The sequence below is a fragment of the Cavia porcellus genome, unplaced genomic scaffold, assembly GCF_034190915.1.
Source record: "Cavia porcellus strain 051 isolate PalLab524CR breed Dunkin Hartley unplaced genomic scaffold, mCavPor4.1 scaffold_27, whole genome shotgun sequence".
NCBI lineage: Eukaryota > Metazoa > Chordata > Mammalia > Rodentia > Caviidae > Cavia > Cavia porcellus.
Window position 1 is genome coordinate 19,790,585 of NW_026947510.1, and position 71,245 is coordinate 19,861,829.

The window sequence follows — 71,245 nt, forward strand, 5'->3', positions numbered from 1 at the left end:
AGAACCCTTTTGTCCTTTACCTATTAGAGTCAGATGTTTTCTCAACAATGAGAAAGTAACTAAGACGTACAAGTATGCGATTTAAAGTGGCCTGATAGTAACCAGTCAGTTCTGTTTTATTGTCCTGTCTGCCTATTCCACCCTATAAGGAAAGTGACTAAAAAATGTCAATCCATTTTGGTTTTGGCATCCACATTTTTCAAGCCTTCTGTCTGTAAAGCCAATCTCTTCCACCTATCTCTTTGGTATACTTACTCTGTTTTATGTAACAAATGTTGCCTGATTCTAGAATCAGAAATAAAGCCAATTAAGACCATTAAACTAAAGCACTGTCACTTTGTCCTTTGATAACAGTAAATTCATGTGTCAGGAAGCTCTGCAATTTCTCTTTTGGGCTAGGAGATACTCCGGGGCTGTCAGACAGAAAAGGTCTATGGAAAATGGCTTTGATTAGCTTAGGGTACCAAGACAGCTGTGCCATGAGGGGGTGACTGCCACCAGCATTTTCTAAATTGATGCCACAAAGTATTAATGTCAGAATATGTTAAGGGAGAAAGAGGTAGGGGAGAGAGCTGGAGAGAATCCTAGGCTGGAGGACTGGAAAATGATACATGTTCCATTTCTCTTTTGAAACATCATGGCACTTTTTAACATATTAATCACCTGAGAAATCCCACAGCAAGAAAATCTATTTGTCTCTATTTAATCCAGAATTTCACAAAGTCAGTTGAGTGTAAAATTTTGTTTTTCAAATAACACCAAATAGATCAATGAAAATCACTTTGGGACATGCTAGACTTTGGGGCAGATCTTGGCAGCAAGAGATAGATCTGGCACACAACAATTAATGCATTTTCTTCTAACTCTGTTCTTTATCAACCCAATTTCTCCCAAAATTCAGAGCCAGTTTTACAAGGACATAAAACAGGCACCTGTTTGGAGCCAGACATGGTGGCACATGCCAGTTCTCCCAGCATTCAGGAGGCTGAAGTAAGAGGATCATCACGAGTTTGAGGCCATCCTAGGCTATGTAGGGAGTTCATTCCAGCCTAAACCACATAGCGAGAGCCTGTGTACAAAAAAGCAAAAAGAAAAGTACAAGACAGCTGCTGACCTGCTTGAATTTCAGGGACAGCAGATGACAGTGGTGGCGATGAGAGCTAGCACAAACCATACCCAGTATATGTCAGGTGTGGTTCCAAGCATTTTAAGCAGGTTAACAGTTTAGTTGTCATGGCAGCCCTGCAGGGGGCAGGTTTTATTACCCCTCTTTATAAATGTGAACATTGAAGCCCAGAGGTAGTTGTCCAAAGTCACTGGGAGAATAAATGGCCAAGTCAGGACTGAAGCCAAAGCAGGGAAGTTTTAAATGCACACTTTTCCCTCTGAAGTTTTGATCATTTTAATCTCTAAAATGAACTTACAACAGGGATTGATCAGAGGGGAAAGACTACGCAGGTATTGTTGTGTGGCTAAGCAGGTCTACCATATACCTCCAAAGGCCTGGGACCTGGGCATCTGGGTGGGAGGGAGATGGCACAGGCCGTGGGGGTTGGGGGCAGGAAGTACACAGTGGCCCACACCTGTGCGAATCTCTGTCTTTGCTGGGTGACGGTCACCATCCTGTGTTCCTGTGAAAATCTCCCCTAGGCAGACACAGCTGGGGGCATCGGACAGAAATGTGTCTGGCTATGGCCGCTGCTCCATCATGTAAACAGGTGCCATCGTCCTTCCAGGGCCCGGGATGTGGCTCGGTGAGCCTTTGCCCAGTGTGAGAGACCCCAGCGCTGCTTAAAAAAAAAAAAAAAAAAAAAAAGGAAGATGGAGAGCATTTATTGACAGCCTCCTGTGTGGCAGCTGTCAGCATATGCACTTTTTAGACACGATTCCTCTCAGTCCTGGGAATCAGGTATCATTGCAGTCCCTCCTGCAGTGGGAGACCTGGGGGCACAGAGAAGTTAAATTGTCTTTTTTTTTTTTTATTTAAGAGGAAAAAGAGAAAAACACAAAACAAAACAAAGCGGTGTAAGGGTACTCGTAATACAGAACTACAAAAACAAAAACAAAAACAAAAAACATAACAGTAAGAAATCACCTGTTAATAGATTACATATTATCATCTTGAAAATAGTTGCTCAAATCACTGTTCAAGGTCGCCCAGCTGTGAAATCCTGGGGTTCCCTGGGTGTGGTGGTACATACCTACCTATAATCCTAGTTCTTAGAAGGCTGAGACAGAAAGACTACCATAAGTTGAAAGCCACCTCCAGCTACATAGTGAGTTGAAGGCCAGCCTGAACTACGTAACAAGATTCAAAACAAAAAATCCTAGTGTCTGAATTTAAGGTCGGGTGACAATTTCGAGTCCAAGATGAGTAACTGTAAAGATGTATTAGGGTGCTCAGAAGCTGGCTAGGCTGTGATGCATGAACCAGCTGATCAGGCAGGCCCCACAGTCAGGATCAGACGCCTTCCTCCCCTTCCTGTGGAAGGTACCCTGAATGTGTGGTCCATGACCTGAGGAGCTGCGGCCAATCATTTTTTCTGTCCTTTTAAAACACTGTTTAGAGGAAAAACTAAGGCCTAAAAGCTATAGTTATTTAAAAGTTACAGACGTTTTTTCAGGCTTAAAAAAAAATAGGTGATCCTTTTCTTATTGAAACCAAATCCGGTAAGGTCATTGTTAAAGAATAACAGAAAACCGTGAGCTAAACTACAAGAATAAGGCCCAATATTTGCTCAAATCGAGCCGCATTTATCTTGAAACAGTTGCTAACATTTTTATTTCGTCAGTATGAGCTTTCCGACGGAGCCCTAAAGTGATTACTGAAAAATTCAGGCTTTTTAATAGCTTCCAACTAGCAAGCCCCGGTAATTGAAAGGGAGCTGGCGAACAGTGCAAGCGGGAGGCTTCTGCAGCCGAATACAAATGTGTGCTCTGGGCAGAAGCGAACCGCCCAGCAGCCGGAACTTTCCAGATGGTGGGCTCGCATTGTCAGAGGAGCCTGTGTTTGAGCACATGAAAATGACTGATAATTAGGTGCCAGCGCCAGTAAGGGAGGAGCACGGAAAGCAAGAACATCGCAGAGCCTTTATTTAGAGCCAGGGGCTGAACTGTGAGTGACTGTGTGAATTGGTGTTGTCTTTGGAGAGGAATTTAGCAACACGCTGACACTTCGACCCAGGAATTGATCTTTCAGATACTTTGGGTGCATGTGTAAAAATGGAAAATAGGGATTGGGTACAGCTCAGGAGCAGAGCACTTGCCTAGCCCTGGCTTTGATCCTTAGTCCCAGGGAAAAGTGAAAAAAGGAGGAGGAGGAGAGAGGCAGGGGAGAGGAGGAGAGCAGGAGAGTAGAAAGAAGAAAAGCAGGAGGAAGAAGACACCTAGAAAAAATTCATATCCATAAATATGAAAATGTTTAAACAATTCACGGCACATCCATATTTCAGGAAACTTCACTCTAATAAACAATGAGATAGAGCCGATTATTCTAAGAGGAGAAGGTGATGCTAATATGAACTGGGGATATAGGTCAATGATAAGGGCTTGCCTAGTACACACAAGACCCTGAGCTCAATCTCCAAGACAGCAAAAAAAAAAAACTCCACCAAGTCCTCATAATTTAACTGGAGGGAAAAGGCAAATTGCAATATAGTGTCTATCATATGTTTCCACTATAAAATGTGTCTAATGTTAATATAGTCATTAAAAATATCTGGAGGACTGAGTACCTGAGATCAGCCTTTACTACCTCTGGAGGATGCTACACACATTGTGAAACGTCTACATTTTTATAAGCACAAATTCCTTTTACAAATAGGTGAAAAGAGAATTGAAATAGTTCCTCAGGGAAGAAAGGATTGCAAAACACAGCAACAGCTGGTCGCATGTGTTATTGCTATTCCATTCAGTCTCGCAGGCCGATGTGCTGGACTCCAGCAAGTGGGCAGAGAGTCCCTTCCCTCCTGCCCTCCAGCTCTGTCTCACAGGGACCCTTGGTGCTGCTGCTCTTGAGCTTTTGTTGATGGCCTCAATTTAGCTTTTTTCCCATGTGTCCTCCTCTCCCCAAGCCGCTTCAGAAGCACGGACAGTGGAGGGAGCCTGGCCTGAGGAGTTAAGGATTCAAATCCCAACATACTGTTCTCCTGTTGGGAAATTTGCTTCTCCTTTTAGGGTCTCTGTTTCCTAATGTGAAAAATGGTGATAATCTTAAAAGAACTTGCCTCAGTATGTCTTTGGAATGTTGAAAAGAAATAAATATAAAAAGTGTTTCTTGGGTATAGCAAATGCTTGATAAGTGATATAGTGTTATTATTTCTAGTGATGGACCCTGGGACCTCACACAGGCTATGAGTGTGCTGTTACTGAGCCACAGCCTAGCCCAGCCTTGATACTTTTTTTTTTTTTTGCAACAGGGTCTTATTATGTAGTTCAGCCTGGTCTAATTCATGGAAATCCTCCTACATCAGCCTCCCAAGTGCTGGGATTACAGATATATGCCATGATGGCCAGCTGATACCTATTAAAATTGTCATTCAATCCTGTTCATTCTTCTATGGTAGAATCTCTCCCATCTATTTTCTTCCCACACTTCAAAATCTGGCCCCAGAGCTGGTAAGGTGGCCATGACATTCTCCATGTCTGTTCCCTACACACCAGGCAAGACTGTTGAACGTTTCTTCCCTGGAGGGCCATCTGTCTCCTGGAAGCACTGGGTATGATGTGTTCATGATGTGCTTGTGTTTCTTCCATAGATTGACCTGGCGCTCATGAAGGTAACTACTCTGATCTGTTCATCACAAAGTCCTCAGCATATTGGAAATTCCAATAACCACTTTTCCACTTGAATTAATCTTTTTCACTCCTGCTCTTCTACCAGACCTGGCTGTTTTGAGTTCAGGCCTGCACGGTGACAGTTTCCTAATTACACTCCCTGCATCTCATTCTTCTGCACCTACCAAGGTTACATTTGACCCTAAATGTTTCTGCTTAAAGCCTTCAAGGCCCGAGCAAACCTGCAGAAAAAGCTCCTAGTGGAGCCAGTCTGAGTTTTAGCTCCAGTTTTGCTGCAAGATGATGTGATCCTAAGCACATTGCTTTACCTCTTTGAGTTTGACTCCATCTGGAAAAATGAGGGCACTAGAGAGGCACTATGAGAAACGTGTGAGAAAATTGTTAGCTGATATTTTCTTCTCCTCCTTTTTTCTTTTCTTTCTTTCTTTCTTTTTTTTTTTTTTACAGTGATGTGCTCGTATCCAGGGCCTTGCACATGCTAGTTAAGTATTCTGCAAATGAGTTATACCTTCATCCTTAGCCTTCCTGTCTCTCTCTTCTCTCCTCTCTCTCTCCTTTCTCTCTCCTTTGTCTCTGTCTCTCTCCCTGCCTTGCTTTCTCTCTCCCCGCCCCCTTTCTCTCTCCCTCTTTCTGTTGTTTTATTTTGAGAGGCGTCTCATGATGTTGCCCAAACTGGCCTTCAACTCCTAGGCTGACACCTCCCTTCTCACGCCAAGTCGCAACCTCAGGCCTGCAGAGCGCTCCTCCGGCCACGAGGGGCCGCTGCGGAGCCTTCGCGCTCGCACAACGCCAGCGAGCGCCGTCCCTGCGTGCACGGAGCGTGCGTGCTGGAGGCGGGGCCATGGGCGGAAGCGCAGCCGGCGTGGTCTCCGCCTCCGATACTCGTGCGGCGCCTGTCTTACTGTCGTAGGCTGCCGTCAGCCCCGGCGGCTTCTTGGTGTCCCACTTCTGGTGTGGGCTGATCTTCAGCCCCAGTCTCCCCGACCTTGCCCCGCTCGCCCCTCCCCATGGCGCTGCAGACCTCGGGTGTGGCTTTCCGCAGGATCCTGTCCCATTTCCCCGAGGAGCTGAGCCTGGCTTTTGCCTATGGCTCCGGGGTGTACCGCCAGGCCGGGCCCAATTCAGACCAGAAGGTGAGCCTGGCCTCGGAGCCGGACCGCTCATGCCGAAGCGGCGTGTCCTCCGAGTCCCTTTGTTCTCACGTCACAACCCAGAGTGCAACGCAGAGTGACGACAGCGCCAGCGGAGTCCCAACCCCCGGTACTGGAGTTGGCACTCAGGGCCCTGGCACTGAGTTACGTCCCAACCCTTTCTGTTTTTGAGACAGTGTTTAGCTAAATTGTCCAGCCTGGCCTCGGACTTGGGATCCTCCTGTCCCAGCCACCCAGAGTACTGGATTACACATGGGCATGACCACACTTGGCGTCCTCTAAAATTTAGAGTGTCACCGGTGATTTGTAGATCACAGAGTGAACGGGCCTTAGCCTGTAATGACTGCATAATTTTTCACTGGAGCCTCTCTTTTGAGCAGTCCCGAAAATCCTCCAAGAAGAGACCTTTCATTTTCATTCCCTACATTCAAGTTAATAGTCCTTGTATTCAAACACTGAAATCTCTCAAGTCAGTCTGAAGCCTCAGTACCTCTGCTGCCTTTTCCTCACCTCGAGTTCTGTAAGATTTCTTCCATCCTTAAATTTCTGCTGCCTTTGCTCAGCACTTCTGCAGGGAAGTTTCCTAGCATGGCCAGCACCTCCCTCTCTGGTCTCAGATAAGTGTGTCAGACTGCGTGGCTTTCCCGAGCACATGGGCAGGTTCCCTGACATGCTTCCTACCCTGCCCGGTACTTGTACATTCTTCAGGACATTAGCATTATTGCCAGGAAAATTTCTCCTTTGTCTTCGTGGATCATTCACTCATTCCGAATGAAGCTAATTCACTCTTTATTTTTTCTCCAATAAATTGCGTCTCCTGCCCCATAGACTGAGCTTCCATGCTAAGACCTAGCAGAGTCATTTGAGCTACTACACGAGCAGCTTACCTCTCTTTACCTACTGCTTTAGAGTTTGCCCAAGTGAGTTAATTTGATCTGTGGAGCCAAGTGGAGCACCTTTCCTACATTTAACTGAAAGGCAGTGTAGTTTAAGAGCTCAACACGTTATTTGAGGCTATTTAAGGCTGCCCGTCATGAGCTCTGTGTCCATGGGCCAAGTGCTTATACCTGGGCTTTTATTTCCTTTCCTGTACGATAGGGCTAATAGTAGACCCGCTTCCCGGGATTGTTTTAGAGATGGAATGAGTTACTGTGTGTATTACATGTAAAGCATTCAGAAGAGTCCTGGTTGGCTGGGGATTTAGCTCAGCGACATAAACACCTGCCTTGCAAGCAGGCGGTCGTGAGTTCGATCCCTGGTACTGATAAAAGTTTAAAAAAAAAAAAAAAAAAAAGCAGAGTCCTGGCACAGTACACATTAAATGTTTAGTGTCACCATTGATGAAAAGAGAGCTCTTGTTGGTCCCAAAGGCTTTTACGTTTCCAATGCCAAACCTAGATCTTCTGTTAATCATAGGAGCAGAGTATTTCAGAGCTCTCATTTAGCTGCTTTTCTGAGGTAATGTGACCTCATTCTCGACAGAATGCCATGCTGGACTTTGTCTTTACGGTAGATGACCCCATTGGGTGGCATTCAAAGAACCTGAAGAAGAATTGGAGCCACTACTCTTTCCTAAAGTTTTTGGGGCCCAAGATGATCACCTCTGTTCAGAATAACTATGGTGCTGGAGTTTACTACAATACGTTGATCCTGTGCGATGGTAGGGTAAGTGACTCGTCATCTTGCCTTGGGTTTGTTTACCTTTGATAGTAGGACACTGGTGTGTTCATGCCGGCAGGAAACACTGACTGGACATCTCAAACCCAGGGAGAGGGCAAGAGATGACCTAGTTTAACTCTGCCATTGCCAGTGCCACATTAAGCATATCATTTATTCTTTCTGGGCCTCATTTTCTTATTTCTAAAATGAGGAGCATTAACTAAATTCTTATTTGTCAGACCTTGGGGGAATTATTGGTTTCGTTCCTTGTAATCCATCAGAACTAGTACTAGATGGTGTTTAGGGGCCCTACTGCCTTAACATCACCTGGACCTATATCAAGGTCCTTACCTAATCTCATGTGCCTTGGGGGCCAAGCTGGTCGTGGGGTTTCTGATGGAGGGGGAGCATTCACAAGTAGGGTTTTTTGTTGTTTTATTTGATTTTTTGAGACAGGATCTTGGTATGTAGTTCAGGCTGACCTTGAACTCACTGTATAACCCAGGCAGCCCTCGAACTTGCCGAGATCTTCCTGCCTCAGCCTCCTGAGTGACAGGACACAGGTAGGTGTTTTGTGTTGCTGTGGAAATCAAGGTGCTCTCTGGTCGGGAATTTGGTTTATGTCTTCGTATCTTATATTTATATAAACAGCAGCCTGGTGTTTTGTTCTTTTTCATGCCCATCTCTTTCCCCTTCAGCTTATCAAGTATGGGGTGATTAGCACCCGTGCTTTGATGGAAGACCTGCTCGGCTGGAATAACTTGTACATTGCTGGCCGCCTTCAGAAACCGGTGAGTAAGTGCATGTGCTTTCTGGGGGCCGCCACCATGGAGCCTCTTATCCCCAAACCCTGGTCCTTGTGACTGCCCTACGATGAGAATCTGTGAAGTAGAAATGAGTGTCACATCCTCACTCCCCAAAAAATCCACCAGCAAATAATACTCTGTGATACTGTGAGACAAGAAAAGTTTATTTGGTCTCTTGCTCGTTTCCTGGCACAGAGCTCTTAAACCCTTGGCGTTCACGATAGGTGACCAAGTCCTTTTCAGCCACACCCGAGTTCGTGTTCATACTAGTGAGGTGCCTTTACTTTGTTTTGCTTTCTGCTTTTGTTTTTCTTGTGCGTTGCCAGGGTCTTGCACATGCTGGGCTGCACCACATCCCAGGGTCACCACATCCCTGGATCACCTCCATGATCCCAGGTAGCCTCAGGAATGGGACTGATTTCCAATGAACAGAGGGTTCAGCTCCCAGTCCTGACTCCTGTCCTCCCTTCCGCATTTCCCCACCAGTGACCGACTTAGGCCCAGGTAAAGCAGCTGTCCTAAAACAACAGGGCTCAGAGAGTTTCTGAGTTGTAAGTTTAATACCCATCACTGTCCCCCAGGACCTGGTGCTGGTAAGTCCAGTGTCTTCCTGAGTGTGGGGAGCTGGCTGGCAAATTATCACCCAGAGGGAGGCGCTGTGGGAACCCCCTGTTCACAGCTACTTCCTCACCTGTGGATGGGTGGCATCGCAGGGGGATGTGTCTGCCCTCAGTGTGATCACAGAGTGCGTGGCTGTTGTGAGGAGTTGGGGATCCCTGCTGAGGAAGAACCCCACTTACCCAGTGACAGGAGGTTCTGGGCTAGACAGGTCCCCAGCCCGGGCCCTTCACTCGGGCTCCCCAGTAGCTGGTTGAGCAGATGGTGAGCCCCTCCATTTGGGCAGGAAGAGATGCTGCAGGTGCTGAGGTGCGTCAGTGCCACCAGACCACCTTCCCTCGGAGCCCCCATGCCACAGTGGCATTGGTACAGGAAGCTGGGTTTTATCTAGGCTGGCCTTGGTCTCTGGCTCCTTAGGGACACTACAGGGGGAGACTGGGGAGTAGGTGCTCCTGGCTTGTGAAGAGACAGAAACCAGAGAAAAGGTAGGTGCAGGTATTTGCAAATCCCACCTCCTTTCTGCAGCTTTCTGAGGAAGCCCTGTCCTTGGTGTGACCCCTAGCTAGGCTGTCACAGCACTACTCGCTTCCTGAGGAAGACAAGGTGCAGCATCAGAGAATCTCAGGCTCCAGAGTACTCGGGCTCCTCTCATCACACTTGTTTTTTGTTAATAATAGATAGGTTTATTATTACATATCCATCAGCACCTCGCTTCTTTTTTGTGCTCTGTGGTAGGGGGAAATTAGTCTGGCACCAGCTCCGCCTGCATGGTTTGTGTCAGTAAGACCTCTTTGTTGCCCCATGTGGGCTGTCAGGAGGCCCTTACTTTGCGACTTGAGAGGAAAAGGAAGCCCAGGATGAGGCGCTGTGGTCCCTGCTGCCTGGGAGATTCCTGGACACATTAAATCCGAGTCAACAGAAATCCGACACGAGTGCGCCTCCTGGTGTAAATAACCAGAATAACCATGCTCCCTGCTAGAATGCAGCTGCCGCTGGGCGGGCCCCTATGCACCCCTGGGTTGCCACCAGGCAGACTTAAGGGACTGAGGACAGGCACGGGAGCGACTGGATGGATGGACGGTGGTGATCATAAGCTGAGCAGCTGAGAAGAAAGACACGTCAGACATTCCACAGCTCTGCATCTCTCCTCTGGACTGCCTGTGTCCCAAGTGATTCTCCAGTTTGAACTAGTGACATACCTGAACTTCAAACTGAGGCTGGAAAGCTGGGCGTAGTATGTACACCTGTCATCCTAGCACTCGAGAGGCTGAGGCAGGAGGATCATGAGTTCAAGGCTAGGTTGTACTATATACTGAGTTCTTGTCTCCAAAAAACAAAAATAAATTGAGTTTGGATATGTGGTCTGGTGGTAAACACTTACCTAGCATAAGGCACTAAGTTCCAGCACCAGCACACAAAATAGTGTAGCTCATTAAAATGTACAGAAACATGTATATGCATTTGTAGAAATTAGCAAGCTGTCCTTGTGATGTGTGTGTTTTACAATTTAAATATTTACTCCAATAGAAACTGTTTTTTCTTTTTTCCAGCACTGGGGATGGAACCCAGGGCCTCACACATGCTAGGTGAGCACTCACCATCAAACTATACCCCAGCCCAATAAAAAAATTTTAAACACTCCAGGAACAATACACTTACTGAGATCATTTCTAATATCCAGGCTTGATAAGTGGCAAAGCTCATAATTGAGCAATAAATATAACTGAAAATTTGTAGATGTTTCATTTCTAAGTGTTTTTTTGAGTTTTTTTCATTTTTAATTGCAGTACTACAGATGGAACACAGGGAGCACTCCACCACTGAGCTATATCCCCAGCCCGTTTTAAATTTTATTTCTAAACAGGGTCTTACTAAGTTGCCTGGTCTGGCCCTGATTCAGCCTGCTCAGTAGCTAGGATACTAGGCCTGCACCATTGTGCCACCCTTTTCAAGGTTTGTTTTTCAGTTTTGCTTTGGTTTTGTGATATAAGGAATTAAATCTAGGACTTTTGCCCTGAGCTACCTCCCCAGATTGCTCATTATTTTTTTTTTTTATATTGACACAGACTTTGCTAAGTTAATAAGTTCCTCAGGCTGGGCTCAAGCTTGCGATCCTCTTGCCTCAGCTTTCTAGGGGACTGGGCCACTGGTGTGCACCACCACACCAGCTGTAAGATTTTCTTACATTTACAAAATGTGTAAGTCACTAGGAAGAGGAGTGAATGTAGAGTTAGAAGCCTTCGGTTATATTATTTCTGCTGCTTATTGGCTGTTTATATGAGCTTGGCCAGTGGCCTTTCTCCTCCTCAGTGGCCTTGTCTATAGAATGGGGATCACAATACTTGCTCTGCTGGTGCCTCAGAAACACTGACAGCCAGCCAGTGACACATGATTGGAGGCCAACAGCCCCCGGTCAGGGCACCACCCCTCCCAGTTGGTCCCTGCCTGGGCCCTGTCCCCTCACTGCCTGCACCTCAGGGCGTTCTCCATGAGGGTTGGAGATGCTGCACTCAGTCACGGAGGACAGTGTCCCCTTCTGTCTTTGCCTGACTTGGTTATTTTGAGATAAAATGAGACTGAATTGGAGTTTCCAAAACTTTAAAACTAGATTTTTAGAAACCTGAAAGACCATGAAATCTTAGGAGGTTTTTTGGTGGTTTCTTGGTTTTGGCTTTTCATTAATAGTGTAGGGTTTTTCTATGGTGTGTGTGTAGTTTTTTTTTTTGTCTGTTTTGGGGAATGTTGAACCCAATAACTGCACACCCTCACCCAACCTCAGATTTTACCTAACATTATTCCTATAAGATGAAAATAATTCAAGACAAGGCGGATCAACTATATGCATATGAAGCAAAACCTCACCCTTCTCAGTTAACTCAGAAAAGAAAATATTACTGATAGCAGTCGTTATCCTTGAAGTTTATTAAGTTTCTAGACAAGAAAATTAGATGAGAGACAGTGATATAACTCAGTGCAACACATATTTAGTGTGTAAGAGACTCTGGGCTCAATCTGCAGTGCCAAAACAAAAGAAAAAAACTGGTTTATCTTTCAAAAAAAACTGAAAATGGCGAATGGTTATTCCCACTCCTGCCCCACCTGGCCCCCTCCCGTGGCATCTGTTGTCCAGACCTCTCGGCCATGACAGTCAAATGACTTTGAACCTGAGGTGACAACAGATACTAATCAGACAAGCAAATCTGGTGAAAAGGGACAGGGCCTTTTCCTTTCTTTCTACCTCTATTTTTCTTTCCTTGTTGCTTTCATAGAGTACGGGGGATTGAACATAGAACCTCATGTGTACCAGGCAAGTGCTGTATGACTGGGCTGCACCCTGGTGGTGTTTTATTTTTGATTTTGAAACAGCATCTTGTTAAACTGCCCAAGCTGGCCTAGTGTTCAGCCTTCCTCATAGCTGGGAGTATATGTGTGTTCCACCAAGATCATCTTAAGTGAGAGCATGAGAAGGAAAAATGAGGATACGAGTTTGTTTTTTATGATTTAAAAGGAGTTACATTTTCTAAATCTCCAAAATTGTCATCTTGCAAATTCAAATCAGATTTCTCAATTGCTAGACAGTTAAGTCTTTAAAAGGAGTTAAGGATGTTAAAAAGGAGTTAAAGTTAAAAAGACAGACATTTCTGGGGAAAGTTGAGTGTCATTAAGTTCTGTCATACTTTATTACCTGCTTAGCCTGTGATTGAGGCGCTGTCCAGATTTGTTTCTAAGACCGCCCCTCTCCTGAGTAAGTTACGGGCTGTGTGTGCATGTGTGTGTGTACTGCTGAGCAGGTCACCACAGGGCAGCAGCCTGAGCCTTACAACGCCTTTCAAGTTAAAAACCATAGAGTTTAAAGTAGTTACTAGAATGTGATGGATAATCCTTTGTAAATTTTTTAAAAATCTAAAATAATTTTATCTAACTTTGGATGTTTGTTTTCACATTGCTTTTAGTATGCAGATAATTTTGCTTGTGTGTGAGGTTTTAGTTTGGTTGGATTTTTTTAACTTGCTTGAATCTTAAAAGCATTCAGTTTAACTGCTATTTTGCCACTTTGTTAAGAAGACTTTAACATATTCTTTGTTGTATGTTTTCTTTGCTAATCATTTAGCTTTATTTTTTGTAATGGCTTTATGGAGCTTTAATTCACATAGTGTGTAAGTCAGGCATTTAAAGCATACAGTTCCATGTTTCTTTGGTGTATTTATAGTTGTGTGACTGTCTCTGGGTTGTAGCTTTATTGGTTTACGTTTTGTAGTTAAAGAAACCCCAGTGGTACAAGATGCCCAAATGGCAAGTGGAAAACCTCCCTTCCTCCTCTGGGCTTACCCGGCTGTCAGCCAACTTTGGGCGGCAGCCTTTGAGGCACAGGGCTAGGCCATTCCCTTCAGTACTGAAAAGACACAGTTTCTTCTCTGTGCTGCCAGGTGGCTGTCCTCGAGGAGCCCTGTCCCAAGTAGGGATGCTGGCCTGGCGCTCTATTTGTTTCTTCCTCCTCCAGCAGGGGTGCTGGGAACAGCCCCACTGGGAGACTGGCCCTTTGGTGGAAAAGCTCTGAGGAGTGTTTGAGTCTTTCAAAGTGAGGCAGGGTTGTGACTAAGACCCTGCTGTTTACAATTCAAGTGGCTTGTCCCCGCCACTGTCATAGTGGAGCTATGTGTGGCTTTTCTTTATTCCAGTCTCACAAATCTCTCCTTTGACAATCCCTCCCACCATCGCCCCTTCCGCTCTTCAGCCAAGATCCTGGCATAGCACTAGTGTCATCAGTGCAGTGAGGCAGGCGTTCCCAGGAGGCACAAAGAGCTATTCACCGCCTCAGGCTCTTCTCTCAGCCTCTGGCAGCACCCCCGGCACGCCCGGGCTTTTCCCTCCCACACAAATCACGCTGCAGCTGAGAAAGTTCCTAGTGCACCTTGCTCCGAAGAGCCAGGTCTCAAAGTAGCAGATTCTCCTGAATTGCCACTTCTCCTTTGAGTAAGGACACTTGCCTCTGTACTCTCTTAATTTTCAACAGCAAACGGACTGCCTTCTTACAGCCTAAGTTGAACAACACTCTTGGAGAACAAGTGGGGTTTTGGTTAACTAGGAAAATTCTCCCAAATTTATCCTTTTCTCTGTCTTTGAATTGTTAGCATTTCAGAATAGCTTCTAATGTCACTGGGTTTAAAGCCTTAGAGATTAAAAGAGAGATGGCTGGAGTGAGGGGAGCAGAGAAGGTGTAGAGTTATTGAGAAGGACCTGGAGGTGGAGGTAGCAAGGGGAGGTGGGTGGTAATAGAGAAGCATCACAGGGAACAGGGTCCTGGCCTGCCGTGCAGCCGCTGTGCTTCTGGAGAAAACATGCAACTTCCCTGGCCTTCAGTTTCTCCGTCAGTAAACTGAGGAAACTGGACTCCTAGATCAATAATTGCATATGAAATGCAAGGCTTTAGAAAGTTAGTCAAGGAATAAACATAAGACTTATTTTAGGACCTTAAAGTTGGGGGCTAAGGTATAGCTCAGTGGTAGAGTGTTTACCTGGTACATGCAAGGCCTTTGGTTCAATTCCCAGCACTTTAAAAAAAAAAAAAAGAAAAAGTTTTTTCTTTTTATTATAATCATGTGCCAATAAAAAAGTTAAACCAGGTATAATATCACATGCCTATAAAGCCAGCACTTGGGAGGCTGAGGCAGGAGGACCACTGTGAGTGTGAGGCCAGCCCAGAATACGTAATGAGTTCAAGGCCACCCTAAATGCCTGAACTATATAGTGAGACCGTCTCTCAATAAATAAATAAATAAATAAATAAATAAATAAATAAAAATCAAAGCAGATATTGTGGCATGCGCCTGCAATCCCAGCATTCAGGAAGCTGAAGCAGGAGGATCACCACAAATTCAAGGGTAGCCTGGACTACAAAGTAAGTTTGAGGCCAGCCTGTGGTACAGTGTGATCTCAAGGTTAGCCTGGAATATACTTAGCAAGACTCTGTGTCAAAAAAAAAAAAAAAAAAAAAAAAGAAAGAAAGAAAAGAAAAAAAAATAATCAGGAGGCATTCCTCCCTAACTAAATGTGTGAAAATAAGGATATTGAGGAGTTGATTTGCAGGACATTTACCGTTGGTTCACCAGCTACTCAGGAGCTCTGGGTCCTTGGAAGCTCCTCAGTTTTGCTCTAATGACTGAGAACACTGTGGTCCCAGTGGCAGGGAGACACCAAGGACGTGGCCTGCTAGCCAAATGTAAGGCCCACATGTTACAGGTGTTCCTGCAGGAAGAAAAAATGCAAGGCGAAAGAATTGGGTGGTTAAGCTTGGTTTATAAATGTTACATGTCTTGGTCTTGTAGTACTGCTTTTTGTTATTAATAAAAAGGCTATATCCTGGGATAATATCATCCTCCTTTTTCCTCGCATCTTAATGAAAGTTCATTTTGGAGTTTCTTTCAGTGCGTCCCTCACGTGTCATCTTATTTGTTCTAAACTATGTGTATTTGAGAAAGGCCCCTTACACCACATTTCCTGGAAAGAGGCAGAGTGACTGCCAGCACCACATGGCTGACGGAGGGAGGGGATGCTGCAGACACAGAGGTCCTCGGGCGTCAGTCAGAAGCAGCAGATGGGAAAAGATTCGCTGTGAAGTGCTGTGCCCTCCAAGTTGTCTAGAGAATGTCCTGAGGCCACAGCATTGCACGTCCCGGAACTGCTGGCAGTATATCCTCTACCTGCGGAGCCCCTTTGGCTGCACTCCTAGAAACACACCCAGGAAGGGCTCATGTGCAAGTCTCATTGCATCTTGCTAGCACGCTCCTGAGCTTGATTGTGTGTGTTCCCCATTCTTTTGGCAGGGGTGGTGTTTATTATCACCAAGCTGGGAAGGAATGGGGCTGAGACTTGAACATTCTCTTCATTGCAGTGTGAGCTGTAGAACAGAGAATCTCAGAATGGACTGGAGCTGTTTGTGTCTTACAGGATTTAGAAAGAGCCAAAGAGCAGTTTTTGCTGAATATTTAGAAGAAAAATCATTTTCATTGAGTAGCACAATCAGTTTCCATATTCAATTTTGTGACAATTATTTGATGCAAATCTGGTATCCTTATTTTATAGATGAGGACTTAGATTCTGAAGACTTAAGTAATTTGCCCAAATTCAGAACTAGTGGAGTAGCTGGACTTGAGCCCAGTCCTGTCTTCCAAACCCATGATTTTTCTATTAGCTAACTTTTGTTGCTTTCATTCTTAGTCAAGTTCAAAATCAGTATATCTGGGGCTGGGGATTTAGCTCAGCGGCATAAGCGCCTGCCTTGAAAGCAGGCAGTCGTGAGTTCAATCCCTGGTACCGATAAAAACGAAAAAGCCAAAAAAAAAAAAAAAAAAAAAATCAGTATATCTAAAAATCATGAAATAGAACAAGAGCTGCCCAGCTTATATGTGGGCAAGAAGAGAGATGCAGTCTGACTTCAGAAATAAAATCCTTTCTTCCACTAGAAAACTAAGTGAAGAACAATGGAAAAAAATACAAAATTTAAAAATATTAAAGTTCCCAAGGGACAGTCTTTCTTTTTTAAGCTTATGGTGCAGGTGTGGTAGCATATGGCTGTAATCCTAGCACTCAAGAGGCTGAGGCAGAAGGGTCCCCAGGAGTTCGAGGCCAGCCTGGGAAATATAATGAGTTGAACTGCATAGTGGGACCCTATCTCAAAAAAAAAAAAAAAAAAAAGTCCTGTTGTAAGTTTCCTCATTTAAAGGAATAATTTTGTTTTGTCATCGTGATCCCTTTCTGTGCATGATTTCTCTGACTTTGGCCTCAGATGGGAGATTCTTGGGTTACTTAGAACAGTAAGTATCTCGAGTCAGCTGAACTGATAGTCTGGGATCTTGGTGGTGGGTGTTGGAGACAGTTCCCAGGCACATATGAACCGTGGCTCTGTGGCGGGAGCGCCGTGAGTTTGATATCTACCTGGGCAAATTCACAAGACACTGTCAGAAGGAGCGGGCTAGGGCTTTACTTAGTAGTAGAGCACAGCAAAAAATAAACCCGGAGCTTCAGCTCTACTTCTGGCACTTTTCCTCTGACCATCCTGCTTTTCCAGGTGAAAATCGTAGCCATGAATGAAGATGTCACCCTGAGATCGGCCCTGGATAAGAACCTGAAGAGTGCGGTTACTGCAGCCTTCCTCATGCTCCCCGAGAGCTTCTCCGAAGAGGAGCTGTTTGTGAAGATCGCGGGGCTGTCCTACGCGGGTGAGTGGTGGGGCGCCCGGCACCCTCACCATTACCTCACACAAGCTCCCGTGGGACTTTGTGTTGGCCTTTTGTGACCTGGTTGAGAGGAGCTGGCCGGTGCCGTGTCCCTCTACTCTACCACGGGACAGTGGCTGAACTGCGGAATTGTCACACTGACCCAGTGTTTGTGTCAGTTTGGCAGTCCCTGTCCCAGTAATGTCCGGTGGATTTTCCCTCCGTACATGGCCGAGTCAAGGATCCTGCCTGTACTCAGCTGCTGTTTCTCTGTTTCTAGTCTTGGTTTGGTGCTGAGGACTGAGCCAAGGTCTCACTCGTGCTGCTCCTCTGGAGCCCTCGTGCCTCTCCTCGCCGCACAGGGTGTGCACAGTTCTGCCCCATTCATTTATTTGTCTATTAGTTATCTAAATTTTTAAAAAATGCTGGGCCAGGGACATAGGCCAGTTTGAGCTACATAGCAAGTTCAAGATCAGCTTGCACTACAAAGCGAGACCCTGTCTCTAAAAACAAAAACCAAAAAATAAAATAAAAACAAAAAAAGTACCCTCCTACTTAGGAAAAAAGAGTTTGAAAGCAAGGGTGTAGCTCAGCAGTAGAACATTTACCTAGCTTGCATAAGGCCGTGGGCCAGTCCCCAGCACTGCAAAGGGGTGGGATTAGGGGAAACACTTTCCTAAATAAACTTTCCTAATTCTAGTATGAATCAAAGAACCTCCTTTCCTCCCCTCTTCCCCTTCTCCCCTCTTCCTCGTCCTCTCCTCCTCTTCCATTATTTCCTATAATCAGCATTACTGTGCTGCTTCCTGGCTTCTAGGAATTCTTTATAAATTATTATTTTGTTGTTGGTAGTGGTTTTTTTGAGATGGGATCTCACTATGTAGTTCAAGATGGTCTTAAACTCACTATGTAGTTCTGAACATTGAAGAATTTTATCAGATCACGTACTCTTTTTCACCAACTTGTGTTTTGTTTTGGGTTTTTTGTTTGTTTGTTTTTGTTTTTGTGCTGAGGTTCAAATTCTAGGCCTCACGGATACTACACACGTGCTCTGCCCCTGAGCAAGCCCCAGCCCCAGACTTTCTTCAGGGAACCTGGAAGTCAGCTGATATTTGCTGGAACTGGACTGGGAAGGGTAGAAAAGGCTCAAAGCCTTTAGGTAGATAATCTCCTGGTATGAGATTTACTTCCTGCCATGTGTTGAAAGACAGATTTTCCTCCTTTCTTCTTAAGGCTTCTGAGAATCTATTTTCCTTGAATGGATCCAATCTATCCCCGAGTGTCTCAAGCTCTCAGAACATCCCAAGTCTGCTCACCCTGGGATCTCACCTGTACTTACAACTCTGACATTCTCCACCTTTTCCCAGTTGAGGGATGGCTATGGGCCTAACCAGGGAGGATCAACACTTCTCCCAGAGGGAACAAGGGAGGAGAAAACGGTGTCTCACTCCCCGTGGACAAGTTCCTGCACATCATGCCCAGCAGAGGCAGGAGCCGTGACTTTTGCCAGGGTAATAACAGCCCGGTCCATTTTAATAATGATCCCTTTGCTCCAGAGCCCCCATTTATGGAAGTGTTACCCTAAGTGATGGGTGAGAAAAGGGTAGGTGGAGAAGCCAGGAAAAGAAAGCTTTGCAGTCCTTAGCATTTAAGGCCAGGGAAGAGGAGCCCCATGTGATTTTCAGGAGCCACTTTGAACTTTTCTACAGAAGGGTGAACTAGTGGTGGTTGGCATCCTGGTTTAGCAGTTACCAGATGAATTAGCTTCCTGGACTCTGAGGTAGCAAAGGGAGCCTGTGCTCCAGGCAGCTCCATTGCGGGGAGCAGGCATAGGGGTCAGCGGTGCCACCAGGACATACACGTGCCGGGAGATGAGGCAGGTGGGGGGAGCCACGACTGATGGCATTGCAGTCTGTGTTCTGCGCAGGAGAATACAGCTTGTGTTACTCAGTGCCCCATGTGCTGTCCATACTTCAGTGTTGCAACAATTTAATCATGGTAGCCTTCTGCTTGGGGGCCGTGCTCCAGCCCCAGGTCACAGAGGAGAAACAGGCCAGTGCAGTCCTGTCTCAGGCCCCGCATGTGGTGGATATGGACCTAGTACCTGCATCCCAGGTGTGTGTAGTACTTCTCTAGTCCCCTGAGTTCTTGCTCATAAAAGCAGTGGCTCCCAATGATACCTGCCTTGGGATAACCTCTGTGAGACATGTTTGCAGCGTGCAGGAGAGGATCGGCATGAGTATCACTAATGTGCTGTGGTCACATGTTCCTCAGGCTGGCACACTGTCATCTGAAGGGTGATTGACACCATGACATCAGGCTACCCAGGATGACAACATAATTACTGACACCCCTGGGAGTCCTTTTTACAGTTTACAAAAATTGGTGGGGCAAAAGGAGGCACAAACTTTGTGGGATTCCACTGTCAAAAGAATTAAAGTGAAGCTGCACGTGAAATACAGTCTGCAATCCCACTACTGTGGGAGACTGAGGCAGGGAGTTTGCAAGTTCAAGCCCAGCCTGGGCAATTTAGCAACTTAGTAAAACCCTGTCTCTACATAAAAAGGGCTGAAATGGAGCTCAGTGCATAGACCCTGTGTTGATGCCCAGCCCCACCCCTCAAGAAAGAATTGTACAAAAATGCCTGTTAAGACCAGCAGAATACTTAGACTAGGAGAATTCAAACGTGACAGCTCCCATGCATGTGATGCTTCAAGGTTGGAAGGAATGAGAAACACTTTCTAGCACCCCCCTGTAAGAGAACAAGCTGCTTTCAATCCTGGGGTCTGAGAACGGCAGGACCACTTCGAGGAATAAAGAAAGCCACAAAAAATTGCCATTGAGTAATTCTTGTGAGGAACTCAGCAGTAGGCACCGTGTCCTGGGTGTGGTTTGATTTAACATTCCTAGCTAAGTCCCAGTACGAGTCAGAAGAGAAGCAGACAGGGTAGTGTACACCTGTCATCCTAGCATTCAGGAGGCTGATTGCCATCAGTTCGAGGCCAGCCTGGACTACATAGTGAGTCCCTGTAAAAGTCAGGAGAGCTGGGCATGGCAGTGCACACTTATAATCCCAGCACTCAGGTGGCTGAGGCCAGAGGATTATTGCAAAGAAAGTCTGAAGAAAAATACTTCCTGTGATGTGAGAGCCGCAAGGGCTCATCCACCATGTTGAGGCCATCCAAAGTCTCACAGTCTTGCTGGTGCTCTGGGATTTGGAACCTGCTTCTCTCCCCTTGGGGCCATAAACTGTGCTGAGGCTTCAGTTAGAACTCTGTGTCACCTCTCAATGACCTGCTCGATTCTGAGGATGCAACACTCCTGGAGGGGTGGTCGTTACCCTGTGCCTCTAGCATTGTGGGTTCCATAGTGGCGTCAGGCACTGCTCTAAGCATTCTCCATGGGTGCTGCTTCCAGGCCCTGAGAGCCATGAGCTGATTACGTCCCGGCCTCAGTCAGCACTTAGAACCCCGAAGCCCTGGGAGCTTGCCTAACCTGAGTGTCCTTGGAACACAGGTCTTGTTCTGTGACTACACTCTTCCTCAACTTGCTGTCTGTGCAGGATCTGTCCTGCTTGTCCCGTTCTCCTGGGACAGTTTCCCCCAGCCTTACAGCTCAGTCCTAGCTCCCACCGGGATCTCACTGCCTCCGTGCCTCACCATCGTCTCTTCCTGCCTGGGCTTCTCCCTCAGCATTCTGCAGTCTGACACTCTGTGGAACTTACAGGGCTGTCTGGGGTCCTTGTCCCACTGTGGGATTCGATGGCAGGTGTGTTTGTCTCTCTTTGCTCCCTCTGTGGGGTGCTTACTGATGCATGGGGGCTGCAGTCAATCATGGTTCCTTCCTGAGTCCTCACCCTGCCCTGTGTTTCTCTACAGAAAGCAAAGCCTAGTCCTGATTTGCCCACCAGGGCCTTTCCCTTCCCCATGGATCCAGTGCAGTAGTGTTTTCCCCGGCTGTCGAGATATTTTGGAGAACGCATTCTAGATGGCACATGAGACTGCCGTCTAGAAACACTGTTTTAGTCTCCTCACCCTTGTAAAGTGCTGCAGCCAAACCCAGGGCCTAGCTATTCTCGGGAGGCTCTCGGCCATCTTGCTGCACTCCTAGCCCTGAGTATAGCAGTGTACCTCATACACCTACCTTACTTTTCCACTCTAAATTTTTTATGTTAGCATAATAGTAGCCAGCAGAGTATCTCAGTATCTTTCCTTGAGGAATACAGGAGGCAATTTTTGTGTTTACCCACATTGCCTCAACAAAAGGCAAGGTATGTGCATGTATGCAAAAGTGTCAAACCAGAATTTATACCCGTGTTATGCTCTGTAGAACCATCTTTTTGCATATGAATACCTGAGTACCTATAATACACCTTTGGCACTCCAGAACTTATTTCTTTAAAAAAAGTTTCCTTCTGATTTTTCTGATAGAAGTAACCCAATTCAATACAACGGCACATGAATAAAGCAAATTTGCAAGTTTTAGAGGAGATCAAAAGTGAATCATCATCAAGCCAGGTGTGGTGGCACACACCTGTAATCTCAGCATTTGAAGGCTATTATTTTATTTTATTGACATCTTACTTTGTATTTAGGTGTGCTAATTGAAGTAAAGATTTTTTTTAAGAGTACTAATGGTATTTTCCTCGCAGGTCATATAGGAATTTATTTCTGATGTTATCTTGTAGGTTTTATAAACAAGTACATGCTGATGTGAAGATGTTGCTATTTATTAAGAATTTAATACTTTATCTTATTAGTATTTCATGTTCCTGTTAACCACATATTGCATAATATAATAAGACCTGCTGACAAAACAGCAAGACCAGCCATGTGTCAAGTATGTCCCACAAAAGGCCAGGAAAGCAGAACACACGTGCTGTCCATGTACGTGATGCCTGTGTCTGGAACATGCTGTTGGCATGTGCACACTGCCTTGGTAACTGAAATAAAAAGAAAAGGTTGCTGTTGGCCTGGAGTCTAGCCCCAGGACCTAGCTGAGCACCATGCGGTGTTCACCTGCCCACTGCAGCTGCCCTGGCGGCCTGGGCAGCAGGTGTGCGGCTATCTCCTTTGTTTTATCTTTTTTTTCGATTTTTTGCTTTTGCTTCTTTTTGTGACAGGTTCTCACTATGAGGTCCAGCCTGTCCTTGGACTGGTGGCCATCCTGCCTCAGCAGGAGGGATCACAGACATGTGCTACCAAGCCCAGACTTTTCCTTTCATGAAGCCACCAGCAGTAGTCCTGGGGCTCCACCTAATGGCATCTAACCCTGACCACCTCTCAAAAGTGCCACCTCTAAGCACCAGGGTCAGATTGAGTCTCTGCCCTCTTAGTCACCCTACTCGGAGACTACACCCCACTGTGAGTTTTGAAGGGAAAAATCACATCCAAACCACTGCAGACATCTTCATATTTTAACTTTCCCTGAAATGAGCCACCAGCGGGCTCTAGCAAGGTGCTAGCACTTGCTGTTCTGGTGTGACTGCTGCGACACTGTCTTCACCCTCACAAGTGACCCAGTTTGGTGACAGATTGCACTGTCACCCTGGCCCCAGAGGTTTCCTCTGCTGCTAGGCTGTCTGCCTACCCTTGTCCCACCCTGCCGCTGGCAACTCCCCATCTCTCCAGCCAAGATTTCGCCACCTGTCAGCCACGTCGCTCTCCCTCCCAAGATAATCCAGCACTTTGTGTCGAGCTCATTTTTCATGCCCAGTGTCCCTGCCTGTAAAGTTTGTGCACTTCCGCTGAGCTGCACCCTGCCCTACCTACCTTTTGGGGTTTTTTTGTTTGTTTGGTTTGGTTTTTTGCATGTGTGATCTACTAGGATTGAACCCAGGACCTTCTCTCTGAGCTTGACACCCAGCCCATCCATCCATCCATTCTTTCATTTATTCAAACATTTATTTAAATTTTGAGGCAGGGTCTTGCTGAGTTGCCAGGTTGCCCAGGCTGGTCTCAAATTTGCAATCTTCCTGCCTCAGCTTCCCACGGTTCTGGGATTACTAGTGTGTGCTAACCGCCAGCCCTGTCTGAATTCAGGTCACCCTGCTAGGCCTTCACTTCGTCCTCCCATTTCATCCCTTCTTGGTCTTGCACATCCTTCTGATGCTTGTCAAGGGCAGAGGCTGCGCACTGTTCATTTCTTTCCAAAGTTGCCCTCTGTCCTTCAGAATTGTTTATTTTGCAACTCATAGGCAGAGGTAGCATTCCTGATCATTGGCACTCAGGATTTTTAAAGTTGCATTTGCTCTCAGTTCCATCTTAAAGATAAACCTTCTCACCAGGACTCTTACCACTCACTGCCCTTCCCTTAATCAAATGTAATAAGGCTTATCAGACCTAGAAAGCCACTTAGTGGTCCTCACCCAGTCAGTCAGGGTGACTCTGCACGCAGTGCACGGTTCCTGTACTGTGGTTGGCTCAGGTGGGCAGGTTCCTGGAGGCACAGGAACACCTGCAGGAGAAAACAGTAGTGAATCACTTCTCTTGAGAATTGCCTTGGTGCCTGGAAAGCCATGTTCTATGTTTTATTTGCAAGTAGGGCTTTCTGATGCTAGAGGCATTTGTCTCCCAAGTAAGTGCCTGCCTGCCTGCCTTCCTTGGGTTGGGTGTTCATGTTTCAAGGAGGAAAAGAAAGTGTTTTAATGAGTCCTGCCAGGTCGGACCAGTGCAGTGGTAGAGTGGGAGAAGTGGTTCATAGATCACAGTGTGTATTCTTCATAGCAGATTTTGCTCACTCACCAGGTGACTTCCGCATGGTGATCGGGGAGGAAAAGGCGAAGGTACTGAACATCGTGAAGCCCAACGTAGCCCACTTCCGTGAGCTGTATGGCAGCATACTGCAGGAGGACCCGCAGGTGGTGTACAAGATCCAGCAGGGCCACCTGGAGGTAAAGCACCACTCGCGTGGGCTCTGAAGCCAGAGCTGTTGGGGGAAGCTGTGGAATCCTAGGACTAGAATAGTAGCATTCTCTGAAAAAGCAAGTGTCGTCAAGTCTGGGCCTCTGTGTTTTTCATAACGGGAGTAGGGCAAGGGAATGGCAGAAGTGAGATGGGGCCCTGTCTGCCCCAGGTGCATCATTGTCACTAATCACCAGTCCACACGAGTCTCCTGTCACAGCCATATGTGTCGGCAGTGGTCGCCATCATGACAGTTTACCCTGGTGTCCAGGCCCCATTTGCATGCATGCACTTTTGTACAGATTTGTGCACACAGGCATATGAGGACCTTTGGACTTTTTTTTGTTTGATCTGGTTTTGTGTAAATGGGCTCATACATATTTTTCTAAAGATTGATTTTCCTCTGCTCATTGTTTGTTATACTTTGGAACTTTGCTATTTGGTACCAGACAAAACTTTTTTATCAAGGTATTTATAAAATTTTGAAAATTAAGAAGCCTTTCTTTGGAGAAAAGTGATTCAAATTTAAGATTTCTTAAACTGCAGAAATCACAAGACTCTTTTTTCCTTTAACCTAAAGAACCCTGTATTTTATTTCTTTTAACCTCTTCTGCTTCCACATAATAGGGATAGCTAACATTACATTAATAGTGGATTAACAGGATGTCCAGCATGGAAAAGAGACTTTAAAACATAGGAATTATTTTAAAGATAAGACAGTGACACATGGAGCACTCAAATCCCCATGCTTTGGTTTAGATATGATGGGTCCCCCAAGTGTCCCGTTTTGGGGTTTGGTCCCCAGTGCAGCAGAGTCAGAAATGGGGCTTTTGGAAGTGACTGGGTCACAAGGGTTACTCTAACCTCATTGGTGGAGGAATCCATTTCATCTCAGCTCAGTGACCTTGTTAGGAGGTCGTGTCTGATAGCATAGAGCAGGTCATAGCGGAGCTTTGAAGGGAAGGGTTTTTACTCTGGTCTCTTCCCTGGGGGTTTTTTCCTTCCTGGCCACCACTGGCAAGCAGCTCTCCTGCACCATGCCCTTCTGCCATGAAAATAGTGGTCTAAAAGCCTAAAAATAGTGGAACCAGCAAGCATGGACTGAAACCTGAGAAATGGTGAGTTAGAATTAACCTTTCCTCTGTGAAATTGACTTTCAGATCTTTTGTCATAGTGACAGTAAGACAGACTAACATACCCATCACTGACACACTGACACACTCTGATTCTTGTGTTACCTCCATCATCTATGTAGTAAAATTTGACTATTATCTCTTGATTCGTTATCTCTTGAGTCTTTTCAATTTTATAATGTTTTTCTGCCATCCTTCTATGCAGATAAGGATTTTTTCACTATTTTATACTACCTTTATCTGTGTGCACACACACACATACACGCTTTTTCTGTCTTTTTATTTCTCTTTTTCCTGTTTCTTTCAGGGAGATTTGTTCAGCTTTCTGCAAGAATTTTTCTCATTGTCTGTTAATTTTTCCCATTGTCTGTTAATGCCTTTGTTGAGTTTTCAGTTTCCCTTGAATATTCCTTTTATTGATGAATCATTTTTTCTTCATCTCTTTAATGCTCTCTACCTTAACTTTTGTTTTTTATTTGTGTTTTCATGGGGCTGGGATGGAACCCAGGGCCTTGTGCATACAAGGCAAAAGCTCTATCACTGAGCCACATCCCTAGCCCTGTGACTATAATTTTTGAAGTTTCTCCTTGCTCCTTCATTTGTCCTCTAGTACCTATTCTCCCTTGACTTTCTCCTGTGTTGGATTGTCAGTGTCTTGATGACTTTCCTGACCCGTCTTAAAACACCAAGGCTCTAAGACGTGGGCTGTGAGTTCTCTGTGGTGGGTAGGGCTTGGAAGCTGGTAGCTTCCACATAGAATAGGGCAAAGACTGTTCTGTCAGAGGACCCCAGAGAATCACCTGCTCGCTGGCTAGAGGACAGAGATAATAATATGCCTGAGCACCATCCTTTTGCAAACTGGAGCAAGGAAAAAGGACTAGGAATTCCCTGAGTTTTGAGGATAAACCTGAGCAAGTGTCCTCCTTCTGACATGGAAAGTCCACTTGTTTCCTTCCCCATTGGTTTCTTTCTTGGGGAAACTTACAAGATCAGGGCTCAGCTGCAGCTTCTGGTGCTGCATTCCATCTCCAGGCTCTAGGTGATTCCCTTCTTTCCCTCCCCTGCCATCTGCTCCAGACTTCCTGCACCCTCCTCCAGCACCACTGCTCAACTAGAAGAGGTGACCACACCCAAATCTTCGAGGAGTGGAAGATGTGGGTCACCTCACTGATCTCACTTGTCCCCTGAAAATCAAAACTGGGCAAGGGAGCCCAGTGTGGTGCAGCACTCCAGTAATCCTAGCACTCTGGAACACTGAGGCAGGAGGATTGTAAGTTCAAACCCAGCCTGAGCTGCTTGGCAATTTGGAGAGGCCCTATCTCAAAATATATATGGAAGAGAGACTGGGGAGGCAGCTCAGTGCCAAGTCGCTAGGTTCAATCCCCAGTACCATATATACATGGGCACACACTCATGTGCACACAGACACACAGACATACACACAGTAGAGCAAGGGTTACTCGGAGACATGTATCCATGGCTCTGCCTCCTGTCAGTCATCTTCAGTTAGACTTGAAGTGTGAGAGTCTTAACACGACCATTGGCTATTCCAGCTTGAATGTTAGTGGAATACACGGGGACCTTTGACCGCCCAGACCTAGAACTGTGAAGGGAAAACACAGGGTTCCCAGATAGATTACAGGAGCAATGAGAAGCAGGGTCGTGTCTTTTTCCACCTCTGGGTCCCCAAGCCTGTGTCTCCAGCCAGCTGGGGACACAGTAGGATGTGACTGACAGGCATCATCTTAGGATGGACATAACCCATTGTTTATAGAGGATTTCATCACCAGGCTGCTGCCTCTGTATCTTGATTGCTCAGTCAAAGATTTGCAGGTGGTGCCCACTACATTGTGGGCCAACACAGAATGCTGGCACCCCTTTGCTACCAGATATGGTGATCTGAGCCTGCTATCACCCCACACACTGCTCTGCCCTGGAGTGGGCACTGTCACCGAAGTCTGCTTCCCGACTATCTTGGTTACTTTTCTCTCATTGCTGAGACAAAATATCTGATGCCCAAAACTAAGGAAAGACAAGTTTATTTAGTTTACAGTTTTTGGAGGTTTCAGTTCATACTCAGCTGGCTGCAAGGCAGTATGATGTGGCTGAGGGACAACTATTCGATGCAGCTGCAAACAGTAAGAGCAAAAGGACAAAAGAGCAAAAAACATGCCTATTCCCTCACTTATAGTGTGTGCTGGCTTCATCCCTTGGTGGGTGCAGCACTCACACCACCAGTCCCAGCAGTAGACAACGAACCAATCACAAATGCTAAATTCAGCCACCTCCATGACTGCATGAGACTTGAGGGGCCACCTAGACACAAACTATAACACCACCCACACAGCAGGAAAGGTGGGTCAAGTCCTTTCATCTCACTTGATAAATGGATCTTAGTGTTCTTTCTGGGCATGCAGTGTGTGCTGCCCACAGAACCACAGAACTCCTGGTCTTCTTCCTTCATGATGCAGACATGAGATGCAGGATGGAGGGGACACCCCTCCATGGTCCCAATCCCTGGATACCTAAGTACTTGAGGAAGGCTCCTTAAATGTCATGATCTCTCTCATGATTGTCTCCCACAAATGGCTTCAGTGTCCTGCACCTTGGTGCTCACCAGCTATCACTAATATTGTGTCAGTGACGCAGCAGACCAACAGGATAGCTGCTGAGGTCAAGTCAGTGATGTAGTAAACCAACGAGAGGTCCACACAGCCCAGTTCCCTTCCATTGTCATGTCACAGAGCTGCCCAGGACAGACCCTAAGGCATGCTGGTGTCTGTCCCACGTGAATGTGAGCAGAACACTCCCAACTAAGCAGAGTGGGAAAAAGCACCTTGGTCACTAGGACTAGACCCCAGTGTATGCATGTCCTCTGGCCCTGCTTCTAGACTAACCACATCTCTCCTTGCCTGAGTGTGTGGTGCTGCACTGTTGTATTGTGACCACGACGTAGTTTCTGTAAGGACCACGTAGCCTGAAGAACATAACACTGCATCCAGAGGACCCATCCCTTGCTTTTCTACTGTAAATTTCTACTTTCATGTAATAGTAGCCAACTATGCATCTCAGTACCTTTCCCTGAGGGATACAGGAAGCAATCTATGTGTTTATCCACTTGATATAATAAACAGTAAGATGTGTACATTTTTGCAAAAGTGACAAAACAGGATTTTTACACACATTATGCTCCATTGAACTGGTCTTGTGTACGTTTGCTTGATTATCACAGAGGGTCCCATAGACCCATGGCACTTCAGAATTTGTTTTAAAAAAGTTTTCTTGACTTCTGGGAAGATGGCAGAATGTAAGCAACAGAGACAGAGCCTCTTTGAGAGTTGCCATCCAGACTTAGGAATGTAGCAATGAGACGAAGAGAAGATGGGGGAAAGTGGGTCCTCTGAACCCAGGAAGGATCTGAAGTAAAAATTGAAGCCCAAGGAAGAGCAAAGAGAAGAAGTTTAATGAAGAAGAAAGAGAAGGTAGCCAGCAGAATTGGGGCTCACTTTGTAGAAGGAGCAGTTGAAACCTGTGGACACACGGTGGCTGCTGTCAACTCCAGAAAGCTCCATGGGGAGACACAGCAGTAGCAACAAGTGGAACAAGGGAACAGTGGAGTTGAAGGACTGGACCAGCTGGTGGTGAGTGCTGAAGGCTCGATCACCCCCCATGAGAGCACAGTTGACCAGGAACCATCTTGGAGAAGGCCAGCTAAGCTCAGATCTCAGAACCACTGCTGAGTCCATCTAGCAGCGCCCAGCCCAACGAAGGTGCACTGACGGCTGCAGGCTGAACAGGCCTGGTCTTAGCCTCACATCCAGAAACCAGCCTGAACTGCGAGGGAAATAAAGGTGCAGGCTCACTGAGACTATCCACTGTGCTGCCGGAAAACTGCCACTGGGATAAATCAACACAGATCTTGACTCTGTATCCACAGTTTGTCTACCAGCAACAACAGAGACAAAACTGAAAGTGGACTTTTTTTCTTTTCCTCATGTTTTTCTCCTCCATTGTTTAACCTTGTTTTTATATGAGTATGAACATGGTGCTAGTTTCTTCTTCTTCTTTTTTTTTTTTTTTTTTGGTATTAAGAATTGAACTCAGAACCTTGCACTTGCCATGCAGAAACTGCACTGTTGAGCTACACCCCCAGCCCCAGATTCTAGTTTCTTTGTAGTTGTTATTCTGTTCTGCTCTTCCTTTTAATTCTTCCTTCTTTCTTTCTCTCCTGTCTTCTGCACCAGTTTCCCAAAGTTGGTGTGATCTTCCTTTGTCCTCTAGCCTTGCTCCTAATCTCTTCCTTTTCTATTTCTCTATTTTTCCCCTAATCCCTTTTACATTTCCTCCCCTGAGGATAAATTTGCTGTATTGCATAAAATTTTGTGGTTCCTTTTTCATATTGTTATATAACCACAAATCTAATTCATACGGTTAAACATGGCAAATCAATACTTACCACAGTTTGTCATTTTATAGGCTGTGTTTGATGCTAATGTTACTCTGATTATACCACTTTAGCCAAGATAACATAAGTGTTCTAACCAGTTATTCTTGGTATACCAAGACTGAGATTCCCCAAGTGTCATAAAAAGTGCTATAGGCCAGTACCAAAGAGCCAGGGGCTGTGCTAAGTAGGCAACAACTTCTTATCCCCAGTAAACTGAAGAGGTAGGGTCTTGCAATAGACTCAAAACCCAAAAGCCAGCTATACCTGGAAGACACCTCTGAGTAGTAGTCACTCCATAAAGGTTCTAAACACTAGCAATAAAGCAGCTTAGCATAGGCAATTTACAAGCATGAACACAGAAATTAAAATAAAAAATGGTAAGACACTTAGAATGCAACCCCAGACATCAGTTCACCAAAGGAAAACCCAGGAGGCAGTGAAATGGGACAATCTGAATACTACCCACCTGGCCTCTCTAAAATGGTAATAACAAGGCAAATGAATGAAGCTCTAGAAAAGAATCAATCTGAAATAACTTGCCAGACTTCTGGGAATATGGTAGAGCGGTAAGCAGCAGAGAAAACAGCCTCTCTGAGAGTCACCATCCAAACACTGGAATATAGCATCACGAGGAAGACAAGAAGAAAAGAAGTGGGTCCCCTGGACCCAGGAAGAATCTGAAATGTAAATTGAAGCCCACAGGAAAAGTAAAAAGAAAACTTCAAGAAAGAAGGTGATAGACCAGAACTGCTCCCATCTTCATCTGGTCCCTCCAGCTGGGCGCAGACCCATGGAAATTGCTTGGACTGCAGCGAGCCCGGTGAATCTGGTCTCAGGACAGTCTTGCTGACATTATCCACTACTCTGCCCGAAAGCAACTGCTGTCTTGCTGGGATAGATCAGCATGATTTGGTTGTATACTTGTGAACTCAGAGAAAATCCTGGAAATAGACTGTTTCTTTTTCTTTTTTTTTTTTTTCCTTTGTCTCATTGTTTTTATGAGTGTGAAAGTGGTTCCTAACCTCTTTGTGGGTGTGGTTCTGTTCTGTTCTTTCTTTTGTCTCTTCCATTTCTCTTTTCTTTCAGTCTTCTGCACCAGTTTCTACAACTGGTGTGATGCCCTTTTGTTCTCCAACCTTACTTCTAATCTCTTTCTCTTCTTCCACTCCTCTGTTTTCTCCTTAATCCATTTTAAATTTGAACCCTCGAGGACAAAATTGACACATTACAGACTTACACGTTGCATCTGGTTTGTTTTACCATCTTGTTATGTAATCAAAAATCTAGTTCATACGGTTAAAGGTTGCAAATTAAGTGTTAGCTCAGTTTGTTGTTTTTCTATGCTGTGATTGATGCTTTTGGTACCACTATGGCCAAAATTGACATAATTATTCTAAACAGCTGTTGGCCCTGGTATTCCATGACTGAGATTAACTAAGGGTCACAGAAAATACTGTGGCACAGTGCCAAAGAACCGGGGACTAGGCCAAGCAAGCAATAACTTCTCATCTCCAAGAAATAAAAGAATTGGATCAAACTTGTGAACAAATGGACTTAATGGATGTGTACAGAGTGTTCCACCCCACAACGTCAGAATACATATTCTGCTCAGCTGCACACAGGACACTCTCCAAAACAGACTATATCCTGGCTCATGAAACATGCTTAAGTAAATGCATAGGAATTGAAATTATCCCATACATACTATCAGACCACAACGCAATGAAATTGGAAATCCATGCCAAGAAAACCACAAGACTTTGATAAACATGGAAATTAAATAGCACCCTAAGGAATAACCAGTGAGTCACAGATGAAATTAAAGAAGAAATTAGACAGTTTTTACAAGTAAATGATAATGACCATACAATATATCAGAACTTGTGGGACACAATGAAAGCAGTCTTAAGTGGGAAATTTGTAGCAGTAAATACCCTTACCAGGAAAACAGCAAAAATAAATAACTTAATGTTTAACCTCAAACTTCTCGAAAAGGAAGAGCAGGCTAAATCAAAAGCTTATAGGAGGGAGGAAATTATGAAGACCAGAGCAGAAATTAACATAATGGAGACTAAAAAATAATACAAAGATTCAATGAATGAAAGAGTGCATTCTTTGAAAGATTAAATAAAATTGACAAACCCTTAGCTAACCTTAATAGAAAAAAAATGGAAAGAGAAGACTCAGATCCTTGCAGTTAGGAATAAAGAGGGCAAAATCACAATCACAGAAATCCAGAAGATCATCTATACCTACCTCAAGAACTTGTATTCTAATCAGATGGAAAATGCAGAAGAAATGGAAAGATTCCTAGATACATATTGTCTTAGTTACTTTTTACTCATCACTGAGACAAAATACCTGATGCACCAAGTTGGAAAGGAAAGGTTTATTTCCTACAGTTTTTGGAGGTTTCAGTCCATACTCAGTTGGCTTCAAGGAGGGTGGTGTGGCAGGGCCACAGTTCATGGCGGCTGCAAACAGCAAGGCAGAAACCAACAAGAGAAAAAGATACACCTTCTTCCTGCCGTTACATTGTATCCTGACTCAACCTCTAGGTGGGTGTAGCACTGACACCATCAATCCAAGAGCAAGACAATGAACCAATCATAAATGCACAATGCAAGTCATGAGACCTAGGAGCCACAGACATAAGCCATGACACATGAATTACCAAAGCTGAATCAAGAAGATATAAAAATCCTAAATAAATCAATATCAATCAATGAAATTGAAGTATAATTAAAAACCTACCAACAAAGAAAAGCCCAAGCCCTGATAAAGAATTCACTACTTATTCTACAAGCAATTTAGAGAAGACCTAATACCATTACTTTTCAAACTTTTTAATTAAATTGAAAGGGAAGCAGTACTTCCAAACTCATTCCTGGAAGCAAGCATTACCCTGATACCAAAACCAGAGAAGGACCCAACTAAGAAAGAGAATTACAAGCCAGTCTCCCTAATGAACATAGATGTAAGCATCCTTAATAATATACTGGCAAACAGAATGCAGCAAATCATCAAAGATTCTACCTGAGCAAGTTGGAGTCATTCCAGGAATGCAGGGGTGGTTCAACATACTAAATCAATAAATGTAATGCACCATATTAACAGAGCCCCAAAAGAAAAAGCATATGATGATCTCAATAGATGCAGAAATACTTTTGACAAAGTCAAGCACCCATTCATGATAAAAACTTGGAATACCGCAACCTGATAAAGGCCATCTATGACAAACCAACAGCCAACATCATACTAAATGGTCAAAAACTGAAAGCTTTCACTCTAAAATCAGGCACAAGTCAAGAATGTCCACTGTCATCAGTTTTATTCAATATAGTTCTAGAAACTTTAGCCAGAGTAATTAGACAAGAGAAAGAAATAAAAAAGAATAATGACAGAAAAGGAAGAAGTTACATATCATTACTCGCAAATGACGTGATTCTCTACTTATAAGATCCCAAAAAATCCACCAAAAGACTTCTAGATTTAATAAGCAACTTCAGTGCCATTCATGGATACATGGTCAACACTTAGAAGTCAATATCCTTCTGATACACAAACAGCAAATTCACTGAGAGAGCAATTAGGGGAACAACACCTTTCACAACAGCATCCAAAAAAATGAAATACCTAGGATTCAATCTAACGAAGGAAGTAAAATACCTCTACCTTGAAAACTACAGTACTCCAAAAAGAAAAGTTGAAGAAGATATTAGAGAAGGAAAAATATCGCTTGCTTTTGGGTAGGAAGAACCAATATAGTGAAAATGGCCATACCTCCAAAATTGTTACACAGATTTAATGCAATTCTGATCAAAATTCTAACAGCATATCTTACAGAGTTAAAGAAAACGATGTTAAAATTCATTTAGATCCAGAAGAGACTTAGAATAGCAACGGCAGTCCTGGGCAACAAAGGCCAAACAGCAGGCATCACAATTCCAGACTTGAAATTATGCTTCAAAGCTACTGTGATAAAAAAATTAATAAAAAAATCATGGTACTGACAAAAAAAAAAACAGACTCTGATCAATGGAACAGAGAAGATGCAGAATCAACTCCAGACATTCTCAGCCATCTTATCTTTGACAAAGGTGCTAAACATATTTACTGGAAGAAAGGTAGCCTCTTTAGTAAATGGTGCTGGAAAAACTGGCTTTGCACATGTTGAAGATTAAAATTGCACCTTTATCTTTCACGATGCACTACACTAAAGTCGAAATGAATCAGATCTATGTATTAAAACAATAACATCAAGTCTGCTGGAAGATAGGACAGGTAGAATTCTTGAAAACATTGGTGTGGGTAAAGATTTTATGAACAGATCCTGATCACACAGGAACTATCACAAAGAACAACTGGGATCTCATCTTGTTAAAAAGCTTTTGCACAGCAATAGAAACCACCAGGAGAGTGAAGAGACAATTCACAGAGGAGATGTTGATGTGTTGTGCAGCAGCTATGATGTCATTTGAAACACAAAGCATTGGCCAAGGTTTGTGTTTTACTTAATTCTAAACATGTGGTATAAATACTTTGACAATTTATGAAGAAAATAACAAAATGCAAAATACCATGAAGAAAGTTTCCTAGAGGATTGGGACTGGACCTCACATGACATCATTTACAGCAAAGGGAGAACCAAATGTTTCTGCCCAAGAAACTCTGCAAACAATTATGAAGCTCACTGGTGAGCTGACAGGTGCAACATCCCAAAGACCTCCTACATCAACAGGAAAACAAAAAGATGTCAACCGAGCCCTACAAGAAAGGATAGGAAAACCAAACACGTGCTGTCAGTTCAGCCAGTGCTTTTGTATGGAGCACACGGTTGTCGTCTGTGAAGACTGCTGTGGGTGTGCTAGTGGAAGCAAAGCTTGTTTCTGTTGCAGAGTTCTGTTGGTATTTTCACTGTAGTTCATATAGGAATTTATTTCTGGTATTATCTTTTAGGTTTGTAAGCAGGTACCCAGCTGATGTAAAATGTTATGCCTATTTTAAATGCACAATACATAGTAAGAATTTAACACTTTATTAATATTTTATATTCCTGGTAACTAAACACTGCATAATAGAAGAACCTCCTGGTAGAATAGCAAGACACTGAGATATCAAATGCATCCTACAAAAAGTCCAATAAAGCGAAACACACGTGCTGTCAGTGTGAGTGATACGTGGGTATGGAACTGCTGTTGTGGTGTGTGGAGACTGCCTTAGGTGTGATGATCGACGTAAAGAGTACAGTGGGCCCTCGAGTTATAACTGGCCTTACATGTGAGCAACCTGGGATATGATCGGAATCTTAGGGTACCACCCAAATGCCAGCCACTTGTGCAGTTGCAAACACTCACTGTGCCAGAACAGTATGTGTAAGCCTTCATAAGACTCAGATGCACATGGTTGTAGATGTGATTTTGGTCAGTGCTTCATGTAATTGCTATGGTTACTGCTATCAAAATGGTCCCCAAAAGCTAGAAAAGTACCTGCAGAAGGAAAGGAGGTAAAGAAAGCAATCACAATTGAAAGAATGGTGTTACAAGAATAGACAGACGCAGACAACTTTAGCCCAGTGTTTAATTCTGAAAAGGTTGAGAGGTGAGCCAGAAGCAGGTCCTAGTGGGCTGCAGACTCCCAGGGAGAGAAAGGATGCCAGAGGTTCCTGGTGCTCTTATGGGAGGGCACTCTCCTCCTAAACAGTAACCACCTTCCACTTCATCCTCCATCCTGCAAGCCAAAGGTATCAACTTGAACTATAAGTACATATGAAATTGTTGTCTTGGTACTAGGTACATCTTACAACTTTTTGGTGAATGCGCTAAGAAAATTACTGGTATTTGTGATAAATCACACACATTATACAACTCTTTTATTATGAAAAGGTTGCTTAAGGGTTGCTCTGGGAGGTTCAGAATGCAATTTGGGTATTTTTGTTATTTTTCGTGGGAAAAATAATCTCGACTCACGGCCTACTTGAGTTACAACCAGCCCTCTAGAACAAATGGAGCTCATAAATCAAGGGTCGACTGTAGTTTTTTGTAAAGTGCTATTGGTATTTTCATTGTGGTTCATATAAGAATTTATTTATGTTGCTCTTTTTTAGACTTTGTATGCCAGAAATCAGTATGACAATTTTGATACTTTTTTATAAACAATAAATATGAAAAATTCAACACTTTATTTTTGTGATTTGTCCCCTAAGTAGTCATTGTTTAATATAATAAAACTCATAAAAGTAAAATTAATAACTCACCAACAGAAATATTCTAAATAATAGACGTCGGTCTGGTAGATCCATGTGTCAGCTCCTTTATGACAAAACTAGTGTTACACTATATGCGCTACTACGGGGTGCTATGTGCTGCAACCCTCACATTGAAGTTCTCTAGAAAAGCAGAAGCAGCGGGGGAGGAGAGGAGAAGAGGGTAAGATCACTGTAGGAGTTGGCTCCCGCAGTCATAGGAGTCCCAAGGTGAAAGCTCTAGGTATGTAAGCAGGTGAGCGCTGGACTGCTTCTCCTTCAGGGGAACTCGGTGCCTTCCTGTCCACCCCATCAGACAGGTGGAGGCCTGCCCATGGTATGGAGGGTGATGCAGATGCCCACTGCCTCTTGACCCCTTAGTGGAGGTGACAGAATGAGCTGCCATGCCCCCACCATGCTCTAAGTCTGCAGATGCCAACATCAGAGCTGCCAGTTGGGTGCACTGCGTGGTCCTAACGTCTGCCTCTGGCTGCTCAGGCTCCTGGTGCTGATTCTGGAAGAGCAGGATTGGAAAGATCTGCAACAAAGACCTCCTCTATTCAGAAGTGGCACTGGGGAGTTGTCCCAGCTCAGGTAGAAAGGCCGGGCTTTGGTGACCCTGTCCTTTCCAGCTGCTGGCTGAGGGCATTTCAGAGAAGGACTCTGCCCAGAAGCTAGCAGAATGAGAACTCCCATCCTAAAGTGCAGATCTGAGTTGCAAGCCACAGCATCCATACCATAGGACTCTATCTGCTTTTTTAAAATAGTTTTTAAGTAGCTTTAAAATAGCTTTAATAGCCAGGCATAGTGGTGCACACATTATCCCAGCACTTAAGAGCCTGAGGCAGGAGGCTCACTGTGAGTTCAAGGGCAGCCTAGATTACTTAGCAAGACCCTGCTCAAAAAACCAAAAATAAATAAAGCACTAGCTTTATTGGTATATTATTCACCTAACATAAAATTCACTGCTCTTTATATATTCACAGAGTTGTGCAGCTACCACCCCATCTAATCCTAGAACATCCCATCACCCCGTGAAGAAACGAGGCCCACTGTCATCCCCAGCTGCCCCGATAGCTGCTGGACAGCTTTCTGTCCCTGAGGCAGGGCCTGCGTGACCTCACATGGAAACATGGCCACGCTGTGTGTACTGGTTCCCATTCTGCTTCTAAAGTGCAGCTCAACTTTTATAATTTGATCGCATGCTTTTGCCTTCTTGTTCAGTGGAAATTTGAAAGTAGGGACAGTAAGACAGACTCAGCAATTTATTTAAACATGTCACCTGGGCCGCGGATGTAGCTCAGTGGCATAAGCACCTGCCTGGCGAGCGCAAGGTCCTGAGTTTAAAAAAAAAAAAATCACCTAAGACACTTGTAAAATTCTAGCATTCTTTTCCTGAATAATCAGTGCAAGTACTGATTTTTAATTCCTCCAGTCATTGAAGCCACTTTGGCATCTCTAAAGTTCCTGAAACTTTGATAAGTAAAGCATAACTTAAATGTATGATTCTTTTGAGCTGTGGTAACACGTGGCCCCAAAACAAAAATCTGTCATTTCTAGGATATTCTATGGAAATGACCAGAAACTTACTTCTGTCCTCTGTGGAGCCAAAGCTAAGTAGAGGCTGAAAGCCTGTGAGTTTAGAACCATTCTAATGATGAATATTGAATATCTAGATTAAAAACACCGTTCTGCCTTTATTGGAGGCACTAATAATGGCATTTTCTTCTTTGCATAGATTTGTAGGCAAAGCTAGAAAACTCAGGCTTTGATAGTACATACTTAATAAATACTGAATTTTTTAAAAAAGTGATACAGGGCTGGGGATTTAGCTCAGTGGTATAAGCATCTGCCTGGCAAGCATGAAATCGTGAGTTGGATCCCCCGGTACCAAAAAAAAAAAGTGATACAGTGAGTTCTGATTATTAAGAAAGTTGGTCATACCTGGAAAAGTCTAGTTCTAAAATTTCATATATTTATTTGTTCAATTTTTTTCTGATTTTTTTCATTTTATTTTTTGAGACCGAGTCTCCCTAGTAGTTCAGGCTGTCCTTAAATTATGTAACCCAGGCTGGCCTTAAACTCAAGGTGATCCTGCTGCCTCAGCCTCTTAAGTGCCACCATGCCCAGGTTTCTTACAGTTCATATTTGCAGTTAAAACCTTAAATACTTGTTAAAAGAGTATAAAACAATGTCAGGTTGGTGGTGCACACCTGTAATTCCAGCACCGGGGAGACTAACGCAGGAGGATTGCTGTGAGTTCAAGGTCAGCCTGGGTTACATAATGAGTTCAAGGCCAGCCTGAGCTATACTGTGAGATCCTGTTTCAGTGGGGGAAAAAAAGATACGTATTTACCCAGAGAGTAGTGTAGTGAGCTGTCATGCATGCTGAGTATGTAGCTGGCAGTCAGGCAATGTTTGTGTAGATTTTTCTTAGGTCTCAGTATAGTTTAGGCTGGCCTCAGACTCACTGTGTAGCCCACACTGGCCTTGAATTTGTGGTGATCCTCCTGCCTCAGCCTCCTGAGTGCTGGGATTACAGGTGTTTGCCACTATACCCAACATGGAATTTTTCTGTTTTTTTAAAATTTATATTAAGGAAAACATTCTGGTTTCACCTGTATTGCTGACTTTTGACTCAGTGGTTTCCAGGTAAAATCAAATGCGTGGCTTGATAGACATTTTATTTCTGTATTTATCCTTTAGCAGCACAAGGTGTTTCAAATGCACTGGCAGTGGAATGGCGTGTGTAACCCATTCCCACTGCGCGAGCAATGACAGCGAGGTTGTATTGACCCAGATCCCGAGTCTTGATCTGTCTGAGTACATGCTTCATGCCAGGGGTCTGAAAGCGAGTGATTTACTTGGTTTCAAAAAGGGGAGGATGGGTTAGGGATATAGCTCAGCAACATAAGCACCTGCCTGGTAAGCGTAAGGTCGTGAGTTTGATTTCCAGAAAGAAGAAAGGGGAGGCTTCCAGCATGGGTGTGGCACCTGTGACTGTGTGATTTTCATTTTGTTTTATTTTTCACCAGGGGAAAACACCTATTATGTTTGTCTGCCCAACAGTCCCACAACATGAGACTTGTGTGACTTTAAATAGAGGTCGGGTGCCTGGATATTTATAAAATATAAATCATGTATATATATAAAATATGTTGTCTGGTTTTTTTTTTCTCTCAGATAGATAAAAGCCCAGAAGGACAGTTTACTCAGCTCATGACACTGCCCAAAACCTTACAGCAACAAATAAACCGCATCATGGACCCCCCTGGGAAGAACAGGGACGTGGAGGAGACACTGCTGCAGGTGGCACATGACCCAGACTGCGGTGATGTGGTACGCCTAGGTATGGCTGGGATGCCTCAAGAGCTTGGAGCTGCCTCTTTCTAACTGAGACCACTATTTGCTCTTTCTGGGCTAGCGAGTTGTTGAGAAATTGCCTCTGGGAAAAAGAAAATTACTAACAGCTTGTGGATTTCCAAATTGCACTTTTCACTTGTTTGAAGTAAAAGGCTTTTCAGGGGTGGTGGCCTGTAATAGCAGCACTCAGGAGGCTGAGGCAGGAGGATTGCTGTGAGTTTCAGGCCAGTCTGAGCTACAAAGTGAGTTTAAGGCCAGCCTGAACTGCGTGCAAAACTGTGTCTCAAAAAGACCAAAAAAAAAAAAAAATTATCTCAGCACTCAGGAGGCTGAAGCAGGAGAAGTGCTGTAAATTCAAGACCAGCCTGGGATACGTGGTAAAAACCTTGCCTTAAAAAACAAAAACAAAAACTAATAGCCTCAAAGTCAGGTGGTAGAAATAACTTTTTTTAGATTCCAGGTCCTAAATCACCTTCAAGGGAGAAACAGGGCTTCTTCTAAATCTGGGAGTGTAACTGCTAGGAGTCCCTTCAAAGCTGTGTCTGCTCCCCATGGTAATCCAGGCAGGAAGGACATTATGGCATTGTCAATGCTCATGACCTCAGGGAGCACAGCTGTTACCAGCCAGCTCCCCCTGGAGCATTTCAGACACTGGTCGCCGAGTCCTGTGCTGCAGGCCCCACTTCCCTGTGAGTAAATCATTAGGAAGTTGGGAGTGACTTGGCCACCCTCCTGCTGGCATCCAGTGACCATCTGTGAGCTCCCCAGGGTGTGTGTCCTGGTGTGTGTCCTAACCTGCCCCTGGCAACAGTGCATCACTGCTGGGTGGGTTGGGTGGGTTAGCTGGCTGGTTGGTTTTGAGACAGGGTCTTGCTGTGTAGTCAGGCTGGTCTCAAACTTGGGGTAACCCTTCTGTCTCAGCCTCCTAAGTGCTGGAATGACAGGTGTACACCACCACACCCAGCCAATACTGTCTTCTTGAGGGACTGCAAGACCTGTCCTATTGCTCCTCTTTGAAGTGTCTCCTCCATATGTTTTCAAAGTGAACTTCTTTTTCCTAGATCAGAGCATTTGACTTTTATCTCATCCCATGTAGGGACTGAGAAGCAGGAGCAGATTTAAATCCCTAAAATGACCCCTCTTGGGTAAGGTGAGGTGAGGTGGCCTAGGCCTTGAGCATGGCCACTCATAAGTGGTCACCCCAGTGTCCTGGCCTCAGCCTGCTGCTCTCTGTGTCCCTCCATGGCAGGGCATGGACCTCCACTGGAGTCCTAGACAGTTCCCATGGCTACCATCAGCTTTAGTCTCACGGCCCCTTTTGGTTCTTCCCCTTAGGGCTCTCAGCGATTGTGCGACCTTCTTGTATAAGACAGAGCGCCAAAGGCATCTTTACTGCAGGTAAGAGCTGTGTGTGGGGCCACAGCTCTGTCACCCTGGAGCATGGCCCATGTCGCTCACAGCCGTACAGCAAGGTATCTCAGTGATGTGCACACAGCCATCACGACAGTGTCACCCGGGGCTTAAGATGCAAGGTCATGTTTGGGAGCAGCTAAAGAGCTCCTGCTGTGCAGGCTCCCCCTGTATTTTGTTTTTAACAGCATCACACATACATGGAAAGATGGAAAGACAGCAGTACCTGTCCCACCATACACACCTGGATAGCTGCCAGCAGCCCTTGAGAGTTATTTGTGTTTGTTCTGCCATTTCTCCAAAGCCCCCTGGGTCCATCTGTTGCTGATCGTCATGGGATTAGAATCCACTCCTCTGGGGCTGGGGATTTAGCTCAGTGGAATAAGTGCCTGCCTGGCAAGCACAAGGTCATGAGTTCGATCCCTGGTACTGCAAAAAAAAAAAAGAATCCACTCCTCTGCCTGGCTTGCAGCCCACCCATTGAGTCTGTCTCAGAGCTTCGGCCAAGTTCACTTCAGAGTTTTAACATCATTCTGGGCCATTGGCCTACTTCTCCATCCCTGTAGGGAATATTGTCATCCTAACTCCCCGGTTTTGTTTTTTGCAATACTGGAGATTGAACCAGAGTCTTGCATAGGCTGGGTAAACACTCTACCACTGAGCGACATCCCCAGCTCTTTATATTTTATTTTGAGATACGGTCTTGCTAAATTGCTCAGGCTGGGCTCAAAGCTTGCGATCCTCCTGCTTCAGCCTCCGGAATGGCTGGGATCCCAGTAATGTGGCACCGTGCTGGGCTTCTGTCATTTGATTGGTGCAGGCTGTCATTTGGGAAAGCACACGACCCAGGAATTCCCTGAAAGTGTCCACATCAGATATGAATTTAGAGACCTGTATGTCTGAACATCTCCATTCTCTGCTCTCACACAGTTGATCCTGAATTGTCAGGACAGATCAGTCTGACAGATCATTCTCCCATACATTCTGAAATCATTGCTGCAATATCCTCTTACCTTTAGTACTACTGTTGAAGTCCACAGCAATTCTGAGTCTTAATCTCTTGTGTTTTCTTTCAAGAAATTTGGTCTTGGTTTTCCCCGAGAGCTCTACAGTCTCAGTGACGTGCCTTGCTTCCTGATTTTATCTGTGTTACTGGACAATCAGAGCCCTTTCACTTTGCTTTTTTTTTTTTTCCAGAGGGGAGGATGAGACGGTCTCACTGTGTAATCCAGGCTGGCCTTGAACTCACTATGTAGCCCAGACTGGCCTAGAACTCACAATGATCCTTTCACCTCAGCCTCCCGACGCTGGAATTACAGATGTGTACCACCATGCCTAGCTTACTCTTGCAGTTTGGAAACTTAGCATATAAGAATACTGCACAAAAAAATTTTTGTTGTATTTTTTTTTTATTTTTTTGAGACAGAGTCTCGGTAACTCCAGCTGGCCTTGAACTTACTAGATATCTCAGGCTGGCCTCAAGCTCACAGAGATCCTCCCGCTTCAGCCTCGCGAGCACTGAGATCATAGATGTGTGCCACAATGCCTGACTTCCTTTATTCTTTAATCTCATTCCATCTATTTTCTCTGTTTTCTTTCTGAAACTCCTTGGGCTTTCTTTCTGTTGTCTCCTGTCTGATATCTCTTTGGTTTTTTGCTCTGCTTTCTGGGAGGTTTTTCTAACTTTAGTTTCCAAATGCTTCTGTTGATTCTATCTGATTCCCTGCCCGCACACCCTCCATGCGGGGGATGGAACCCAGGTCTGGCACACGCTGGGTGGTGCTCGCCGCCAAGCCCCGGGCCCAGCCCCTGGTGTCCTGGCTCTGACTTCAGCTGTTTTGTTCGCTCTTGTTTCATTCCTTCGCTTTCCCGGCCTGCTGTTGCTCAGTAAGTACCTGCCTCTGCACGCAGAGCCACACGGCCCTCCCCTGCAGCCCTGCTCCCCACCGTCCCCACGCGGTGTCTGAGAACGCTCTTTCTCCCTGCTCCCTATGCTCCCAGGCACTGGGCGGCCCTTCAGTTCAGTCTTCCCCACAGAATCACCTCTTGACTGCCTTCAGGTCCAAGTTCCTCAGGGTGCAGAAGGGAATGCAGCACCTCCTTGTCTTCCAGAGGCTCCGAATGTGGAAGGAGAAAAGTGTGTCAGTAGAAATTGGCATTGTGGGCCTGAAATAGGGCGTGATCATTCTGCTGGAACCTGTGGCCTCGGGGTTGCAGCCTCCTGGGAACGCGACACAGGGTCACCCTCCTGGATTTGGGAAAGATGCAGCAGATACTTAGCAGCGCTTCTGACAGATCTGTGGCTGTGAAGCCTGCCCTCCACGCAGGCACATGCCCTGCCCCTGCAGTCCCATGACCCCCCTCTCCTCTGCCCCTGCTTCCCTGACCATCTGCAGTGAGGTGTGCAGTCTGCTCAGACCCAGGCTGGCCGGCCGCTTTGGTCTTGCACGTTGCCACCCCCTTGGTCCTCCCCGGGTGACGTTTTCTTGATTCTTAGCTTTCCATCTTATACAGAATTATTAGCATTATTATCCTGTTTTTAGTTGTGATGATAGTGTTCTTATGGTGTTTTTCTTTAAAAACTCTTTTCTTACAAAGATAGACAATTATACAATAACTGTTGCTGATGAAATGATGCGATGCCTGAGAGTTGCTTCTGAATAGAAGGAGGGAGGTGGCAAGGTGTGGGTAACACAGGACCGCCTGTGAGCTTGGCTGTTGGAGCTGGCTGTGTGTTCGGAGGGAATGTGTTGTAGGTTCTGTCCTTTTTATAAGCTGGAACTTTTCACTAATGAGACTCGAAAGCTCCATTATCATCATCCTCATCACGCAGCTCTCAATGTCTCCACGGGGAAACAGACTTTGTCCTCCTCCCCGAGTCACTCTCCTCCAGCAGAGGGCAGCGGGTCCCCGCAGCTGCAGTCCGTGCCACACTGTGCCGCCTGAGACTCGAGGGGCCAGAGTCGGCGGGCCCTTGGCCTGTTCAGCTGCGGTAGTCAAGGCTGGGGTGCAGACTGCCAAGCACCGTGCCAGGGCAGAGACCAGCGCCCGCACCAGAATTGAACCACTGGGAACTGTGAGGCAGGTTCCCTCCTTTTCCTGAGTTCTAGTTTCATAGGGCTAATTACCCTGCCCCTTCAGGGCAAGAATCACACCTTAGGACATCTAGAAGCAGGTGCTTCAGGGAGGTAATCGGAGGTGTCCCAGCGTCTCCTTTGCACCCGCCTGCCTCTGGCACCTTCCGCCATCCCCAGCTAGAATAGGCGCACCACCACAGTGCGGAGTGGTCATTCTGAGCGGCATTTTCCTGGGAGGTTCCTGCTGTCCTCCAGCCCCATCTCTGTGGCCGGAGCCTTGTTCTGCCTCACCTTCACTAGGCCCTTTTCCCCGAGGTCTTCCAGTTCCTCAGGTGTTTAGCCAAGGATGAGGACTCCAGGGCACACCTGGTTTCATTTTGTTGTTTCTTGAGACAGGGTCTCACTGTGCAATCGAGGCTGACTTGGAACTCACTGGGTGACCCAGGCTGGCCTCAAACTCACGGCAACCCTCTGCCTCAGCCTCCTGAGTGCTGGGATTACGGGCATGCACCACCTGGCTTGGTTTTATTTTGTTCCACTGTAGCCATCACCCTCCTTCCAGCACAACTTCTTACACATAGCAGGAGAAAGGGTCTGTTTCCCGCGTGGCCTCAAGTGTATGCACCCGGGGCCTACATGTGCATCCTGAACTTGGATGAGCCTCACTTTGCTCCCAGCAAAGATAGGACCCAGGCATCAGTCCCAGCTCAGCAGATTATATATGCATCCTGGTAAATGGTGTTGGAAAACCCACAGTGTGTTCTCAAGCAGTCTACTCTGTCTTGATTAGTTCCCTTGAAATACCCTGGCCATCAGATGTGCCCGTGTTTGAATAAGAGTGCAGAAATAGACTGCAGAAGTGTTTCCAGAGCCACATGCTGTGCTCTTCTGCTTTGGCCTGGGAGTTCCTTCAAGGTCTCAGCCCAAGATAGCATCGTGTGGTTCTCATCTGGTAGCAGGTTGGATGCCGAAGCTCATGCTTGGGGCAGCCAGAGCTACTGTATCCTGGCACCTACCTTGGCACCCTCATGGTGGCAGCAGGTGCCATGTGTCACCTCTCAGGCCAGTCACAAAAGGCCAGCCAAGCACACTGTCACTTCCTAAGCTTTTAAGAAGTTCCTTGTCCAACTGGAGAGAGGTGTAATGTGCTGCTGGGGGACACACACGAAGTGGGGCAGCAGTGACCATGAACCGAGGTACAGAGGGGCTGCAGGGATCACGAGGGCTTGCTTCACCTGGATGTGTAGAGAGGGTCCCAGTGGGATTGGGAGGGTGGGGAGGGGAGGAGGGGCCAGACTTGACCCCAGGCCCTGGCGTGGGAATGGTGGGGGGTGAAGAGTCCAGGTTTTGAAATCTTTGTTTTTCCCTACCTCATGTTCTAGCCAATCAGAGTTAACTCTGGGGAAAGACACCTGTTTACTCTCTGACTTCAAAGGACTCGGCTGAATCACCCAGACAGGTCTTGTCTTGTGCTAAAAAGGCCCAGTTCTGCCTCAGCTGAGCCTCCTCACCCTGACCTGAAGCCTGGCAGAATAGATCCTCGCCATCCTGTCTGAGTTCTTATGGCTAACACGCCTTGATTTTCTTACCTTCCTGTTAATGTCAAAGATTTTTCTGGTGATGTATTTATCAACGAGCCTGGGCGTCCTAAAGTAAGTTGGCCTTCTGTCCCGGAGGAGCCTTAGTGTGAGATGCAGGACTCTGTTGGAAATTAAGTGAAGAGTGCTTGGGGGCCCTCAGAGCTCTCTGAAGATCGGTTTGGGCAGGCACCTGTCACTGCTGAGTCACAGCCGTGCCTCTTAGTGTGGCCTGGGGAAGTGGTGATGGTGGTGGCAATGGTGAGAAGGCAGTCAGAGTGCAGCTTCTCTCTCCTCAGGCTGTCTTCCCGCAGAAGTGGCTGATAGGGGTTCCAGGGAGTGTTCAATTCCTAAATGACCATCCTTTTTCTAGAAAGGAAAAGCAAGCTTAACATAGGACCTGTGGACCCGCCGCTCTGAGAGCAGAGGCCTCTTGAGGTCCGTGCTGGCACCCCTGCTGGTGCACACGAGCCCATCTGTTCTCCACTTCCTCTCGGTCTGCACTGTGTCTCCTGCCCCTCGCTGTATCCCAGCAAGGGGCACCATTGGGGCCTTGCTGTATCCCAGCAAGGGGCCAGGCCGTCCTCACACGGGGTCTGTGCAAGCACCCAGTGCGCCTGCCTGCAGGAAGCGCTACTGTTTCTGTAGCTGTCACAGGTGCATGTACGCATGTGCATGCAGAACCTCACGAGCCGAGCTCACGTGCAGCAGCGCCCTGCAAGACTGAGTGCTTTGTGACCTTTGCCTCTCAGGGCTTGGGCGGCTGAATGCTGGCCTCATCTTGAGGTTTTAATCTTAATTTCCTGATAAACAAGGAAACTTTTATGTGTTTATTTGGATGTCCTCTGTGGAGAAGTGTCTGATTTGATTTTGACTCATTTTTCTATTAAGTTGTTTTTGCTTTTTCTCTCTTGCTGGGGAGGGAACTCCAGGCCTTGTGTGTACCTAGCCTGTGCTGAGTTACACACACACACACACACACACACACACACACACACACACACGGGATCAGCACTGCTTCTTGGGAAACATGGAACACAAAAACCGCCACTTGGGGGTTGTTATTCTTTCAGTAGTACCTGTGATGAGAGAAGCTTTTCATTTCACCAGGTTCTTCATGCACACAATTCCATGTTTATCCATTTTGTTCTTGGTTTCTAGTTTTCTGTGTTCTGTTTAGAAAATGTTTATGTATTTCAGATTCACCAAGTCAGAGACCTTGCCTTTGTTAAAATTAGGCCATCAAGGCAGGAAAGACCCTTCTGCTCTGTGAGCTCTTAGTGCCTGGCAGATCAGGGACCCCCGTGAGCTGTGCAGGCACCTTGGCCCTCACACAGCCAGCAGCTTCCTGCGATCCACTCAGTTCACCTGATGCCCTGGCCTGGCTTCAGACATCTTGATAAAGAACTCTGAATAGTTCACAGGATAGGGAAGTGGGGCCCAGAGAAGGGGAGGCGCACTACCACAAATGTGGGGTGCCAGCAGGGTCTGAACCCCGGGTGGGGACGCTTGCCCCAGTGCTCCTTCCTGCAGAGCACCTCACTGCTCTGGGTGCTGGAGGCAGTTTGTGTTGAGGAGTGGGCTCCATGGGGCGCTGTGCTACATGCACTATGGATTGACCTGGATTGACGGCCCTTTCTGGAGCCTGGGACTCAGTGTCACCATGTCACTGGGACTCAGTGTCACTCAGTGTCACCTCTGGCTTGAGGTGTGACTGAGCACCGGGGGTGCCGAGTTGAACCCTGCACTGCAGTGCTAAGTTATGGTCAGGCTTCTGGTTAGCTCCAGGTGTGATTTTAAAAGCACCTCATGGCCGGGTGTGCTGGTGCATGCTGCCCAGCACTCAGGGCTGAGGCAAGAGGGTCACCGTGAGTTCGAGACCAGCCTGGACTACACATGGGCTAAAGGTCAGACTAAACTGCATAGTAAGACCTTTCACAAAAAATAAACAAACAGCACATTACAAATCCATTCCCACCTCTGCATTCACAGTTTTATCAGGGAGACTCCGGGGATAAAATGAGCACTTCCAGTGACAGGGCCACTCTTCCAAGAGGCCTCTGGAGCGAGCCTGTCTGAGTCATGTGCTTTTCCCAGGCTTGAGCAGAGAGCCAAGTGCAGTCAGGGTTTCACACTGACACACTGAGGATGCTGTCCTAACCACTGCCACAAGTGGAATTTGTTGTATGTCTCATCTGCCCCACCTATTCGACACCTTTCCTGAGCCCCCAGAGCCCCTCCCTCTGATTGCACCCTGTGCTAGTGATGCAGAGAAGGTGCCAGAGCCAGCTGTTGGAAGGGGCTCCTTCCATCCAGATGTCAGAACATTTGCTCTGCTGCTGGGTGCCACTGGGTGCTGTCCTAGGAGACAGCAATGCAGGGAGGAGTGGGGTCAGGTCACTTTCTCAGGGGCTTGCAGTCCAGGCAGGACAGGTGAGGTGGCGGGCTCCAGACTGAGCTGGGCCTCGAGGGATCCCATCTTAACGGGAGTGGAGATGCAGCGTTCATGATGGCACGGGTGGCAAGGCAGGGAGCACCAGTGGGCAGAACACAGCATCTGCCATAGAGAGGCTGTTCCACCTCTGTCCCTACACAAGCAGGACAAAGGCGCTTATCCCAAGGACTCAGGCACTTTCGGCATCAATGTCACATCCCCATGTCAGAACCTGGCCCCATATCAGTCACGTGACCCCCAGCCAGCCCATCACTGCACCCCAAAGACAGCCTGTGATGGAAATGTCACCAACTCAGCGACATGCCCACCCCGCACCTGCCAAACCTCACCCTCTTTTCTTTTCTCTTTTAGGCTTGAAGAAATCAATGATTTATAGTTCACTAAAACTGCGCAAAATGTGGAAAGGATGGCTGAGGAAAACCTGATTTGACTTTTATATATGTATATATTATGGTTGATGAATAAAGTGTTTGATCTTTTTTGACAGAGCAGTGTTTGTTACTTTGACCTCTTGCTTGAATTTGAAGAGAATATGGTCTGTATAATATTGATTTTATTTTATTTTTATTATTTATTGTTTGGTTTCTTCAGACAGGTTCTTACTATGTAGTCCACAATGGTCTTGAACTTACTGTGTAGCCAAGGCTGACCTTGAACTCATAATGATCCACCTGCCTCGGCCTCCTGAGTGCTGGGATTACAGCTGTGCACCACCACACGGCAGGGACTTCTGAAGCACGCCCGGGAGAGAGAGGGGGGAGTCTCTTCAGAAGCTCCTAGACCAGCCGGGAAACTTCCAGCAGCCTTTGCCTTCCTGGGCTCAGAAAGGGATGTCCACCCCTGAGCCGGGAAGCTGCCTGAGGACGGGGCTGGGCTGCTCAGCTACAGTGGACACCCAGGCAGAAACCCAGGGAGGGTTAGGAGGCCCCCGCAGCCACCGTGTGCGCTGTGTCCGGGTCCAGTCGCACCTCAGGTTCTCATCTTCTTACAGCTGTGTCTCCATGGCTTGGTGCTCAGTGCAGGTGCTCAGGATCTCTGGCACCTTCACACCACGCCTTTGTACTCACTTCTTAAGTGCTCTTCCACCATTCAAAAGCCACTCTTCCATCAGCAGTGGATCTGCCATCACACAGATAGGCTGAGAAGGAAGTGTGTGTCTCCAGTGGTAAACCGTCACTCCCTGGCAAGCTGGGCACCTCTGGTGGCACGCACAGACATCTCACATGAAGAGGCAAGAGGTGGCAGGCGTTTCACCAGCACCCTCTGCCTGTTTCTAAATGGCGCCCATTTCTGTCGGATACTGGAGGATTTAACTGCAGCAACCAAACCACTGACCTGGGCCGAAGGCAGTGTGTTGGAGTGGGTAGGCAGACACGATGTCCTAGGCAATAAGCCTCGGGTGGGGGGAATGTGGGCAAATGGGACCACTGACTAGCCACGGGACTGTGGCCAAGTCCCATAGACTTTGAGAGTAGTTTTGCCCTCTATGGAGATATTCCGAGCTGAAGCTGGCCGTGAGATACACTGTCGTCATTCAGTGGTTATCACTCTTTTGTATTACAGTTCTAGTACTTTTCTAGTACTTTCTTCTTCAGCGGGGAATCAGATTCCCTGTTGCTAATAGGACCAAGTAGGAAGGACTCTCGGTGCCTAACTGGTTACAACCTTAGCATGTTTCGTGTTATTTTTCTGTCCCCCGTAACTGATTGCTGCTTTGTATCCCAGAGTAGACGCATTGCCAGGTAGAGTCTTGGTCCAGCCTGAGCGCTGGCTTCCCTTTCCAGACATTAAGCAGGAACTTCTGGGGTGGGGTGCTGGCCTGGGGCCCTAACTCAGTGAGTAGCGTAACTGGGACCAGAGCCCAGGCCTCCGAACTGCTGTCCGTGCCTTTTCCACATGCTCTGCAGCTCTTGCATAAAATAAGTACCTGAATCTTGATGTTTCTCCTCTCCAAGACCCATTCTTACCTTCCTCTCCCTCAGCCCATCCTGAACTAGGTAGAGCGATGTCTCAGTTGGGATTCATTGAACAGGTTCACAGGAAAGGTGAGTCTGCTGCTGAGCAAGTGGAACTCACAGACTGGGTCCAGAAGACCTGAGAAACACGTCCTTGCATCTGATCCCAGCTCTGCCTCTTTCCAGCTGTGTTGTTGGGCGCCATTTATCCCCTCAGAGCCTCCATTTCTGTATCCATAGCCATGTCATCTGCAGGGTTGGAATCAAATGTGACAACCACCATAAAAGCACCCAGTGTGGCATCAGCCCTTAGCACATCTCTAAGGAGTTCTGCTCTTATTTAGCTCAGCAGTGAGCTCAGCTGGCTAGAGTGAGCCCACACACTGGTCGGGAATTAGAAACCAGCCCAGGTACATCAAAGAGGAGAAACTGGTTGCAGAGCTGCTGGAAGGCTGAAGAACAGGAGGAAGCTGTGCTGGAGAGGACCTACAGGCCCACACCTGCCCAGAGCAGATGCAAACACTCACTGCGGTGATTGCAAACACACACAGGTCCTCCTCCCCTCAGCGGTGGATTCCAGTTCTCCTCCTTGACTATGAGCTGGTGTGGTGACTTGCTTCTGACAGAGGCAAGCAGCAGACAAGACGCCCCATGACTTCACTTCTGGCAAGATGGCACCGCATCACCTGACTCTGCGGTGCTTGCTGTTGGAACCCAGCAGCTGTGTCAGAGCCAAATGGGATGAGTGTCAGCTGGCACCAGGTGGCCTGCCAGGGGGAGGGTGTGAGTCAGGGGTAGGATAACTCACGGTGGCTGGCTACAGAGACACCCGACAGGGACCCCTGGCTGGGCCCTCACAGCAACCAAAGCCTGAGGGAGAAGAAGGAAATGAACATTGCTTGAGACCCAGAAGTCTAGGGAAGATGCATATGTGATGTGCCTGGCATGCTGCCCCCACCCCCACCAGAGATGCCACAGAGGGACCACCACCGCCCACTCACCACTTGGCAACACCAAGTTGCCCTCCACACATCTGATGGAATGAGCTTCACACAAAAAATGACACTCTGTGCAGCAGAACAGGCTTGAGGTCCTCCGTCACTGTCCCCATGCTGGGTAACACTAAGCCCCCTTTGATTGCAGTCCCAGCTGAATGTTGCATAACTTGGAAACAAGCTCAATGGTCACCCAGCTCCCTACAGAAAACACAGGAAGGAAGGGGCCTCAGACATCCCTGTGCCTGTACAAATGCATCCTCCTCGGCTTTAACTTTTTTGGTTTCTGGAGACGGTGTCACTTTGTAGTTCAGGCCAGCCTTGCGCTCTCAGCCATCCTCTTCCCTCGGCCTCCCAAGAACTTGTTTTTAAACCTGGTCATGGCACATAACCAATACCTAGAATACATAAAAACACAAATAATTAGATCCTCAAAGTGAAAAATACAGGCCACTGAAATGACAGCCACTTCTCAAAAGAAGTACCAATGGCTGATAAATATGAGAAAAAATGTTCAGCATCACTACCTATGAGACAAATGCCAATTAGAACACTGAGATTCTACCTTACTCCAAAAAGAAGGGCCATCATCCAGAAATCAAATTATAACAAGTGCTGGAGAGGCTGCAGGGAAAAGAGCCTTTCTCCACTGTTGGAATGTAAAGTGGCACAAGCACTGCGGAGATCAATGTGAACATCCCTCATATGCCCACCAGCAGGTAAGTGGATAAAGAAAACCCAGTATTTCCATAAAGAAGGACAAGCTTGAGTCATTTGTAGGAAAGTGGATGCACCTTAATGTTATGGAGACCGAGCCAAATGTGGTAGCTCACACCTGTAATCCCAGCACTCGGGAGGCTGAGGTGGGAGGATCCTTGCGAGTTCGAGACCAGCCTGGGCTACAAAGTGAGCTCAAGGCCAGCCTGAACTGCATAGCGAGACCCTGTCTCAAAAAGACAAAAAAAAAAAAAATGTGATGGAGACCGTAATGTTAAGTGAAATAAATCACACACACAAACTTGAATATCACGTTTTCCCTTATGCTAAAAACCGGAAATAGAAATGAAGAGCAAAATAAAAGATAGATACTACGAAACAGCAAGGTAGGTCTTTTACAAACAGAAAAGTGACCAAGAGATGGAAGCAAGAGAGGGGGGATGAGATAAAAGATATGGTATGCATGGGCCACTCCCCGTGATGAATGTAATCATTGTGTACTGCAAACGTGTTCTAATAAGAAACACAAAATTTTTGTTAGTGTGGTGGCGCTAATCCTAGCACTCAGCAGGCTGAGGTAGGAGGATCACTGTGAGCTCAAAGCCAGCCTGAACTACATAGTGAGATTCTGTCTCAAAACAAAGCAAAAACCAATACAACAAGCCATGATATCAGAGCGGATGCTTGTAAGTAGTTTCTCTCATTTTCCTGTGCTCTGGCCCTGTTGTCTAGCCCACCCTTCTGCATAGGCGTTGAAGTGAGCCCAGGCCACAGCGCTGAAGTGCTGTCCTTGGTACTTCTGTGGGGCTGCCCCTGCCTTGGTACTGTTTCCTGCCCGACATGCCTCCACACTCACAGCAGAGGAGTCCAAGTTTCATTCAGGACAACACTTCTGAGCCAAGTGTGGTGGCGCATGCCTGTAATCCCTGCACTCCGGAGGCTGAGGCAGGAAGGGTTTCAGGAGTGGAGGCCAGCCTGGGCCCCTGAGAGAGACCCTGTCTCAAACGAAACAAAATCCTCCCATGAACTGATTTATCCTAACCCTGGGAAGTGGGGACTAGTCGTGCTCTAAGCTGACAATGAGGAGTGAACTTCAGAAGTGGAGTGAATCACCCCACATCCCTCATCCAAGGTCAAACCCACTCCTTCAAATGGTGTCATTACCATAACCAAGCACACGATAGGTGCTCAGGAAATTGGAGCTGTTACTGCTGGAGCTACTTTCTGTCCTAGCACAATCCATCTTTCAGTCCCTGTCCTATACAAACAATCCGTTAGCCAGTGGTGGTGCATACTCAGGAAGCTGAGGCAGGAGGACTGCAAATTTGAGGTCAACCTGAGAACTTAGGAAGACCCTGTCTCAAAATTTAAGAAAAAAAAAAAAGATCCAGGATGTAGCTCAGGAGTGCAGCACTCGCCTAGCCTGCGCAAGACCTTGAATTCAAGCCTCAGCATCACAAAAAAGAAGTGCTTTGTTGCAGCTGCCTCGGGTTTGCAGAGGGTCCATGGCCAGGTCCTGGGTTGCAGTGCTGGTGAGTCTTGCAGGAGCAGGGTGCTGTGTGGGGCTGAGTCTTCAGGCCCCCACTCACCTGAGCTATGATTCCAGTCCTGATTCAGAAGCCACTTCCTGTCTGCCACCCCATGCCACTGGGCCCAGCCCTGTGATGTGGACGGACCCCTCTGCAACGATCCCTGACCACCCTGTGTCTTATCATCACTGGCCATGACTCTAAAGATGCCCAATGGCCTTTCTGTCTTCTTTATCCTGAGATTCAGTGAGGCTGTGGAAAATGACTTCTCTGAGCAGCTCTGAGAAAGGATGCAGGACTCACCAGGATTGGTAGAAAGCTTAAAAACGACCACACTTTCCACAGGAGATAAGTAAGTCACAGACAGAGCAGACAGTGCTGCAAGCCACGGCTCCAACTTCCTACCTCATGTCGCCTTGTCCCCACTCAGCGCAGGGTGAGCTGTGACAGAACTCAGCTTGAAAGGGCCAGATCTCCAGACTCAGGATTCTTTTCAGAAATCACAGTCCATTCCCCTAAATGCGGCTGCTGCCTCTGACAAGCTCCTTGTGCACTCAGCTCATCCTGTGTGCCAGCCCTATCCTAAGGCGAGCTACCTGCCAAGAATGTCGTTTCCAGTTGCAGTGGGCTATGCAGAGTGGGTCCCCGATGCGGCTGCTAGGAGAGCAGGGAAGGTCTAGAGGCTGTGCTTAGACAACAGGTTAGATTCAGCCACTTCCGGTCCACTCTACCAGGGAGGGGATGCAGGGACCTCGATGGCAGCTCCTGTGGGCTGGCCTCGGGGAGCTTGGAGGACAAAGGCAGGAGGACAGAATCCGTCCTCACTCATGGTGATGCAAGACAAAGAGCGATCAAATTCCTTCATCAACCAAGTTAGTCACATACGTAACAGATTGCATAAGTGCCTGCTGTGTGCCAGGAACTGGAGCCTGGAGAGCTGGCCCATCTCTGCAGATGTTACAGTGCAGACAGCAGTGGAGTAGGTGAGCTGCAGGGCCCTTGCCCTAAACACTGAATCGCAGGGTGCTAGGAGCTGCAGTGTTGGTTGGGCCATTACAGAGTGCTGGGCCCCGTTCTGGGCTCCGTCCGTGTATTTATTCATTCACTCCTCACCTCGGCCTGGTGCAATAAGGCTCCTTAGCTCTGTGTGCATAAGGCAACAGAGACGCAGGCAATACCGTGCACAGTGTCACAGGTGGATTCATAACTGGGCCATCCGGTTCCGGAGCCTTCTCTCTCCCCTCTTGGCTAACTGTCCTCTAGTCACTTAGAGTTCTCCTGGTCAATGGGAAGGGACAGGTGGCTCAGCCTGTGGCTTTCAGAACAAGTAGAAGAAGGAGGGTGCAGGCCTCTAGGGTGCACGTGAATATTCAGAAAGCCTGAGAGAAGAGTCAGCGCATCAAAGACAAAAAAGAGAGCCCGGGATGGGAAAGTGTCTGCAGGCACCGCAGGAGTCAGGCCAGACAGCAACTGGCAGGAGCTTGGCAGCCCGCACGGGCATCTGGCTGGAGGTGACACACGGGGCATTTGTACAGATCAGCCTGGCTGTGGGGGCGGGTGGTGTGTGGGCTCAAAGGGGCAAGATAGTGCTCCAGGGCTTGCTGGGAGCCAGCTGGGACTCAGAGGAGCAGGGGTTTGGGGTACCAGAGGACCGTGAGACACTCAGGTCTGAGCAGGGCCAGGACTGTGAGTACACAGCCACCCTCAGGGCTGGAACTGGAGATGCGAGAGGGAGGCTTTGTGGTAGGAGGGCGGTGGGCCTAGAGAGCCCCCGAGCAGGTGAGGGTCCCCCAGAATGAGTCCTAAGTACAAAGACAGGAGTGCCAAGGACACAGCACCTGAAATCAGAGGGATGGCACCAGGAGAAAGAGACCAGGCACATGGGCGTGGACAGCAGGATACACCCCCACGAACGGCCAGCAGTGGGGGCGGTAATTTCCCTTCAGGACCCCAGGTGCAGCCTTGGGATTTGCTTTGGACAATGAGGCGAGGATGGGAGCCGTGTGTCACTTCTGAGCACAAACTTGAGTGTCCAGCCCACAGTTTACTATGTTCTTCCTGCCTCGAGACCAGCAGTGACCTGCATGAGAGAGAGGCTGTCCCTACACTGGGTGGGGCGTGACGCACTCACAGAGAGTGTGGCCAGCATGAGTGACCAAGAACATTCCTTGGTGTCCTCCACGATTTTGGAGCCATTTGTTTCTGAGACACAACCTGGCTGATAAAATGGTGAAGTCTGATCCTGTTGGGAGACTCAAAGTTTCATGCCATGGAAGGATTTATTGATTGTTAACAAAAGTTCCAAAGCATAAATGCCAGGAAAGAATGGTCTTTTCAACAAATGTTGCTTAGAGAAGTGTGGTGGTGCACACTTACAATCCCAGAACTCAGGAAGCTAAGGCAGGACGATCACCATGAGGTGGAGGCTAGCCTGGGCCACACAGTGAGTTCAAAGGCAGTTGGAACCATATAGTGATATCCTGTGTCTAAAAAATAAAACAAAACAAAAATGTTGGTAAAGATGTAGGAAACTGGGTGTGGCCTGCCCTGATGGAGGGAAGGTAAAGTGGAGAACCGGCTCTGGGAAACACCTGCCAGCTCCACACGAGGTTAAACCTAGCAGAGACCGTGCTACCTGGCAGCCCCCAAAGGCATGCCTGTACAGAAACCTACACACCGGCGGGCACAGGGCCATGAGCGGTAGAGCTAAGTGGAAACAGCCCGGAGATGAAAGGACATGTGAATAAATGAACCCAGCATGTGCTAACGGCAGACTATCAAGAACAGGGAGAAGAGCGCAGGCCTCTGTGTGCTGCACGGGCACCAGCCATGGGAACCACGTGCTCCGGGACAGAGCCGCACACAGCGGGCCCTGAGTGCCAGTGTAGACCCCTGTGCATTTGAGTTTGTCCGGAGCTGGACGGAAGTGGGTACTTATGAGTGAGGGCTGAGAGACTGGGGTCTATTATGGGGTTAATGAAAATGTTCTAAAATTGACTTTATAAACACCACTGAAGTGCACACTTTAAATGGGCGAGGTTTATGGCATGTGAAATAGATCCTGATAAAGCTACTAAAAAATTGGAGTTTCATGGGGAAGACAGCATTTGATATGGTCCTAGAAGAATGGCTGGCAGTGAGAAATGAAGACAGAGTCAGAAAGGACACGGAGCCGGCGGGGAAGAGAATAGGAAGTTTTGTTGTCTTTGGCTTTGTTTAGGACTTGGGTTTAGGGTCTCAGACCAAAGCTGCCTCTCACTGCTAAATTTCTCAAAGTTCTGTCATAGAAACTACCCGTGGCACACACCTAGAATCCCACATTTGGGAAGCTGAGGCACCAGGTTCGGCAGGAGTTCAAGGCCAACCTGGGCCACACAGTGAGTTCTGGGTCAGCCTGAACTACACAGTGAGACACTGTCAAATCCCTGCTGCCCACCCTCCCCTACCCAAAAACAAAAACAGAGAAGGGATCTGGGTAGGGTTGTGAAAGCCTATAATATAGGCACTTGCGAGGCTAGGGCAGGAGGATCCTTACAAATTCTAGGCCAGCCTGGAATATATAGCATGACCCTGCTTTAAAAAATGAACAAAAAAATAAAAGCAAAAAGAAATATTGCCTTATAGACCTCAGAGAAGCCATGACATGTCCAACATGGAGGGCCTCCTGCCTCCTTGGCTGCGGGCTGGTAGCCCGTCGTGTGGCTGGAGCCCCTCGGGCCTGGGCATCTTCGCCCAGTGAAGCCCCATGAGAGTCTCTGCTGTGGGCACAGCTGCTCCCTGGAGGGCCAGCAACACCAGCCATGTGCCTGGCCCTGGGGACCGGACCCCAAGGAGGGGCTCCCTGTGGAAGGATGTATCCCATGGAGCAGTGGGACCAGCCCAGGAGCACCCAAGGCCTCAGCTCTGCAGCTAGGGTGCTGTTGCAGCGAAGCCCCACTGACCCATGTAGGAGGCTCCTGGGATGTGGGGGCCCTTTGGGAGGTGGTGCCTAGTGGGAGGAAGTGAGGTCTCGGGGGTGTGGCTTGAACAGGATTTGGCTAAAGGTTAAAAGATCTATAGGATCTGAAGGGAAACCAAAGTATATTCGAGTAGGATTTGGGACTCTATCCCTTCCCTTTGCTCTGTGAGCTGCTGTCAAACCTTTCCTCCTCCTAAATTACATGGCTCAGGAATTTTGCTGCAGTCATTGGAAAGCCAACTGGCACCAGTGGCCTTTCCAAACTGGGTCCCAAACTGCATCAGGGTAGCAGTCTTTCCTGTAGTATAACCAGTTACTCAGCAGGGGACTTCCTTCTGCTGGTGGCGAGATCCCACAGCCATCTATAGTCCTGGAGGCTGGAGGAATGGTCACCCATCTCTAGAAGAAACGGTGTTAGAGTCCAAAAGCTTTCCTGATATCAGAACCTCTGTAACTTGGGTGTGGTGGCGCACTCCTGTAATCCCAGCACTTGGGAGGCTGAGGCAGGTGGATTGTGGCAAATTCAAGACTAGCCTGGGCTACAAAGTGAGCCCAAGGCCAGCCTAAACACACAGCGAGACCCTGTCTCAGAAAGACCAAAAGGAAGGAGAAAAAAAAAACCTCTGTAATGAAGGAAAACACTCAACTATTAAACATCTGTATGCTGACGCTTTTCTGTACATTTTGTGTGAAGGCCTCAGAGACTTCATGAGCCCCTATGGCTGAAGAGCACTTAGGAGCCTGGGCCAAACTGAGAGGTGGTGTGAGTGGTGCAAAATGCCCTGCCGGGCTGTGAGTGTTTATACAGGAATCAAAAGAAAGGCGAAAAACTCATTAGTATTTTTTAAACATTGGTTTAATTTGAAATGGTAGTATTTTGGTTAACTTGACTACATACGGTAACACTAACACAAATTTCACCTGTTCCTTTTCACGGTGGCTGCTGTTGTGGCTGTGGTGGTGGCTTCAGCGTGCTACTAGGAAATGAAGATCACCCTCACGGCTCCTCCTACGTAGCTGCTGCTGTGCTGTGCACCCCTGTTCAGGCCCAAGTGGAGGAAACCCATTTCCCCACATTTCTTTGGAGGACAAGTGAGAAATAGCTTAATTTCTTCGAGGGAGCCATGGGTAGCCCACAGCAAGCACTTACAGATTTACGGAAGAAGACGATGAAGCAGAAAACTATTTTACTGTCATCCTCTCCTGTTGATAATGCTGATATTTCATGTATTGGACTCTGAGCTCCATCTCCGCTGCGGAGGAAGGCTGTGGCGGTGGGAAGGGTGTTTGTAGTGAGGAGCAGCTTTTCATTTTGAGACAGGATCTCCTGTGTTCCAGGCTGGCCTTGAACTTGTGGCAGTCTTCCTGCCTCAGTCTCCCAAGTGCTGGTATGAAAGATGTGTGCTCCCAATTTGTAATAACCAGATCTTAGAAGCAACCTACATGCCCATCAACTGAGAATGGATAAAAAAAAGAAGTGGTATTTTTATACAATGGAGTACTACTCAGCCATCAAGAAAGATAAACTAGAGACTTTTATAGGTAAATGGGTGCAACTCATAAGTGAAATAAATCAGACTCATGTGTAAACATCATATTGTCTCACTAGTGTGAGAAGCTCAAAGAAACAGCATATGTATATGTGTGTATGTATATACACATATGTATGTATGTATATGAAAAACTAGTTAGGATAGTTACAATACTGATTGTTCTGAGTTCACTGAAGAGAGAGATTTGTACTGGTTTGTTCAGACAATTGAATGCAGATGTTTTATGCTCTGGATGAATGATTTGGGAATGACAAGGCACAATGCACAACCATTGTTGCCCGAGATTAATGTGTTTTGAAATTTTGTTTTAGTTTTTTTCTTTTTCTCTTTGAAATAAAATGGATTTGAAAAACTAAAAATAAATAGATAAATGAAAGATGTGTGCTCCAAATATTTTTATTCAAGATTTTAAAAGTATAAGGTTTTTTTCCTGTAAAGAAAATTGGGCTGTGCGAGGTGGTGCATGCCTATCTATAGTCATAGCACTCGAGAGCCTGTGGCAGGAGGATCACAGCGAGTTCAAGGCCAACCTGCACTACTGCATAGCAAGACCCTGGCTCAAAACAGATAAACAAACAAAAAGCTAATATATATATACATATGAATTTTTAAGGGTTTAACTCATTTATAAATGTAAAACACATTTTTTTAAAAAAATACGGTTGGCTCTCACTATCTGTGAAGAATTATTTAGGAGCCCACAAAAGCCAGAACTATGGGTGCCCAAGTCCCTTGGGCTGCAGTGTGACTAAAATAGACCATTGCTTTCCCCATGACTCAGACATACAGACATCCTGCGGTCACACGCTTCCCAGCCCTGCCGCCTTGAATTGATTGTCTGTCTGTCTTTCTTGTCCCACAGTGCCCAGTTGAGGACTCAAGGTCTCACATGCGCTAGGTCAGCGCTCACCGCTGGGCCACACTCTCAGCACCCCTAACCCCTCACCCTCAGAACAAAGGTACAAGCGCTGCCACTCTCCAGTCCCCAAGGGGGTCTCCACAGGGCACCGAGCCCCCAGAACAAACATATATGCCTTCATAGCTGGCCATGAGGCTCTGGGACAAACTCTCCAAATGGCCCCAAGAAAGCTGTGGCCTCGGGGTGTAGTCAGAGTAGGGTTCAAATCCCACCACTATTGCTCACCAGCCAAGCAACCCTAGAGATGATTTTCCTCTAAGAAGTTGCTTTTCTTCTTTTGGAAAACGGGAACAGTAGTACTTACCTCCCAGGAGCCAGGCGTGGCGGTGGACACCTGTGATCCCCGTGCTTGGGAGGCTGAGGCAGGAGATCACTCTACAGCTAACGTTCTTCCTGCTGAGTCACAGTGTTGAGGGCAGTGTGGTGCAGTGGCAGGAGCTGGATGCAAAGTCCTGAGAGGGAAGGGAAAATGATGACTTCAGGCCTGCGGAGGCCTGTGACTTGGCATAAACCTGGCTCCTTTCTGCGCAGTGGCCATGCCAGGTGGGTTGTTAATATTTCCATTGGACAGTCTCCCTGTTATGCCTCTTTTTTAAAAAATTTATTTTAAAGAGAAAGTAAAGCAAGATTTCAAAACAAGATAATAGGAAAATAACAATGGTTAATACATTGCATATTGTTATCTTTAAATTACTTACTCAGAGTACAAGATACAGGCATTTGTCCAAACCTTTAGCACAAACCTTTCTTTCCAATGAATTGAGAAATGAGCAGTATAACTCTCTTAACTGTCTTATATATGTGTGTGTGTGTATTTTTTGCTTTTCCCTTCCTTTTTTTCTCCTTTCCCACATTCAACTTTCTCTTTTCTTTTGAACAGTTTCTTCCCATTTCACAATGTCTGTTGTACATTTTGAATCTTACTTACTCTTTCAGTTTCTCACACTAGGGAGACAATACCATGTTTATGCATTTGAGTCTCATGTATTTCCCATATGGTCTCAATTTGTATCCACTGACCTGTAAAAGTCTCCTTATTTATGGCTGCGTAGTATTCCATTGTACAAAAAGACCACCTCTTTTTATCCATTTCTCTGTTAATGGGCATTGAGGTTGTTTCCAAGATCAAACTATTACAAATCATGCTACTATACTTGAGAACATACTCATTAGTGAAGTAAATAAAACACTCATGTATAAAAATCATATTATTTAATTACTGTGAAAGAAAAATATGTGTATGTATATGTATATGTATATAAAAATAGTTAAGATAGTTATAGTGAAAGGTTCTTGCCCTAGAACAAATTACTGTATGGTTATGGCAGTGGTCTCATGTGGCGGAAGGCCAAAGCGGGAGCTTACCACTTCCTGCCTCTTCTTCAGCTTAATTGCAACTCCTCTTCCTGTTTGCACGCGAAGAAAACTCCAATCAGCTCCTCGCACCTCATCAAGGCCGCCCTAAGCGCCTCTCCTGGTCAGAGGTTATATGTATATGCCATGCCCCACGTTCCAGCCAGAGAAAGCCAGGCTACCAGTGGTCATGGCATTCTCTCAATGTCCTTGGAATAAAGGCTATTTTTACTTTATGTTCTCTCTTTTATCATACACAAAACTCCTTCAGATAGTACTGACTTCTCTGAGTTTGCTGAAGAGAAAAATTTGTGCTGGTCTTGTTCAGACAACTGAACGCAGCTGTCTTGGGCTCTGGGTGAATGATTTGGGGATGATAATGCACAACGTACCATTGTTGCCCCTGATTAATGTGTTTTGAAATTTTGTTGTAATTTTCTTTTTCTTTTTTTATTTTTATCCTTGAAATAAAATGGATTTGGAAAAAAATTGTGCTACTATAAACATGGGTGCACACATATCACTGTGGTATGATGTTTTTAATTCTTTGGGTTATTTTATTTTGTACTGGGGATCGAACTCATGACCCTGCACCTGCCAGGCAGGCATGTAAGCCACTGATCTAAATCCCCAGAATGATGTTTTTAATTCTTTTGGGAAGATACCGAGAAGGAGAATAGCTGGATTGACTGGAACCTCTAGTCTTAGTTTTTTTGAAGAATCTTCACACTGATCTCCATAGTCGTACCAGTCTACATTCCCACCAACAGTGGAGAAGGGTTCTTTTTCCCCACAGCTCCGCTAGTCTTTGTTATTAATTGATTTCTTGATAATACCTATTTTTTCTGGAGATGAAATCTCAGTATTGTTTTAATTCGCATCTCTCAAATGATCAGTGGTGTTAAAATTTTTCCATATATGCATTTGCTGTTTGTATTTCTTCATCTGAGAGTTGTATATTCACCTCAGATGCCCATTTTTGGATTGGGTCTTTAAGTCTAGGAGGTCTGATTTTTTTGAGTTCTTTTTACATTCTTGATAGTAATCCTTTGTCTGAAGAACAGGGGGCAAACATTTTTTCCCACATTGTGGGTTGTCTCTTCACTCTGTAAGTTTCTCTTGCTGTACAAAATCTTTTTAAGATGAGATCCCAGTTGTTGATTCTTTGCGATAGTTTCTGTGCAGTCAGGATTTTGTTCATAATGTCTTTACCTACACTGATGTCTTCAAGAGTTTTACTTATACTACCTTCCAGAAGATTTAATGTTTCTGCTTTAATATTTATATCTCTGATCCATTTCAACTTTAACATAGTGCTTGGTGAAAGATATTGGCCAAGTTTAATCTTCTGCATGTACAAGGCCAATTTTTCCAGCACCATTTATTAAAGAGGTTCTCTTTCTTCCAGTGAATGTTTTGGCACTTTTGTCAAAAATAAGGTGGCTGAGAATGTCTGGAGTTGTTTCTGCATCTCCTAGTCTGTTCCATTGATCAGGGTCTGCTTTTGTTTGTTTGTTTGCCAATACCATGCTGTTTTTATCATGGCAGCTTTGAAGTGTAGTTTCAAGTTTGGGATAGTGATGCTCCCTGTCTTCTTTTTGTTGCCCAGAACTAGCTTGCTATTCTAGGTCTCTTCCAGGTCCTAATGAATTTTAAAATTGTTTTCTCTAGCTGTAATATATGCTATTGGAATTTTGATCAGAATTGCAATAAATCTGTATAAAAACTTTAGGAGTATGGCTATTTTCACTATATCAATTCTTCCTGCCCAAGAGCAAGGGATATCTTTCCTTTTCTAATATCTTCTTAAATTCCTTTTTTCAGAGTACTATATTTTTGAGTGTTCAAATCATTTACTTCCTTCATTAGATTAATTCCCAGGTATTTCACTTTTTTGGAGGCTATTATGAAAGGTGTTGTTTCCCTAACTTTTTCTCATTGTAATTTTTAGTTTGGTAGTTGGAAAGGATATTGATTTTTAAGTGTTGACTATTTATCCAGCTATGCTACTGAATTTCCTTATTAAATCTAGACATCTTGGGACCAGACATATACTCAGAGTCATAAGTACCTGTCTGGCAAGCACAAGGTGCTGAGTTCAATTCCCAGTACCAAAACAAATAAGTAAATAAATAAATCTAGAAGTCTTTCGGTGGGGTTTTTGGGGTCTTCTGCATAGACTATCATGTCATCGACAAGTAATGATAATGTAACCTCTTCCTCTCCTATCCTTATTTATTTCTTTCTCTTGTCTAACTGCTCTGGCTAAAGTTTCTAGAATTATATTGAACAGTATAATTATATTTAATAATCAACTCATGACAGTGGACATCGTTGCCTTGTTCCTGGTTTTAGAGTAAAAGTTTTAAGGTTTTGTCCATTTAATATGATGTTGGTTGTTGGTTTGTCATAGATGGCATTTATCAGATTGAAATAGACCTTATTCCAATTTTCTGTAGGATTTTTTTTTATCATGAATGAGTGTGTGACTTTGTCAGAAGCTTTTTCTGCATCTGTTGAGATGATTGTATGGTTTTTGTCCTTGGGCTCTGTTAATATGGTGTGTTATATTTATTGGTTTACATATGTTGAAACATCCCTGAACTCCTAGCGTGAGTCTTACTTGGTCATGGTGGATAATCTTCTTGATGATTTGCTGCATTCTGTTTGCCAGTATCTCATTGAAGATGTTTACATCTATGGTCAGTAGGGAGACTAGCCTGTAATTCTCTTTCTTAGTTGAGTCCTTCTCTGGTTTTGGTATCAGGGCAATGCTTGCTTCCAGGAATGAATTTGGAAGCACTGATTTCCTTTCAATTTCATTAAAGAATTTGAGAAGTAGTAGTGTTAGGTCTTCTCTAAATTTCTAGTAGAATTCAGCAGTGGATTCATCAAGGCCTGGATTTTTCTTTGTAGGTAAGTTATCAATTACATTTCAGTTTCATTGATTGGTATTGGCTTGCTTAGGATTTTATATCTTTTTTTTTTTTTTTTTTTTTTTTTTTTTTTGGTACTGGGGATCGAACTCACGACCTCGTGCTTGAAAAGCAGATGCTTATGCCACTGAGCTAAATCCCCTGCCCAGATTTTTATATCTTAATTCAGCTTTGGTAGTTCAAATGTATCTAGGATTCTGTCTATTTTTTCTTCATTTTCTTTCCATCTTAATAGAATACAAGTTCTTGAAGTAAGTATGGATGATCTTCTGGATTTTTGCAGAGTCTGTTATAATTTCACCCTGTTCATTCCTAATTGCATGAATTTTGAGTTTCTCTCTCTCTCTCTCCCTCTCTCTTTCTCTCTCTCTCTTTCTTTTTTTTTTTTTTTTGATAAGGTTGGCTAAGGTTTTGTCAATTTTATTTATTCTGTCAAAGAATCAAATCTTTAATTAATTGATTCTTTGTATTATATTCTTAGTCTCCAATGCATTGATTTCTCTAAATTTCTTATAGAATTCAGCAGTGAATCCATCAGGGCCTGGGCTTTTCTTTGTTGATAGGTTTTTAATTACACTTCAATTTCACTTACTGATATTTGATTGTTTAGGAGTTTTATATCATCTTGATTCAGCTTTTGCAGTTCATATATATCTAGGAGTCTGTCCATTTCTTTTGTATTTTGATCTTATTAGAATACAAGTTTTCAAAGTAGCTATAGGTGATTTTCTGGATTTCTGCAGGGTCTGTTGTGATTTCACCCTTTTAATTCCTAAGTGCATGGGTCTAAGTCTTTTCTTTCCTTTGTTTTTTTTGTTTTTTTTTTTTTGTTGTTTTTTTTTTTTTTTTTTTGGATAAGGTTGGCTAAGGGTTTGTCAATTTTATTTAATCTTTCAAAGAACCCACTCTTTCATTCATTGAATCTTTGTATTTTTTTCTTTTGAAACAGGGTCTCTCTATGCAGTTCAGGCTAGCCTTGAGCTCACTTTGTAGCCCAGACTGTCTTGAACTCATAATAATCCTCCTGCCTCAACCTCCCTGAGTGCTGAGATTACAGGCATGAGCCACCACGCCCTGCTGTATTTTTTTTTTTTTTTTTTAGTCTCCAGTGTGTTAATTTTTGTTCTGGTATTTAGTGTTTTTTTAATTTTTTAAATTTAATTTAAAGGAGAAAAAAACATGGAAAATAAAACAGAATGAAGTCAACCAAAATAAGCCAGAGTAAATGATACAGGACTTCCAAACCTTATGAAATCAACAGCAGTTACCACTATACCTTCACTGTCTTCAAAATAGCTGCAGATATCACCTTCAGACATATTAAAAATCGAAAGAACAGAAACAATAGAAACAAAACAATGAATGCAATAAAGAACCTCAAAACAAGCCAGTAGTAAATACATAATGGCTTCCATGACATGTCTTCCTAGCTTTTAAATAGCTGCTCATACCATCAGAGTCAACATAAACAAAATAGAAGGAAAGAAAAACTTGATCCTCCCCCCAAACACAATGAAAATGATATGGTTTCTGTGCGAGGAGCTCCTCCCATGGGGCCTGGTTCTCTCCATTTGCAATCCAAGAATGGCACTGACTCACAGAGAAGGCTTGGGTCTGGCTCTGCCCAAGCCCCGGAGTCCTCTTTTTGCTCTGGTCTTTATAATTTCCTCCCTCAAACAAGCTTTTGGCTTAGCCTGCTCTTCCTTTTCTAGAAATTTGCGGTACAATATTAAGTTGTTTACATGTGTTTGCTCTGTGTTCCTGACATGGGTGTTTACTGCTATAAATTTCCCTCTTCAGACTGCTTTCAGTGTGTCCCACAAGTTCTGGTATGTTGTGTTATTATCATTCAACTGTAAAAACTAATTTCTTCTTTAATTTCATCTGTGACTCATTGGTTGTTCAGTAGGGTGCTATTTAATTTCCACATGTTTATGAAGTTCTTATGATTTCCTTGGCATGAATTTCCAATTTCATTGTGCTGTGGTCTGATAGTACGCATGGGATAATTGCAATTTCTTTGCATTTACTTAAGCATGTTCATGGCCAAGACATGGTCTATTTTGGAGAATTTCCCATGTGCAGCTGAGAAGAATGTGTGTCCTGTTGTGGGCTAGAATACTCTATAAACACATACTAAGTCCATTTGCTCAAGGTTTGGTTTAGTTCTAATATTTCATTGTTGATTTTTTTATGTAGTTGATCTGTCTTTTTGTGACAGTGGGGTATGAGCTCTTCCAATACAATTGTATTAGGCCTTATTTGATTTTTCATGTCTGTTAGTAATTGTTTTATATGATTGGGTACAATGATATTTGTTGCATATATATTTATGATTGTCATCTCTTTCTCTTGGATTTTCCCCTTTATGAGAATGTAGTGATCTTCTTTATCTGTCTTAATTAGTCTTGGCTTGAAACTCATTTGTCTGCAAACAGAATAGCTATTCATGCTTTTTTCTGGGTTCTGTCACATGAAATATTGTTTTCTATCCTTTGACTTTCAGTCTGTGATTGTCTTTTTTACTTAAGTGTGTTTTTTGTATGCAGCATAATGTTGGATCTTGCTTCTTGATCCATTCTGCCAGTCTGTCTTTTGACCGGTGAATTAAGACCATTAACATTGACGGTTATAACTAAAATGTTCTTGGTTTATCCTGCCACCTTATGTACCTATTGTTGGCACACCCCTCTTCCTCCTCTTCCTCTAATTGTTTACCTTCCCTCGGGGATTCCTTCTGTTGGTGTCCAAGGAGCTGTAGTCCTTATTATCTCTTTCTAGAATGTCCTTCGAAACCTTTTTTGAGTGCTGATTTGGTGGTCATAAATTTCCTTGGATGTTCTTTGTCATGGAAGTATTTTATTTGTCCATCAGTTCTGAAAGATAGTTTTGCGGGGTATATCAATGGGTTGAGTTTGTTTTCCTTTAGAGCTTGAAATACTAGAGGGTTTTTGCTGAGAAGTCAGGTGTGCTTCTGTCATTAGGACTCTTGTGCTTAAGTTCAGGTTTCCATCGTGTCACTGCCTTGGGGACATCGTTTATCCTGGTACTCAGTTTTTCACTCTGTAAAGCTGTGGTGTTCATCTGAAAGTACTTCCTAGCTCCTCAACACCTTGAAAAATGTTCATGCTGAGGGCGACATCAGCTCTAAATACAAAGCATAAGTTTAAATGGTTCCTCTTTGTTTATTCTGGCTCTCTGGAGATATAATTAACAAATAAAAATTACACACTTTTAAAGTATGTGTTTACATGCATTTAATGTGATGATTTGATATATAATACATAATTAAGTTACTTAATTTCCCCATCACCACACATGGTTACCATTGTGTGTGTGTGTGTGTGTGTGTGTGTGTGTGTGTGTGTGTGTGTGTAGAGAGAGAGAGAGAGAATATTTAGGCACTACTTGAAAGGATTTTGGCCCAGTTGGGACACTGTAGCCAATAAAGCTGGGAGGCGGAACCAGGGGCCTCTATCTTGAGTTCTATCTTCCCCGCCCCTAGGAATTCACCTGTGGCATGAAATGTGGACTACCTGTGCATCACTAATGCCCCTCAAGCACCACCCCAAACCTAAGCTACATGTATGCCCCCACTCCACGTGTCCGACGGAGAGAATGCAAGCCCCCAGAGACAATGGCAGACCCCAGAGGGTCAGGGGATCTCTCCCCGCATTCTTAAAATAAAGGTCATTTATATTTCATACTTCTTATCTTTTCAGCCATGCCAAAATTCTATCATATGGTTCGCTGACCAGGAATCCAATTCTATCACTACTCTCCACAAATTTCAAATGTACAATGCAGTATTTTAAAATTATAGACTGCCAGGCATGGTAACACACACCCGTAATCCCTGCACTTGGGAGGCTGATGCAGGAGGATCACTGTGGGTTCAAGACCAGCCTGGATTACAGTGAAAATGTGCCTCGAAACCTCAAAAACAATAAAACAAAGAAACACAGTTGAATCATGAGTCATTCGCATGGATATTGGAAATAACTAGATCACTGCCTGGGAATGTGACAGAGAAAGATGGTGACTGGGGCTTGTGGGCAGTGACTACATTTGGTGATAGTGATAAAAATATGCTGGTTCACATCCTGAACCTTGCTAATATGAATGTCTGAGGTTCCTTTTCTGCCCAAAATTCATGTATAGAAATCCTAACCCCTGTGGTGGCAGTACAGAGAGGAGGGGCCTCTGGCAGGTGACAGGTCAGGAGGGCAGTTTAGTACTTTCACCAGAGAGCCCATCAAGTCCCTGCCTCCCTCCTGCCCCAAGAGGTGGCAGAGTGCAGGTGTCACCTGGGGAAGCCAGCCTCACTGGACCTGAACCAGCCAATGATGCACTCTTGGACTGCAGCCTGCAGGGCCAGGCAGAGCACTTCTCTGCTGTTCCTAACCACACTTTATGTCGCTGTGTCAATACCTCCACAGGGACAAAGACCTCCGAGGGAGAGAGCTTGGGGCCCAGGATGCAGGCTCCAACGTGGCTACTTCCTGGATGTTGTCTGTCTTCCGACTCACATGGCTTTCTGTGTGAGATGGTAGCTCCTGTAGAACCCTGGGGCTGAGGAAGTCACTCTCCTTGGGTGGCGCCCCAGGGTCATTCCCTGTAACTCCAATCAGAGCACATGGCTGGCTTTTTCTTCTCGCCCCCACTTTGGGCCTGGAAGCCTGATCCATCTGCACAGTACTCAGTGTGCCTTTTCTGTCGTCCTAACACCATTACACTGCTCCTGACCTTCAATAAAAGTGGCTGCTTTTCTTTCACTGTCAGATGTATGCGTTGCAATTCTTTGCTTGCTGTAGACAAGAGCTTGGAATCCATCTGTTGGATCCACCACCAGGTACAACAGGCTCTCACTGTGTAGTTTAGATTGGTTTTGAACACACTATGGAGACCAGATTGACCTTCAACTCTCCTTGATCCTCCTGCCTCAGCCTTTCAAGAGCTGAGCTTATAGGCATGCGCCATCATGCCCATCTAAAGACACCTATGCCTTCCCCCCAGTGTTGGGGATTGAGCCCAGGGCCTAGCGGAGTTACAGCAATCACTTTACCGCTGAGCTACATCCCAGGCCTCCCGTGACAGCCACAGCCACTCTGATCATGACAGCTGACTGCTTTTGTTGGTAGGGTGGAGGGCCAACCTGTGTCAGTTTGGTTTGCTGGACAGCTGTTCAGGTGCACAGCAAAAAGGACAGCACACCTTTTGGTTTCTGAGAAGGAGAAAAAAAAAACCCTGCCATTTCTTCAGGAAACCTTCCTGTCCCAAGTGTGCATTTGCCTGTCTGAAAAGTCCTCCTGTGAGACCTGGTTTAGTGCAGAATACAATGGAGGATTAGGTTGGGTTAGAAACCTTCTGCTTAATTAAACATGCATACTGTTGTAAACCGAGAAAATCACAGCCATAAGCAAAGAAAACAATTCCTGGAGCTACTCAGGGTCAGGTTTCCAAGTGCTACTGCTTGTTAGCCAGTAGGCCAGCACTTCATAGCAGTCATCAAGAAAAATGCTGGAGAAGAACTTACAGTTGACAAAAAGTTGTTGACACATGTTGTTTTGTTTTGCTTAGCAAATCATATTGCGGGGCTCTGGAGTCCAGAAGTCAAGACCCTGATTTGGGATGGGAGTGTTAGCTTGGTGGCATTGAGTGGTGGTACCTTAGTTTAGCCCTAGAGACCAGCTTCTGCTTTTCTTTAAGGCCCACATCACAATGATCCTGCTCAGCAGGATGGGTCTCAATATTGGCATAAAGTCCCAGGCCAGGTGCCTCCCCTCACCGTGGGTGGCAGTTTCTTAAAGAACAGGCATCAGTAACAACTGACTATTCTAGGTATCCAAACACTATCCAGGTCGTGAGACCCCACAGTTCCATTAGGAGGGTGGGTAGGCCCCAGGCCCCTGGCCAGGTCCTGGCTTAGCAGACCCTAGGACTCAATCGGTCTGCAGGAAGCTGGGCAGCATCTGGCCACTCAGTGCTGTGCCAGGTTCTGGAGCCCTGGGCCTGCAGGTCCAGAGCAGGGTGCAGGTGGGTCCCCAGGTGCTGAGTGATTCTTCCTAAAGAAACTGCTCCTCCCCGAGGTTCATGCAACTCCAGGGGTGGCCAGGAGATCTCGCAAAGGGGTGCTGGAGGCCCAGGAGTTGCAGCCCGCAGAGGCAGAGGCAGAGGCAGAGGCAGGGCATGCCTGGGCGGCGAGGGCCGAGCAGGGCCAGCGGCAGGACGAGTCCTTGCTTGTTCTCAGCCCAACCCTCGAGGGTTGGGAGGAGTGCTAGTTAGAGGGACTGGGACACCAGGGACTTGCAGAGGCAGCAACCCCAAAGCACCCAGGGAGCGTGCACAGTTTTCACTGTCTTGAAGATCACTTTTTACTATTTCAGTCAGGGACCTGACTGTTAAAGTCGACTCCAGGCAGCAGGGCTTATGCTCCACCGCCCAAGCATGCTAGTTCCCCTGTGGCACCTTCCGTGTCTGCGGCTGCGCCAATCACGTTCCTGAAATTCCTGTTGCGTCACCGGCAGCCAATCAGAGTCTCGAATCGACCTGCCCAGACCAGTGTTACCACCCGGGTTGATTTAATCCTAGCCCAGGGCAAAGAAACTTGACAGCTTTCCTTAGCAGGGAGGGCCTTTTAAAAGGCTTTTTGAAAGCTTGCAAATCCTTGCAGGTTCACCGCCTTGGGGATATCCTATTGAGAACCAGGGCATCTGTCCGGCCCTAAAGGGATAGGGGCTGTCCAGGCTGCAGGGTCCTCCTACACTCTTAAGCTTGTCTACACTGATGGAGGTGTAGCGCAGACCGCGTGACACAGACCCTCGCTGTGAAGTGCTGCGGTTCAGGACACTGCGCACCCTATTCCTGGGCTCTGAAAGACGTCTGGCGCGAAGCCTCTTCTCACACAAACTGGACCACGCCTATCTGTGTCTTGACCCAGTGCCGGGCTTGGCAGGATGGTCACAGGTAGAGGCCCAAAGATCCCATATGCCGGCACCTGGGCGAGGCCACTTCTTGCTTCTTGCCAGAAGACTCTCCCTGCTTCAAATAGTTAGAAGTCAGGCTTTCCTGCCCCGTTTTGATGATTTCTGCCATTCAGGAGACCTTGTAGGCGGTCTCTGGTGAGTTGCTTTCCTTCTTTCCTGTTTAATCCAGGGGTCTTTAGAGTGTGGCCCTCAGCACTAATCTACCGCAGCTGATTTGGTGAGCACATTTATTTTTATTAGAACACAGCTAGGTTCATTCATAAGAGTTGTTTTGTTTCTGCTTTTGCACCACAGGGTCAGAGTGAAGTTGCAGCGAAGCCACAGAGGTCACAAAGCCACACTTGTGTACTTTTGCTCCTTCCCAGCCTGCAGTCCACACCCCTGGTTGTCCTACGGCAAGCTCTTGACCCTCGGGTCCAGCCATGCCATTCTCTGTTCACAAAAATCTCTCTAGATCTGTCGAATAAATGGCTGTTTCTTAGGGGATCA

At 45.8% G+C, this 71,245-nt stretch overlaps 1 protein-coding gene and 1 long non-coding RNA gene across 4 annotated transcripts; both read left to right on the forward strand.

Moving 5' to 3' along the window:
• Nucleotides 1–5,623: 5,623 nt before the first annotated feature.
• On the forward strand, nt 5,624–48,341 carry Tamm41 (TAM41 mitochondrial translocator assembly and maintenance homolog). 3 transcript variants are annotated; one of them, XM_013144498.3, is made up of 8 exons: nt 5,624–5,930; nt 7,431–7,613; nt 8,306–8,398; nt 17,100–17,250; nt 23,994–24,139; nt 39,157–39,312; nt 40,672–40,734; nt 48,207–48,341. In XM_013144498.3, the coding sequence occupies exons 1-7, from the start codon at nt 5,805–5,807 to the stop codon at nt 40,702–40,704; spliced, it is 888 nt and encodes a 295-aa protein (XP_012999952.1). In that variant the 5' UTR covers nt 5,624–5,804; the 3' UTR covers nt 40,705–40,734; nt 48,207–48,341. The 3 variants fall into 3 exon arrangements, with proteins under 3 accessions (XP_012999952.1, XP_003462776.1, XP_023417689.1); XM_003462728.5 differs by having other exon boundaries at nt 5,625–5,930; nt 39,157–39,322; XM_023561921.2 differs by having other exon boundaries at nt 5,793–5,930; nt 7,462–7,613; nt 39,157–39,322.
• On the forward strand, nt 8,405–15,402 carry LOC134473510 (uncharacterized). The gene is made up of 2 exons (XR_010043780.1): nt 8,405–9,006; nt 9,557–15,402. It is a non-coding gene; the product is annotated as an uncharacterized LOC134473510 (long non-coding RNA).
• Nucleotides 48,342–71,245: the final 22,904 nt, after the last annotated feature.

Excerpts from the sequence above, each read along its gene's own strand:
- Tamm41 (XM_003462728.5), top strand. The coding sequence starts at position 5,805 with ATGGCGCTGCAGACCTCGGGTGTGGCTTTCCGCAGGATCCTGTCCCAT. Across the intron at positions 7,614-8,305 it reads TGATCCTGTGCGATGGTAGG|CTTATCAAGTATGGGGTGAT; the intron begins GTAAGTGACTCG and ends TTTCCCCTTCAG. Across the intron at positions 40,735-48,206 it reads CAAAGGCATCTTTACTGCAG|GCTTGAAGAAATCAATGATT; the intron begins GTAAGAGCTGTG and ends TTTCTCTTTTAG.